At 51.5% G+C, this 70,397-nt stretch overlaps 3 protein-coding genes across 3 annotated transcripts; 2 read left to right on the top strand and 1 right to left on the bottom strand.

The window, feature by feature from the left end:
* Positions 1 to 28,238: 28,238 nt before the first annotated feature.
* On the bottom strand, positions 28,239 to 29,174 carry LOC141936060 (olfactory receptor 14A16-like). The gene has a single exon (XM_074852785.1). The coding sequence runs from the start codon at positions 29,172 to 29,174 to the stop codon at positions 28,239 to 28,241; it is 936 nt and encodes a 311-aa protein (XP_074708886.1).
* Positions 29,175 to 50,558: 21,384 nt separating this feature from the next.
* On the top strand, positions 50,559 to 51,188 carry LOC141936059 (olfactory receptor 14J1-like). The gene has a single exon (XM_074852784.1). The coding sequence runs from the start codon at positions 50,559 to 50,561 to the stop codon at positions 51,186 to 51,188; it is 630 nt and encodes a 209-aa protein (XP_074708885.1).
* Positions 51,189 to 52,810: 1,622 nt separating this feature from the next.
* Positions 52,811 to 66,177, top strand: LOC141936058 (olfactory receptor 14J1-like). The gene is made up of 6 exons (XM_074852783.1): positions 52,811 to 52,820; positions 53,553 to 53,606; positions 62,269 to 62,907; positions 65,286 to 65,339; positions 65,908 to 65,978; positions 66,100 to 66,177. Exons 1-6 carry the CDS (start codon positions 52,811 to 52,813, stop codon positions 66,175 to 66,177), a joined length of 906 nt encoding a protein of 301 aa, XP_074708884.1.
* Positions 66,178 to 70,397: the final 4,220 nt, after the last annotated feature.

The raw sequence follows: 70,397 nt of genomic DNA, 5'->3' as shown, positions 1-70,397 counted from the left end.
GTTCTCTTGTGAGGAAGACTTCAGGATGTTCTATAAAAGCTTAGGTAGCGCAAGCACTTTCTATCTACTAAATTCTGTTAATCTCGCAAAACACCTGTGTTTAGTCAATTAATTTTCCTTTGTTCAGTCTGTGTCTATGTGATTAGCTTGACTGGGTGTTAAACCAGTTTTGGGTTGGGACTATACAAGAAGCAGGCTAAGAACACTTTTCAGGCCTGTGGAGCAGCATTCTGGTTACATTGGTAATATTACAAGATCGCTAAGTCCTGAACACATTTCACTAGGCCTTAAAATCTATTTCAGATATACCAGAGGTTATATTTAAAATTCTTCTACAATGGTGACACTCAAAGGGTTGCAGTCAGTGGCTACATGTCCAAGGATCACCACTTGGACTTAACGTCTTTGTTGGCAACATGGACAGTGAGACCGTGTGCACCCTCAGCAAGTTTGCCGACAACACCAAGCTGTGTGGTGCGGCCGACACACTGGAGGGAAGGGATGTTCCACCCAGAGGGACCTGGACAGGATGGAGAGGTGGGCCTGTGCAAACCTCATGGAGTTCAACAAGGCCAAGTGCAAGGTCCTGCACATGGATTGGGGTAATCTTAAGCACAAATAGAGACTGGGCAAAGAGTGGTTTGAGAGCCCTGTGCAGAAGGACTTGGGGGAGTTGGAGGATAGAAAACTGACTGTGAGCCAGCAACGTGCACTTGCAGCCCAGAAAGCCAACTGTGCCCTGGGCTGCATCAAGAGAAGTGCGGCCAGCAGGTCGAGGGAGGGGATTCTGCCAATCTGCTCCGCTCTGGTGAGACCCCACCTCATGCACTGTGTCCAGCTCTGGGGCCCCCAATGTCAGAAGGACATGGACCTCCTCGAACAGGTCCAGAGGAGGCCACAAGGATAATCAGGGGGCTGGAGCACATCCCTTATGAGGACAGGCTGAGAGATTTGGGGTTGTTCATCCCAGAGAGAGAAGGCTCCAGGGAGACCTTCTAGCGGCCTTCCAGTACTTAAAGGAGGCCTGCAGAAAAGATGTGGAGGGACTCTTTATCAGACGTTGTAGGGATGGGATGAGGGGTAAGGGCTTTAAATGGAAAGCTCGTGGATTTAGATTAAATATAAGGAAGAAATTCTGCGAGTGTGGAGAGACACTGGAACACATTGCCCAGTAAAGTTGTGCATGCCCCCTCCCTGGAAGTTCCAGTGTCTCAACACCCTCATTGTAAAACATTTCTTCCTTATAACAAAACTAAATCTACCCTCTTTCAGTTTAAAACTGTTGCCCCTTGTCCTGTCATTACAGGTGCTGGTAGAAAGTCTCACTCTGCCTTTCCTGGCCTATGACCACTACGTTTTCATCTGCAAACATCTTGGAGAGTGCCCAGACATCTCCCAAGATGGCGTTTGGAGGTCTCAAACACATAAGCAGTTTACAGAGGCTGAACGCCCTGGGCTCACTGGTGTGGAGACTCCGGACAGAATAGGAGTAGCCCGAGAGTGCTTGAAGAGAGGTTTCAGAGATGGTGGAGTTTTTCTCTGTGTGTACAGTCTTCTCTTCCCCAAGTGCACTTTCTGGCATTATTTCCTTCTCACTCTGTTTTCCACTATGAAGAAAAAGTATTCATTCCAAGGCCAGTGTTGCGGTTTAACACATCACCCAGAAGGAGTTTGGATCAGTGCAAGGCTTTTGGAAGATATCAAAAACCAAAACCCAACACTTCAAGAAAGAGCCAGGGAGAACGGTGAGATATCAGTAAAGGAAGGAAGATGCTTAGGTGAGAGCAAGGTGAGAAAACTGGGTGGGTGACTACACCCTCCACGGAAAGAGGTGATGAAACACAGTAGGGCAGCCAGCGGTGGAGATGACAGAGGGTTGTGGAAAAGCTGAAAATCCCAAACAGTCAACCTCTCCCTGACTTTGGCCATGGCTGGAGTTTCTGCCACTGATGCCTATGAGGAGGCACAGTCCCCTGCAACACTGGGGGCTCATTGCCCCCTTGTCCCTACTCAGGAGCCTGGCAGGTGCACATCTCCATCGCCCACTGCCCCAGGAAGAGCTCTGAGCAATGGGTGAGGGACAGGATCTGCCTTCCAAGACGCTGGAGGTCACAGCTTGGCCCTTTGGTTAATGGGCTCAGGGCTTAGCCCTTTGGCTTCATGAAACACATGCAGGTTTCCTCAGCATCAGAGCCACCTTTGCTTTGCTTTCCCCTACCTGCCATCACTACCTCCACATTTCTGCTCTAAGTGGAGCCTGGGGAGGCTTTGTCAACAGTGTCCCTCAGTGGGACCCATTAAAGCCACAAGAAACTTTGGAGTTTGAATCTAAATTGGACTTCCTCAGAGATTTCTTCAGCAGCTTCTCAGTGTCGGGCTCATGGACTCAGCACCAAACCCACCTGAGGGGTCATTAAAATGCCTTGGGCTGGTCCTGTGCTGCGGAGCTGGGCTGGGCTCCTGGGACAGAGGGAGCTGAGGGCAAGTGGTCAGCGCTGCAGAGAGACAGCTCTGCCCAGGAGCAGCTCCTCTGCAAAGCGCAGCAGGGCTGAGGGCACTGCCTGCAGGCACCGAGGGCAGAGGAGCCGGGCACAGAGAGGGGAAAGGCAGATGGCAGTGGCAGGATGCTGAGAGCTCACTGGAGGAGAAATCTTCGCAGCCCTTGACACAGTAAGTCTCTGGGTGCAGGGCAATGCAGCTGCAGGTGGTGGAGGGATCTGGTGAAGCCAGCACAGCCGCCAGGAATGTCCCTGGTGTCTGGAGGAGGAGGCCGTGCTCCAGAGTAGGGCTTCCCTGCTGCACTGTCAGAGGGACATGCCATGGCGCCTGCCTTCTCCCGGGGACGGCTGCAGGGGTGTGCAGGCGCGGGTGCAGCCAGGGGTGCCCAGGGCTGTCCTTGAGAACAGGGTCCCTGCAGTCCAGGGGCTGTGTGCTGGGGCAGGGACTCTGTCGCCTGCCAGGGTCAGCACTCAACCTGCCCGGGGAGCTGCCCACGGCGCTGTGGGGAGAAGCTGTGTGGGGAAGGAGAGACCCCCGGCAGGGCAGGGTCCTTCTGCTGTGGAGAGGGTGCTGCATGGGGCAGAGCTGCTCAGAGCTCCAGATCACTCCTAGGGAATTTCTGGGGGACTTTTCAAGAGGAAGGTCAAGATTGGACTACCTAAAAGGGGAGGAGTGTTTGCTTTGAGTTTTCTTCCCCTGGTTGTCTTGGTGGGCACTGGGAGAAAGGAATTTATTTCTTCTTTCTGGAGAAGGCACTAAGACCCCAGTTCTTGTTAGCACTTACCAGAATTTTTCCTGAACTCCTGCACACACAGAGATATCCCTGGGCAGGACCCTGCTGCCAGGAGGGGTCTGCAGGGCAGAGCTGAGCACACAGCGGGTGTGATGGGGGTGGCGAGCACTGACAGGATGGAGACGTATTGACAGAGGCACAGGTCCTGCCTGTGGCAGCTCTAAGCAGCAGAGACATTTGCAGGGAGGGAGAGGGAGCTTCTCAAACAAATGCCATAGAAAGGGGATTTGGGCACCTCCCTCTCATCCTCTGCAGCACAAAGACCTTCAGGGAGCACTCCCCTGGTCTCCTCTCCCACCCAGACAGCCTTTTCCCCCACTGTTGTGGGATTTCCTGCTGTCTTCTTCTTGGCATCCTGACCTGCACTGAGGAGAAACCCCTGAGTTCCTCTCTGTCTGTCCCTATCCTTACTCCTTACTCCCTTGACAGGAGTTTTGGGGCATTTCTCTGTGTTTCCCCTCCTGATCTGGTTGCCTTTGTCCCCACCTTACCTGGGGGCTCTGGGCACGGCAGTGTGTGGGACTGGCAATGAGCTGACCCTCACTTAAGGACAGCCCATCTTCAGGGCTTTGACTCTTCCCCTGGGGTCCCGCTTCTCCCGTGGTCTCTCTGCGCCCCATGGAGAAGACAACTCGGTGCTAAGGCCATAGCAATGCGGCTCATCGTCTGTGTGTGGGCAGCTGCAATGAGCCCTGTGTGTCCCTGCCTGGGAGGGGGGAGCTGAGATCCTCCTCAGGTACGGTGAGATGTTGGGGAGGGGTTTGGGGATGTGCACTTTGAAACTGGATTCCTCCGCTGTCAGAAGTTTCCAGTTTCATTTCAGGTGAACATCAGGCTTTGATCATCCTCCAGCTCAAAGAGAGGCAAGGAAAGGGCAGCTGAGAGCAGGGCTGATGGACAGAGCAGCTCTCCACACTGCACGAAGGGACAGTCCCTTTGCCTGCCAGCACCAACAAAGTTTCATATGGAGTGGAACAGGAATGCCAAGTGTTTCTGCCTTAGGAAATGCTCCTCAGCTGTGGTGAGACAACTAGAACAAAATAAACAAAATCAATTCCCCACAGCTCTGCTCTAATGTCAGGTGAAATGGGAGAAACAATGCTGAAAAGCTCATTTCTATCAGTAGTGGATTTAATTTGAGATCACCCGTGTTCCTATTTGCCTGCTGTTGTAGGATAGGACTGATTCATCCAGAGCCCACAGCACAGACCCCTGCTCCCTTGGGTACCCTCCGCCAGCACCAACCAGAGCTCATGAGGTGGACATGTGTGGTCGTGCAATTCCCTCGGCACTTGTAGTGACTCCAACTCCCCTCCTTGCTCGGCCACTCAGTGCCCCTTCGCCAAGCCTGGCTCCTGCTCTCCCTATCACTTGGGAACAGTCCATCACCTCCTGACAGCCTGGTACACCTGTACCTGGGACATGGTCCAGGGAAAACAATAACAGAATTGCACATCCATCAAGTTCTTGTGCAAAGTTGTGGAAGATACCAGAATGCGCCATTACTTGAGCTGGGCTGGAGCTAAAAAGTACCTGAGAAAAGTCAGTTACCTTGGACCCTATAAATAGGGACCCCAAGTGAGACCCTCTGAGCTCTCCTGGATCGCAGTGGGCCTGTGACCAGCATCTTCCCTGAGCTGGGATGCCTCTCAGGTACCAGAATCCTTGAGGTATGGTCTGCCGTTAGAACTGACGGGAGACCAGGTCGAAGTTAACCCTCTCGAATCTCAGTTATCGCCCGTTGAGGAATGTCGATGCACTGTGAGTATTTACTCCAAACTCGACAAGAGGGAAATTTTAACTGGAAGCTGGCTTCTCTTTCACCCACTCATTCTCTCTTCCTACCGATGTGTTTAGGTACACACAGTTATTTCCACGAGTGTGGGTACATAGTTATTTCAGTGGATCCAAATATTTTTGTCTGTCTGAGTGTCTGTATGTCTTGTCTTTGTGAATGAGCATGTATATATGTATTGATTTAAGGTACCGTACGGTAAGTTAGTGTGAATCTTGTCATCTTTGAATCTGTAGTTAAGTCGCTATTTTAATTATAACATATTTTACTGAATGACTTTGTAAATCCTTAAATTGGTTAATGATCAAGTGCTGCCAGTCACTAATACAGCTCACTTAGCTGTGAAATCATTACAGTGTTAATACTTTCATCTGCGACAACCTGCCAATGGTCTCCTGAGAGAGGCAAAGGAGTTTAGTGGGGTTCTGTGAGAAGTGGAGCAAGTTTTGTTCAGAGAAGTCTACCCTAACTGCTCACTGCTTTTCCTCCATGTACAGTCCCCCATGTCCAGAGGCAGCAGATGTCCAACAGCAGCTCCATCACTGAGTTCCTCCTCCTGGCATTTGCAGACACACGGGAGCTGCAGCTCTTGCACTTCTGGCTCTTCCTGGGCATCTACCTGGCTGCCCTCCTGGGCAACGGCCTCATCATCACCGCCATCGCCTGTGACCACCACCTGCACACCCCCATGTACTTCTTCCTCCTCAACCTCTCCCTCCTCGACCTGGGCTCCATCTCCACCACTCTCCCCAAAGCCATGGACAATTCCCTCTGGGACAACAGGGACATCTCCTACTTGGGATGTGCTGCCCAGATTTTTTTCTTTCTCTTCTTGATCTCAGCAGAGTTTTCTCTCCTCACCATCATGTCCTACGACCGCTACGTTGCCATCTGCAAACCCCTGCACTACGGGACCCTCCTGGGCAGCAGAGCTTGTGTCCACATGGCAGCAGCTGCCTGGGGCACTGGGTTTCTCTGGGCTGTGCTGCACACGGCCAACACATTTTCAATACCACTCTGCCAAGGCAACACCCTGGACCAGTTCTTCTGTGAAATCCCCCAGATCCTCAAGCTCTCCTGCTCACACTCCTACTTCACTATATTTGGGCTTATCATGGTTAGTGCCTGTTTAGCTTTTGGTTGTTTTGTTTTCATTGTGGTATCCTATGTGCAGATCTTCAGGGCCGTGCTGAGGATCCCCTCTGAGCAGGGACGGCACAAAGCCTTTTCCACGTGCCTCCCTCACCTGGCCGTGGTCTCCCTCTTCCTCAGCACGGCCATGTTTGCCCACCTGAAGCCCCCCTCCATCTCCTCCCCATCCCTGGACCTGGTGGTGTCATTTCTGTACTCGGTGGTTCCTCCAGCAGTGAACCCCCTCATCTACAGCATGAGGAACCAGGAGGTCAAGGATGCCCTCTGGAAACTGATATCTAGATGTTATTTTGAAGCAATAAACTCCTCATCTTCTTCAAAGCAATTATAATATAACTCTGTACAGGCCCAGCCTCTCAGCTTTTTCTGTTGTTGTTGGTGGTATTTTACTTGTAATGATGTTGTCATCCCCTTTCTGTTTCACTGTCTGCTTTTCTTTTCTGACTGAGTGGCTGCATAAATGAGGAGCCATGATCTCTGTGTGTTTTAACAAAAGAAAGGGTCTGCAGTGATGTTTTTTTCTTCTGAAATCTTTCCTCTAAGACATTTTTGGAGCTGCAGGGACAATTCCTGTGTGCAGAGGTGGAGGGGAAGAGAGTCCCAGCATGGCAGTCCTGCCACGGAGCACTTGGTCTTCCAGAGATGTTCTCTCCTCATTTGCACACTCTCTTTCTGGTCCCTTCAGTTTGGTGTAAGGCCTGAGTGCTCTGGCAGCTTGATCACACTCCTGCTGCATGGCAGTTCTGTGACCACAGGCAGGGACAGGCTGAGGTCTTCTTCCAAACCTGATCTCAAGAACATGCCCAAGGAATTAACCTGGAGATGAAAATGCCAGTGAACAGGTGCACAGTGTGATTTGCAGGGTGGGAGGACGCAGCACTGTCCTCGCACAGCCAGGCCTCCTGGGAGAGACTTGAAGGACCAGGGTCTGGACTGTGCCCATGTTCACTGGACACACTGGGGAAGCTGCCTGTGCTGGTTTGACTGGGATAGAGTCAATTTTCTTCCTAGTAGCTGGTATGGGGCTGTGGTTTGGATTTGTGCTGAAAACAGTGTTGATAACGCAGGGCTGTTTTCATTATTGCTGAGCAGGGCTTACACAGAGTCAAGGCCTCTTCTGCTCTTCACGCCACCCCACCAGTGAGCAGGGTGGGGGTGTGCAAGGAGATGGGAAGGAAGACAGCATGGACAGATATCCCCAGCTGACAAAAGTGATATTCTATACCTTATGCCATCATGCTCTGTTATATAAACCTGGGGGAAGAAGGATGAACATGGGGACGTTCAGAGTTACAGCATTTGTCTTCCCAAAGCACCGTTACATGTGATGGAGCCCTGATGTTCTGGAGATGGCTGAAGCCCTGCCTGCAAATGGAAAGAAGTGAATGAATTCCATGTTTTCCTTTGCTTACATGTGTGGCTTTCTGTTTACCTATTAAACTGTCTTTATCTCAACCCATGAGTTTTCTCACTTCTACCCTTTTGTTTCTGTCCCCCATTGCACCCAGGGGAGTGAGTGAGTGGCTGTGTGGTGCTCAGATGCCGGCTGGGGTTAAACCAGGACACTGACCTAGGGAAATCATCACTCTCTAGCCCCTCCCAAACACCATTTGCAGCACTGGCCTCTCACCCCACACTGGGGAGGAACTTTTTCCCTCCACGGAGGTACATCAAATAAGTAGCTCAGAAGTCCATGTTTGCATTGTGAGGAGGAGATGTAAGCATGCACGTCATGTGTGTGATGTGAGAGAGCACAAATGCCATCAGCTATTCCTGGGGGTGCCATGAAGGTGTATGGGACAAACAGTGTCATGAGGTCACTTCACATTGACAGTAACGTCACCTGGGAAACCACCTGAATGCAGCAATGGAAGATGTTCCCTTGAACCGTGGTCCCTGTGTTCATTCCTCATGCTGTGGGGCATCTCACATGAGTGCAGAGCAGGGTGATCACCACAGGGATGAGGGGCCTCCCAGCCTCTGGCAGTGGCAGCAGGACGCCAGAGAGACACTACAACCCCTGCAATGCACTGCCTCTGCGTGTGCAAGGGAAGGACTTATGTTTCTGAACACCCCTGTGTGTAAGATGAGCGCATGAGTCCAGCTGAGATGTGGGCACCTGACAGAGCCCTGACACTTCTCTGTGTGTCTCCAGGAACAACCCCCACTCTCCCAGTGAGACTCATCTGAGCTGCCTTGGACAGGCTCATTGCAAGTGCTCCTGTTCGCTACGTCAGCCTCGCCTGTGATTCTGGACTGAGCCCTCAAAAGTATCAGAGGAATCAGAGAGGTTCTGGGGTCCATGGAAAAGGCAGACGTCAAACCCATCTTCAAGTGCAGGAACGAGAATGGGAGAATTATAGGGGGAGAGTTATAAGCTGATCACCTTCTCTCCATCCCTGGGAAGGTGGTAGGGTACATCCTCCTGCAGCCATCTCCAGGTAGTTGAAGGACAAAAAAGGGATTTCTGAACCAAAACAGGCAGGGGACAGAAGGGCATGTTGTGCACATGGAATTTTGCAAGGCCTTTGACATGGTGTCCCGTGGTGTCCTTATAGCCAGGTTGGTGCTACCTGGGCTGAAGAAGTGGATGTTAGGGTGGGTGGAATGTTGTCTGGGTGATCAAGCCCAGTGTCATCAATGGTACAAAGTCCTGAGTGCAGCCGGTCACTAGTGGCATCCCTCACTGAGCGTCACCTGGGCCAACACATTGAACATCTTTACCATCCCCCTTTATGATGTGACAGAGCGCACTTTCAGCTCCTTTGTGGGTGATGCAAAGGTGGACAGAGGCCTCGAACAACCTCACCTGGTTCACCCTGGCCCCTTGCAATTCAAAGTCAAACGAGAGCTTGTTCAGGGCTCTCTTCACACCTGAGTTACTCTATGATTCAATGAATCTTTCCCGTGACGATGTTTCTGATGACAGAATAGGCTGAGGAAGAAGGAAATAAAAAAAGAGGCAGAAGAGGAGCTATAAAATGTGCAAACATAACTACAGCAGTTCCTGTGAAGAATGTTTCTCCACTCAGACCGTTAGTAAGAAATATACTTGACAGATGTTAATAAACAAACAGATTTTGATCTGGTCAGGTCCTTGGCCATAAGGAGGGTGATGGATGCGTATGGTCTTATGAGGTCATTTGTGTCTCAGAATCTCACAATTCAGTAGGAAGCGTGTGGCTGTGAAGGGGACAGTGAGTTCAGTTCTGTCTCTGGAGGTGACAGCCCAGCAGCAGGTACACGGCTGGGAAAGTGCCTCTGCCAAAGTACCCATAGGCCTTACCCAGGAGAAGGGCTTGGACATGGGCTGTCATGTCCATTCCACCTGAGCACATGTGGGACAGCAGCAGGCACATGGCTTGGTCACGTCCATCCGAGAAGCTGAAAGGCCAGCAGCGGTCATGTGCTTTAGAAGATCCTGGTGCGGTTCCTGCTCTCTGGTCAGCTGAAAGGCCACAGGAAGCCTTTGGGTTGGTTTCCCTTCTGGGCGGGTGGATTCTGAGGTGGTAGAGCTTTCCTTGGTAGTGGGAAACATCAGTGAAGGTCGGGAAATGGTGGGGTGGGAGCAAGGCAGGGAAGGGAGATGGGTGCTCCAGCCTGCAGGGAGAGAGGGGCAGGAGTGGGACAGGGTAGAACAGCCTGCGGTGGGGATGGCAAAGGGCGCTGGCAAGGATGGAAGGTGCCAACAGAACCCAGGTCTTTGTCCTCTCCTGTCATGGATGAGTGTGTTAGATCACTTAAAGTATCATGGGGAAAGGTATTAGCAAAAAGTGATTTTAATGTGAATTTGTAACAGTGTGACTTAATGAAATTTGATGGCAAGTTTCACTCTATTACTTACTACATGGAAGAAACACAGAAAGGAAAATTGAGGTAGAATAGAGTTAGAATGATTTACACAGAGACCGAAGATGCAGGAGTGTAGGGGGACCCTCCCATTGCATCACGAGGTTCAGATGGGGCCCTCTTACTTTCAAAACTCCTTCTCAGAGAGGAGTCTAGGTGCAGCTAGATCCAATCTTAGTCCCAGACCTGGTCAAGAGTTTATGTCTAATGGAATTAATATAAAGATGAAGGAAAATATCTTGTTGAATTTTTACACTAATTTGTTGGGTAATGAGTGATTATATATCCCACAAAATTTTGAGGTAGCAGAAAGTTAAGATGTATTAACACTGAGCAGGTAAACCACAAGATTAGGTTGAATGATTTTTGGCAATACTTAATCACTGGCTGATTATAAGGCTGATTTAATAAAATTCATTATAATCAACATCATAAAGTGTCCTGAAACAAATAGACACACACACAAACATACACGCACAGAGAGGTATAGAGTTTAATGTGTGATAGTAAATTATTGGTACCAAATAATCACTGAAACTTCATTTCATCATTTTTCAGCAGAGAATTTTTGAACCCTTTCTCTTCTATCAGCAGATGATCTTGGAAATCTTAGCGAAATCTCTTCTATGGAATCCTCACAAAATCTGCCCTAAGAGGCATCCCAGCTCAGAGGGTGATACTGGGGCACAGCCTGTTACGATCCCGTGGAACTCAAAGGGTCACACTTAGGGTCGCAATTTATAGGATCACGAGATGATTGACTTTGGTCAGTATTTTTTTCGTATCGGCCACAATTCTTGTCAGATAATTCTGGTACCTCCCCAAGCAGGCTACGATCCAGGCAGCAGGAGTTTCAGGTACAGTTAGGAAGTGCCCAGTCGTCCTACTGCACTGTAGTTATAACCAGGACAAGAAAGTACCAGATTGTCCCAACTGGCTGCACTTGTAGCCAAGATAAAAACGTGCCAGATCGTCCCAGCCCACTGCACGTGGAACCAAGACAAGAACACAATGTTGGCTGGTCCTGACATCCCAAGGTGGCCCTGGGGGTCTGCACCACCACACTTTGGCTATGGCAGTTGCCCATGAGAAGACATCTCCTCATGGCACTGGGGCCTGGTTGATTCCTCACAGCCTCATGGGGAAGCTGGAAGTTGTTGTGCCCTTGTTGTCCTTTACTTGTCATTGAACCTCCCTCATGAAGACAAGAGGAGAGAGTTGGGGGTGTTCAGCTTGGAGAAGAGAAGGCTCCGGGGAGACCTTACAGCAACCTTCTAGTACTTAAAGGGGCTACAGGAATGCTGGGGAGACCTCTTGATCAGGGAGTGTAGGGATAGGAGGAGGGGTCATGACTTTTAACTGAAGAGGGTAGATTTAGATTAGATATAAGTTAGAAATTCTTCCCTGTGAGGGTGGTGAGGTACTGGCACAGGTTGCCCAGAGAAGCTGTGGCTGCCCCCTCCCTGGAAGGGCTCAAGGCCAGGTTGAGGAACCTGATCTAGTGGAAGGTGTCCCTGGCAATGGCAGGGGGGTTGGAACAAGATGGTCTTCAAGGGTCCTTCCAAACCAAACCATTCTACAATTCTATGGACACCCTTGCTCCTCACCTCACCAACCTTGTTATTTCTTTCATTGGCCCCCTGGGACTTGCATCACTTTTCTTTATATAAGACTTCTCCACTGAAGCCCACACCTGATTGTGACAGCTTCTTTGCAGCAATTTCCACCTGCTTTCCTTAGAGCACTGGAGGTAATCAGGCACAGAAGGGTTTTTTTTTAAATTGGGAGAAAGAAAAAACAAAAAGCACATCACACTGGGGTCTTTATTCACTCCCTTAAAGATAGTCAAGGAACAGACCAATCATTTTCACAGTGTGCCTGGATACATCTTGTCTTCAACAATGTCATCCTAGAAGGACAACAATGGTCCATACCAAAACTCAGTTGAAGCTTGAACAGGAATTCAAAAGCACCAAGATGAGCTTTTAGTACTTCAGGAACAGCTGAAGAACAAACAGAGATACTGTGGGACCACTGCTGAGTTTAGAAAGAGCAGGTGTAGGTAGATCTGAGATGGTCTGTGTCCTCTTTGCCTCAGTTGCCACCAGCGAGGTCCCCCAGGCCTTTGTGTTTTCAGTCAAGACTCAGGACAGGAAAAACCAGCGGTGGGTGGGGATCAAGGCAGGGGTGACTGGAGCAAACTACACCCTTACCAGTCCATGGGAGCAGTGGGGCTGCACCCAAGGGTGCTGAGAGAGGTTTTCACCAGGACATGCTGGTCTGTTAGGATCCCAGTAAGAGAGGCACTCAGACTCTGTGAGGCATCATTTAAAATGCTGTTCGTTAGTGCTAACACCATAAGGAGAGAATCGTAGAGCTGATCTTATGTCCCTCGAGATGGAGGGAACCCCAGGGGATGTAGCATTGAATGGGCTTCTGACCTACAAGCAGCATGCCATGCAGACCCTATCTGTCGATGAGAGTCTCCTGGTTTGGACATTCAAGCTACTCTGGGACTTTCTTAGAAGGAAACAACGTAATTTATCATTTCTGCAGTCAAAGAGGAACAACGTTCTCATGAGAACTTCTTGCTGCACTGTTAGGTAGAGGCACAGCCAGGCAGGTGTCATAAGGAGCAGTAGAGAGTGGGAGCTGCCTGCAGGCTCCTCTGTGACAAAGAGCTGCTGAGGTTGTCCTGTGGCCAAGGGACCCGTGCAGCACAGCACAGGCGTGAAGACCGCGCTGTACATGCAGCAGCACAGAGCAGCACAGCACTGACTGCTCAGGTTTCCCTGGGAGAAGGCTGGGCTCCACCCTGGTGCCCCAGCTGAGGTGCTGCGGCCCAAATGTGCACTGCCAGGAAGGGCTGTACGTCCATTGCTCGTCACAGGACTGTGACGTTTTTGAATCAAATGATTAGCATAGTGTAGCATGGCGTAAGAGAGAACAGAACAGAAGAGAATAGTTCATTTGGAAGGGACCGTACAGTGACCACCTAGTCCAACTACCTGACCACTTCAGAGTTGACCAAAAGTTAAAGCATGTTAATAAGGGCATTGTCCAAATGCCTCAAACACTGACAGGGCTGGGACAATGACCAGCTTTAAGAAGCTCTTTCCAGTGTTTGACCATCTATAGGTAAATAAATGTATCCTAATGTCAGTTCTGAACATCCCCTGATGCAGCTCAGAAATATTCCCACGCGTCCTGTCCCTGGATTCCAAGGAGAAGAGATCAGCACGTCCCTCTCCACGCCTCCTCCTCAGGAAGCTGAAGAAAGATCACTCCTCAGTCTTTTTTTCTCCAGACTGAACACACCCAGAGTCCTCAGCGTCTCCTCATGGGACATTCCTTCCAGCCCTGTCACCAGCTTTGTTGCCTTCCTCTAGTCACATTCAAGGGCCTTCACATCTTTCTTACATTTTGGGGCCCAAAACTGCACACAGTATTCAAGGTGAGGCTGCACCAACACTGAATACAGCGGGGTAGTCACCTCTCTTGACTCGCCTTTTGGCATCCAGGGCGCACTTGTGACTCCTCTTAAGCCTACAGGGTGCTCCCCCCACAATTGGACAAGCTGTCCAGAAGGGTACTGTGAAGGGTGGTATCAAAAGCCTTACAAAAATCCAGGAAAACTACATCCACCACCTTCCCTTCATCCTGTCAGTGGGTGACCCTGTACTCAAAGGATATTACAGTAGCTAAACTGGCCTTTCCCTTTGTGAACCTGTGCTGACTGTGCCTGCTGATTGCATTCTCCTTTAAATGTCTTTCAGTGGCACCGAGTATGATCTTCTCCATAATTTTTCCAGCTATTGAGGTCAGACTAACAGGTCTGTAGTTTCCTGGGTCTTCCCTCATGCCCTCCTTGTAAATTGGAACAACACTGGCTGGCTTCCAGTCACTGGGCATCTTCCCAGACTCCCAAGACCTTTGGCAGATGATGGAGAGGACTCCTGCTGTTACACCTGCCAGCTCCTGCAGTACTCTGGGGTGAATCCCATCAGGCCCTGTGGACTCATGAACATTCACCTGATACAACTGATCCCTTACGATTTCAGGATCCACCAATGGAAGGTCACTGTTGTCACAGTCATGGTCCTCCAACTCAGAGGACGAGGCAGCCCAAGGTCTGTCAGTATTATTAAAGCGTGAGGCAAAGAAGGCACTGAAGGCTTGGGAGGTTCTCTCTGCTGTCCTCCAGAAGCCTTATAGATAGCTGGTGTCCTGCTCTGTTTCCCCTCCAGCAGATATCGGGGGCTTCAAGTTGCCCATGAGTTGCTGTCCCAGGAATGTCTGAAGAGGCCTCAACTACTCCTTCCTGAGTTAGCCCGGTTCCTTGTAGCAGACACCTACTACAATGTCACCCATGTTGCTCTGTCCACTAATCCACTGGTTCTCAGCTGACCCATCACCTCTCCCCAGGCACAGCACCATGCATTCTCACTGCTTTCTCGCAGGAACAGCAACTCCTCCTCCTCATCTTCTCAGCCTTTCCTTCTAAAGAGCCTGTACCCACCCATCATCACACTCCAGCTGTGAGAGCTGTGAACCACAGCTCCTTTAATGTAAATGTCCTTGGGGCTCTGGAAATTCCATGACTTCTAATTCCTCTCATTTGTTCTCCACACTGCATGAATTCCTGTGAAAGCTCTTAAAAGATGTGTCCAGCCCTGCTGATTTCCCAGAAAGGGCAAGAGATCATTTCCATGGTGCTGTCCTGTAGCATCCCCTTCTTTATGTGCATATGCCTGAGGTGTTTCCTTCTCAGCTCTGTTTTGCTAATTACCATGTCCCTTCTGATCTCATCATGTAAGACCCTTTCCTTGTCAGTACCATCCAACACTTCCTCACTTGGTCACTGTCTTCCTTCGTCAGTCATTACAAGTTTAATGTTCTTACCAGTTTGGCCAGCCTGTTGTCACAGACACTTTTGCCCCACATAATCAGATTGTTCCCTTCTCTTCCTAGCAGCGTTTGATCCTTATTGACAGACTCGTATTCATAAAAACCCTGTTGCTGACACCAGCTGCACAACCAATTTTCTACCTACACTTCTCCTCCAAACTTTCCCTCACCAGAAGGATTGAGGAGGACACTGCCTGCACCTCCATGCCTTTAACTGTCACATGCAGAGCCATGTCATCATGCGTGATATTTGCCAGGTCTCCTGGGGCAGTATCAGTGGTGCTCATGTGGAAGAGCAGCTGGGGGAATATTACAAGGTTTGGTCAAGTTTCAGCAGCCTCTCGGCAATGCACCCTTGGATGAAGGAGAGCTGACAGGGCTCCTCCAAACCTGCTAGAGGATTCTGGCAGTTTGCCAGAAGTCCAGGTCTCCTCTGACTATCCTTACGTGGTAGCAACAGACACTTTCTTAGATGGTTCTCAGGATCTCCAAGATTCAGGCTGACCCAGGATCTCAGACAAAGTCCCCAGAAGACATTGCCAGGACTGTTGAACAAAACTTATGCTGAATGCAGTGTTGATCCTGATGTGAGCAGGAGGCTGGTCTAGAGCCTTCCCAAGGTCCCTTCCAACATGAATGGTTCAGGGATTTGGTCATCTCCGATGACAGCTCCTGCAATTCTTGCAGCCATGAATTCCTCCTCTGCCTGTGGGTGAGCACCAGCACAGTAACCCTAGAGCCAGACTTTCTCACTAATGTCATGTGGCTGGTTCAGCCTGAAACATTTTCAGTCCAAAGTGTCATCGTGACTGACTGCTGCTTCAGACAGAACAGGCCCTGCGTACAGCCTGCAACACCTCGGCACTGCAGAAGGATGAAGAAAGGGAGTGACGCCTGCAGAAAGTCACAGCATGAGGGTAAAGATATTCCAACATCCCTGAGGTCCCTTGAAAACTTAATAAAATAGAATAGGATTGAAGAGCCCGAGATATCTTAGGCATGCATTTACACGCTTGGATTTTTCACTATGGGAGGGGGCAGGAGCTGGGTTTGTTATGTGAGGAAAAGGGGTGGCTTTGGTGAGACCTAGTAACAGCCCTTTCACCCTTCCCAGGGGATCATCAACAAGATGAGGCCAGGTTCTTCCCTGATGTGCGTGATGAGAGGATGATGGCCACTGGACATCCATAGAAACAAATGAAAACTGTGTACCCGTGAAGACAGTCAAGCCCTGGAACAAGTTTCCCAGAGAGGTTGTGTCATGTCATTCCCTGGAAGTTTTCAAACCCAGAAGGAATAAATCCCTGAGGTACCTGGTGTGACCTGGCAGCTGCCCTTGCTGTGAGCAGCAGATCAGCCTAGAAACCTCTTGAGGTCCCTTCCAGCATGAGTGACTGTGCATTTCCTTCTACCACATTTTTAGTGATGGTAGGGAAAGCACTCGGGTTCCCTGTGAATAAGTCAAACATAATTATGTTCCCATCGTCTGTGTCTTTCTTATCCTTCACCAGTCACTGCTGCTTAGATGCAGAGCTGCTTGACAGGTACCCCAAAATCACCTTGATCGTGTCCTTTGCTTCACCTTCTGTTTTATTTTTTTCCCCCATCAGAGACATTCATCCTGTGATCATCCTTGTACCCTGTCACCCAAACAGCCCACCTCTGTTTTCTCTTTTCCTACTGCCCCTTGCTTTGCTTGCTCTGTAACTCTTTCTGAGATGGTCAGAGTGGTTAATACTAGGTTGGGCAGCAATTCCATTAAAGTAGTACATCCTTTAGTGTTTGAGGTGCTCTGTAACTCCTCATGCTGCCATCTTGTAAGAGACAACACCATCAGGATGAGACATCTGCACAGAAACTTTAACACCTGACCAAACAAAGAGCCCTTGAGTCACTTTGCAATTTGGCCAACAGGAACCTCTTGAAGTTTAGAAGGAGAAGTGGCTAGTGCTGCTTCAGGGGGGAAGAATAACCCCATGCATCAGGGCCGGCTGGGACCTGAGAGGCTGAGCAAAGGCCTTGAGGAAGAGGGCCTGGGCACTACGAGGGACACCATACAAGCCAGTGGTGCATGCTCACCATGAACAAGGCCAGCTGCATATGGGACTTGATGAGGAAGAAGGTGTCCAACTAGACATGTGGTGGGCTAGTGTGTCTGTCTGTGGGGCTTCCTGCTCTGGACGAGTGAGGAGGAACTGGAGATGGTCCAGAGGAGGTTTGCCAAAATGATGTTTGGGGCCTCAAGCACATGGCGTGTGAGGAAGGCTGAGGGACCGGATCTTTTTCAGCCTGGTGAAATGGAGGCTCAGAGCAGCACAGTGAGAATCTGCAACAGCTTGAAGGGTCATTTCAGAGATGGTGGCATGCAGAAGATTGGTGCGGGAGTTAAACGCATGCAAACCATCACACAGTGATTAAGCAATGCCTCTTTAATATGGTGGACAAGCCTTTTATCCTGAAGGTGAGAATCACAAGATACAATCACATGGTACAATTCTTTCTGATTTGACAGGTAGCTTTGCACATGCTCCTTAGGCTCTCTTCTGGTTGGATGAAAACTGCCACATTGTACAAACTTCTTCTCGTCCCAGGCCATCACCCTGAAGCTGTTTACCTTCCTGGGTTCTTCCTCATTCTTCCAGGGTCAGTCCCTCGTCACATCCTTGCTCATACACAGGATTGCTCACACGTCCATTTTCTTGCAGGGACTCCTTCTGAGTCCCCACAGTGGCACTTGTCTTTGTAGTGGAAAAAATCAGGAGAAAAGAAGAGTGACAGAAAGTGTGCTATGCCAGTGTACTGGGTCTGGCTGAGCCGGAATTGGTTTTCCCCTGTAGCAGCCCTCACGGTGCTGTGTTTTATGTCGGGAGCTGGCAGGGTGTTGATAGCACACTGGTGTTGTGGCTACTGCTGAGTGGTGCTTACACAACACCAAGGCTCTTTCCGACATTTCCCCCCCAGTGGGATGGGGTGGGCAAGATCTTGGGAGGGGACACAACCAGGACAGCTGACCCCAACTGACCAAAGGGATATTCCAGATCGTATGACGTCTGCTCAGTATAAAGCTGGGAAAAAGGAGGAAGGGGGTGGGGTTACCCTTGGTCATCCAAGGCAACCACTATGCATATTGGAGCCCTGCTTCTTGAGAAGGCCCGACATCACCTGTTAATGAGAAGTAGAGAATAAATCTGGGGTTTTCTTCCTTTTGTTTCCGCATGCGGACCTTTGCTTTGCTTTGCTTATATTAAAACTGCTTTTGTTTTACCCCCAAGGGTTGGGGGTTTTTTAACTATGTTATTTTCTTTCCCCTCTTTGCCCTCTTGAGAAAAAAAGGGGGAAGGGGGGGAGGGTGATAGAGCGACTTCGTGGGTACCTGGCATTTAGCCAAGGTCAAACCATAACAGCGAGGTTGAGACTAGAAATGAGGAGAAAGAAATGTCACACCAAAGGCAGTGCTGTGGTGCAATAGGCCATCCAGAGGGAGTCTGGATCAGCCCATGGCCTTGTGTTTCAAGGAAGAGCCCGGGAGGACAGAGAGCTATCAGTGAGGGTAGTGAGATGTCAGAGTGAGAAGAGGTTTGGGTGTCCACAGTCTTCAATGAAACAGGTGCAGGCATGGGACACCGTAGGACAGACTGTGCTGGAGACAGCTGGGAGCTGTGGCAAGGCTGAAAGCCCACAACAGAACTGACCTATTCATCACCTCGTCTATGGCTGTTGTCTCTGCAAACGAGGCCTGCCAGTAGGTACCTTCACCTTATTCACCAAGACCTCATTCTGTCCTTGCCCCACCCAGGAGAGACGCAGAAGTACTACTCGTACTGTAGTCCTGCCCTTGGCATTGCCCATCCCCACATCACACTGCCCCAGGTAAAGCCCTGAGGAATGTGTGAGGGACAGGATCTCCCTTCCCAGGGGCTGGAGGCCAGGGCTTGGCCTTTTGACTTAAAGTACCACTTCCAGGTTTACTCAGCATCAGACCCACCTTGACATGGTCTTTGCCTACCTGTCATCACTGCCTGCAGTTTTGTGCTCTAACCAGCCCCTGGGGAGGCTTAGTCAGTAATGGTCCTCACTGGGACCCTTTAACACTCCAAGGAACTTTGGAGTTTACATGTGACTTGGACTTCTTTGAGAGGTTTCTTCAGTTTCCTCTCTCGTAATCCTACGGGATTACCCTAACAGATCAGTAGGTCTTTGAGGAACTTCATAAAGTTCCTTCAACTGCTCATTCAGATACAGAAATCTCAAGCTGCTCTTGGCCTGCCTCTCCCCTTCCTCTCTGTCCCTGTCTTGCCTCTGCTGGGATGAGCAGTTTTGCAATGAACGTTTTGTCCCCAGATTGCTGGGGCCAGCTGCTGGCCATTCAGAATCCTGTAACAGGAGTGGCCTCACAATCATCACAATTTCTGGTGCCTTTCCCTGTCTCTCCCCATCCACTCCCTTGACTCCTCATTGCTGCTGGATCCCACGTTCAACAGCCAAACCCAGCCCTGTGGGAGACATCGGCCTGTCAGCCCTGCACAGCCTCTGAATCAAAGCCAGGCTTTGGTGAGAAACAGGCCTTGGGAGAAAGATCAGAAACTGCTGAGCTGTGCCAAGGTGGCAGGGAAAAACAACGGCCAGCTGCAACACTGAGCTGTGGGAAAGTGCTGAGCTGTGAGAAGTTACCGCCGCGTGAACAGCGCGTGAACGAGAGGTGATTGGTCTGCACAGCATGTCTTAGAGTGATCTCATGCTGATAGGAGAAAAGGTTGCCCACATATCACAGTGGGCAGCAGGACAGTGGTGGCCATGACACTGTGGGGCCATGTCACAGTTGGCAGGATGTCAGTGGTGGCCATGTCACAGTGGGGGCCATGTCACAGTGGGCAGCAGGTCAGTGGTGGCCATGTCACTGTGGGGCCGTGTCACAGTGGGCAGTGGGTCAGTGGTGGACTTGTCACTGTGTGGCCATTTCACAGTGGGCAACAGGTCAGTGGTGACCATGTCACTGTGGGGACCATGTCAGAGTAGGCAGCAGGTGAGTGGTGCCCATGTCACTGTGGGTGCCATGTCACAGTGGGCAGCAGGTGAGTGGGGGCCATGTCACTGTGGGTGCCATGTCACAGTGGGTAGTGGGTCAGTGGTGGCCATATCACTGCGGCCATGTCACAGTGGGCAGCAGGTCAGTGGTGGCCATGTCACTGTGGGTGCCATGTCACAGTGGGCAGTGGTCAGTGGTGGCCATGTCACTGTGGGTGCCATGTCACAGTGGACAGTGATTCAGTGGGGGCCATGTCATTGTGGGGGCCATGTCACAGTGGGCAGCAGGTCAGTGGTGGCCATGTCACTGTGGTGGCCATGTCACAGTGGGCAGCAGGTCAGTGGCCGCCATGTCACTGTGGGTCCGTGTCACAGTGGGCAGGAGGTGAGTGGTAGCCATGTCACAGTGGGGTCCATGTCACAGTGGGCAGCGTGTCAGTGGTGGCCGTGACACTGTGGGGGCCACGTCACAGTGGGCAGCAGGTCAGTGGTGGCCATGTCACTGTGGGTGCCATGTCACGGTGGGCAGGAGGTCAGTGGTGGCCATGTCACAGTGGGGCTATGTGACAGTGGGCAGCAGGTGAGTGGTGGCCATGTCAGTGTGGGGGCCATGTCACAGTGATTAGCATGTCAGTGGTGGTCATATCACTGTGGGGGCCATGTCACATGGCCACCACTGACCTGCTGCCAACCGTGGCACGGCCCCCACAGTGACATGGCCACCACTGACCCGCTTCCCACTGTGACATGGCCCCCACAGTGACATGGCCACCTCTGACCTGATGCCCACTGTAACTGTCTAATTGCTGATTTGTTAATTATGAAGTTAGAGGTTTGGTGAGAGCATAAGTATGTACTATTGGAAAAATAAACGGCTTTTCTTGATATAACTCTCATAGAGTTGTGCAGGTCCGATATCCTCCCACAACACTGCCCAACCCACCCAGACCTTTCCCACGGGGCTTCTCCCAGCCAGGCAGCCCCCAGCCGGTGCCATTGCCAGGGGGATGTCCTGCAGGGTCACACACTGGCACTTGTCCTTGCTGCATTTCCTGAGCTTCCTGCCAGTATGTGCTCTCCTGCTCCTTTAGCCCTTTCCCTGAGCACTGAGGCCTGGAGACCTTTTCAATGAAGACTCAGGCAAGGATGGCATTAAGTCCCCCAGCCCCACCTGTGTCTGTTGCTGTTCAATCACCCTCCCCATTCAGCACCAGCCCTGCATTTCCCCTGATCATTCTTGCTCTCTAATGAGCCACTGAAACTCATCTTTTTATTCTTGACATTCCTTACCACCACCGGCTCCAGGCAAGCTTTGCCTTCCTAAAACAATGAAGTCAATCTCTATAAATTTCTCCTTTGTAAACTGTCCTTGCTGTCACCTCCTGGCAGCTGCTTCCTGGCCCCTGTCAGAGCCAGCCCTGTCCCTGCACTGACCCAGCCTCCCTGCCCCACACAGGTTTATCGTCAAGGGAAGACCCGTGGTGCAGGGAAAAGTTTCTAGGTCAATCAAAACCACAGTCAGTGGAGAAAGGGAAACATGGGTGGGCTGTTGGTATGTTGTAATCTGTAAGATATGTACCTATAGAGACACACAGACTGTCGGGTACGACTTGAAGGACTCAGACAGAACAGCCTGTACTGCTCCGTTGTTCGAGGGGGACGTACTGGAACTTGTAGGCTACAAACCTTGGGAGGCCTGATAAAGGGAAGAGAAAAGCGCTGAGAAAAGTGCTGATATGGTGAAGAATTGCTAACCTGGGAGTCATGCTTGATAAAGGGCCGAAGACGGTGCAGACAGCAAGGAATTTAGAGTTTTTTACAGGAGTGGCTTAGTTGCTATTAGTCCAATTGTTGAAGGTTAAGTAGCTACCAATTAGCGCGTGCTGATAAGAATTCTGAAGCATAGCAACCAATCAATTTAACACACACATCTTCTGATTTTCTATAAAAATGAGTGTTACATGTAATAAAGTGGAGAACTTTGCTTGCATCAAGCCTGTCTCCCGTCTCTCAAACGCAGCAACGTCCCGCTCCATTTCCCCTCCTCAGGAAGCTGTGGGACCAGATGGGTTACACCCAAGGGTGCTGAAAGAGTTCGCAGACGTGCTCACCAAGCCGCTTTCCATCATTTACCTGAAGTCATGAGTAACTGAGGAGTTCCCGTTGGACTGGAGGGTGGCAAATGTGACATCCATCTACAGGAGAGGCAGAAAGGAGGATTCTGGAAACTATAGACCTGTCAGTCTGACCTCGGTGCCAGGGAAGGTCATGGAGCAGGTCATCTCGAGTGCCATTAAAAGTCATATAATGGACAACCAGGGGATCAGGCCTAGTCAGCATGGGTTTATGAAAGGCAGGTCCTGCCTGACAAATCTGATCACCTTCTATGACAAAATGACCCAGCTATTGGATGAGGGAAAGGCTGTGGATATTGTCTACCTGGATTTTCGAAAAGCATTCGCCACAGTTCCCCATAGAATTCTCATAGAAAAACTGGGAGCCGACAGCCTGGATGAGCGAACGGTCTGCTGGGTCAAGCACTGGCTGGATGGACGGTCCCAGAGAGTGGTGGTCAGTGGAGCTCAATCCAGCTGGCAGCCGGTCACAAGTGGTGTTCCTCAGGGCTCGGTGTTGGGACCATTTCTGTTCAACATCTTTATTGATGATCTCGATAAGGACATAGAGTGTGTCATCAGTAAGTTCGCAGATGACACCAACTTAAGCGGAAGTGTCGATCTGCATGAGGACAGGGAGGCTCTACAGAGAGACTTGGATAGATTGGATCGGTGGCCAACGTCAAGAAGATGAGCTTCAAAAGGCCAAGTGCCAGGTCCTGCACTTGGGCCACAACAACCCCCGGCATGGCTACAGGCTTGGGGAGGTGTGGCTGGAGCTGTCTGGAAGAGAAGGATCTGGGGGTTCTAATTGACAAGCAGCTGAACATGAGCCAGCAGTGTGCCCAGGTGGCCAAGAAAGCCAACGGCATCCTGGCTTGTATTAGAAATAGTGTGACCAGCAGAAGCAGGGAGGTGATAGTCCCCCTGTGCTCTGCACTGGTGAGGCCACACCTGGAGTGTTGTGTCCAGTTTTGGGCACCTCAATCCGAGAGAGATCTCGAGGTGCTGGAGTGAGTGCAGAGGAGGGCAACGAAGCTGGGGAAGGGCCTGGAGAATAAATCCTGTGAGGAGAGATTGAAGGAGCTGGGACTGTTTAGTGTGAGGAGGAGAAGGCTGAGGGGAGACCTCATCACTCTCTACAGCTCCCTGAAAGGACGTTGTAGAGAGGTTGGTGCTGGTCTCTTCTCACAGGTAATTAGCGATAGAACAAGAGGGAACGTCTTTAAACTGCAACAGGGGAGGTTCAGACTGGACATGAGGAAAAATTTTTTCACAGAAAGAGTGGTCAGAGAGTGGAATAGGCTGCCCAGGGAGGTGGTGGAGTCACCATCCCTGGGTGTGTTTTAAGGGTCATTTAGATGAGATGTTGGCGGATGTGGTGTACGGGAGAACTTTGTAGAGTAGGGCTGATGGTTGGACTCGATGATCCCAAGGGTCTTTTCCAATCTGAATGATTCTATGATTCTATGATTCTAAGTGCTCCCCAGACACACTTCCCTCTGCCCTGCCTACACAGATGGTGGTAAGAGACTTGAGGACCAGGGAGATCTGAGGGCAGATCAGGAGAAGAGGATTGGAAAACCTAGTGTTCCTCAGCCTTTTCAAAGTCTTTGTCATGACATGAGCCATGAGACTCTATTTTTGTCACCTGACTCCTTGTTCTGTAGCGAACTTACAGAAGCCCTTCTGGTTACGCTCCCCATTCCTTGCTATTTCCACCCCCAGCTGAACTTTGGCTTTCCTGCCTCCACCCCTGTACCCCAAGGCCATGTCTGTATCCGCCTCCTGGACAACCTGTTCCTTCTTCCACCCCTGTGCAATGCCTTCTGGTGTGTGAATGCTTCATCCACAAGATCCCTGTCCATCCCCACCAGCATCCAGCTAGGCCCTGCTCAACTCCTAGAACTTCAGACTCAGGTGTTTCTGGGCTTTGATGTTGTTGTCCTCAAAGATCCAAGAGGGCTCCATGGATCTTGGCTCTCCAGGATCCTGCCAAGCAGATGCTGAACCATGTGAAATGTGCTGTGCTGCAGGCCAAGGCTGTCATTCTGCTCTTTGTCTTTTTCCTCTGCCATGGTCACTGCAGCCATGGCTGCCCTCAGCATTCACATCCTCATCCACTTCTGCCTTGTTCATGAGTATCAGAGTGCAGCCCCAGTCAGGTATCACCTGCCTGTGTCCAAAAAGGAAGGGGTGAGGCAGGGGAAAGGTCCCTGTCTGGGTGCTGGCTCTGAGGACACCTCTGTTCCAGCCCCCCAACCAGCTGCAGCAGGCAGGAGGGCAGGCCCCGCTCATGGACACCCTGCTCAGCCCTGTCTGCTCTGGAGCAGACCTGACACCAAGCAGCATCTCCCCTCAGAACCACCCCTGGGACTGCAACTTGGAGGGGGCTCACCTGGAAAGAAGTGCCCAGGAGTGAGCCAATACCCAGACTGTGTGAGGGCTGAGCAGGTGCCTGGACGCCAAGACAATGAAGGAACCAAGGAACTTAAATTTCTATGAGGATGACTTACAGTGGAAGAGGTTGAAGACCCACTGTCAAATGCAAGAGGAGCCTGTACGAGCAAGAGTGGACAGACAACCAAACAATAGTTGTCTAAAACAAGTGGAGAGAAATCCCAGGTGGAGTCCACGTGGCATGGGAATGCACCAGAAGGAGAAACTCCTTGCTGTCCATAAATGCCAGGAGCGTATTTCTGTCACATGTGGCATTCAGCTTCCCTGATTCCCAAAACCTACGAGTAGGAGCTTTAGGGTGCAGACCATGGCCTCTGGGGGTGTTAAAGCTGGATGCAGTGAGGTGCAGGGGTAATGTAGAGCTGTCTGAGGCAGTGCCTCCCAGGCTTCTCCTTGCAGTCAGTGGAGTGGAGGATATGATCACCTGACTTGTCTTAGCTAGTCACATAAAACAAAAGAGGATCTGTGCAGCATAAACATCTGCACTTACTGGACAAGAGATCATAGGATAATAACATCACTGAGTAGACCCTTGGGAGGTCTGTGGGAAAACCTTCTGCTCAAAGCAGGGTCAGGTATATGGTGAGACTTGGCTTCTCAGGGCTTGGTCCATCTGGGTCTTGAAAACCTGCAAGGATGGAGGACTTCACAATCTCTCAGGGGGACCAACGCTTGTTCCAATGCTTGGCTAGCCTCATGGTGAAAAATGGGAGGCCCCCCCTGGCTGTGTGGTGCCCCTCAGGCATCCCTTCTCCAGGCTGAAGAAGCCTGTCAGTAGGAGCCCTTTCCCTGAGCAGAGGCCTGCGAGACCTTTTCAGGAAAGACTAAAGCAAAGGCACCGTTGAGTCCCTCATCCCCATCTGTCTTTGCTGCTGTGAAACCCCCTCCCCATTCAGCAGCAACTCGCATGGGCCTTGTTCAGCCTTTTACTGCAAACGCAGTGACTGAAGCTCTTCATTTTGCTCTGGATGTTGCCTGCAGCCCCCCTCAGTTCCAGGGGAACTTTGGCTTTCCTAAACACACGCCCTCAGCTCAGGTCATATTTCTAAATTCCTCCTTCATAGCCTGTCCTTGCTTCCACCTCCTGATTGCTGTGTCATGGCCCCCACGTGTGACCCATCCCTGCACCAGCCGCACTGCCCAACACATGCCCCCACGGCCCCTTCATCAAACACTGCCCAGGACAGGGTGTGTTTGGGGTGGGGAAATGTCCCCCACCAGAGCCCCCATGTCAGACCTCAGCATCCATCCCCACCAACTGTCCTGCTTTCACAGCTCACCAGAGTCTGGCCCCAGCCAGGCTGCAGCCTTTTCACATACAAGGGTTCCCAGACAGCCCTGCTCTGGGTTCTGCCAATTTCTGGGCAAGAAGAGAGGCTGGGGCAGGGCTGGCTCTTCCCCCAACACAGGCACTAAGACCAGCAGGAGGAAGGAAATGGGTACAGAAGAAAAACACTCATAAACTGGAGTGAGTGGGCAGTGCTGGAAATAGCTATTGAGAGAGGCTGGGGGGGATGATAAATGCTCTGGAACACCTTTTTGATCTGTCCTTGTCACCAAAGGCACAGACCAGCCTTTGCTGTCCTGCACCTGTATGTCTCGGCTTCCTTCCATGATATCTGGTTCTGCACCACACACCCACTGCAGCGTGTCCTCTCCCTGCGTGGTCATACAGCTCAGCTAACATTGGTGCTCTCCTCTGCCAGACACTTTCCAGCCCAGTCCAGCCTATCCCCAGCTCTTCTCATCTCCCCTGTCCCCTTCCCATCTCAGCCCCACGGAGAGGCCCAGTCTGGGCTGCAGGGTGCTGCAGAGCTCTGGGCACTCACCCCACAGCCCCAGGCCCTCTGAAGGGCACAGCAGCTGCTGGGGGACAATGGCATGAGGAAATGGAGGTCAGTGAAACTGCGGGACTCCCTGTCTCATGTCCAGATGGTCCTGGACCAAGTCACCAGAGACTGATTGTGCCCCCTCACTGTCGGCCCCTGTCCCCAGGCCAGCAAAAAATTCCAGGTCCAAAGACAGAGCATCCTGTCCCGAGGGGGTGCATGCAGAAAGAGTTTTCTTTTTCATGGATTCTTCCCTGCAGGCACAGAAATGCTCCCTTGCTCTTCTCCAGTGACATCTCTGCTCCCCAGACACCCTTTCCTCACATAAGTGTGTCCATGATGGCCTGACCAGCTGTTCCTGGCTCTGTCCCCGTGCTCCCTGCAGGGCCCCAAGCTGGCAGTGCTGCTCTGCAGAGCAAAGGGACTATGGTGCCCTGGGATCATGGGGTAATCCTCCACTGGCCGTGGTGGTGGGGGTGAGGAGCAGACCCAGGCAGATGGGGTTCACTGCTTCTGAGGCCCTTTCCATCTTCCTGGATGGCTCAAGGACAAAGGACGGGATTGGGCAGGACCATGGGGTGTCTCCAATGGCACAAAAGGCAACGGAGGGCTGCAGTAGATCCAGCCCATGGGCTTTCCCAAAGGTTGTCCTGAACCACTCTCCAGTCTTGTGTGCCTTTGCCTCCTGGCTCCTCACAGCCTCTCCAGAAATTTCAGGGCTGTCATTACAGCATGGTGTCAGCAGGTTCACCTTTGCCTCCAGGGGACTCTAATTGGGTAATCACCCACTTTATGAGGTTCCACTCACTGCCCCCCCAGACTCACACACTGTCCCTGGAGATCCCCTGAGCTCTCCTAGCAGCTCCTGATTCCTCTCCAGAATGGCATCTGCCATCAGCCCCACTGCAGGTGGGACAGTGCCAGGCAGGTACATCAAAGACCAGCTGCTATCTGCATGGACATGTGCAACCAAGAAGGGAGGTCTTGGTCCAGCCCTTGGCCCCTAAATAGATCCCACTAGGTCTCTGCGCTTGTCCCTGTGAAACCATTAAGAACCACAAAGCAGCAAATGTCTTTTTGAGGGAGCAGATTCTTGAGTATATTCCCGACACCAGCTTTAGAAGAGGTGTCCAGCCTCCTGGTACTGCCCTGAGGAGCCCCTTTGGTGATGGTGGTGCTGACATGGAGGCCAGCTCTGACACTGTGGTTCACATGGCCTGCTCCTGCCTGCAGCAACTGAGGACACAACAGCAACTATGGACACAATGGGACAGTCAAAAACTACATAAGAGCTTGGAAGTGAAACAAATGCAAGGGCACAGCAGGACAGTGTGGAAATGAGGTGACCCCAGCACTGAAAAGGCCACGTCCTGCTGCTGTCCTTGGCCATGGCTCCAGGGAAACAGCAGCCCCAGCTCACAGGCAGCAGAGAGGCAGTGCCTGCCGAGGCAGCGAGGGGCAGCCCCGAGGGGCACTGAGGCTGCTCCTCCATGGGGCAGCTGGGCCCTTGGCTCCTGAATCCCTTTTGCCTGCTGGGGCTGGGCCCCCAGATCCAGAGGAGGTCTAAGCGAATGGAGGAGAGGCAAATGATTATGGTCTGGCTTTTCCAGCTATGCAAAGAGCCTGGTTGCTTCTGTACATTAGGATTTGAAGACAGAAAAAAAATGGTTCTAAGATTAAGAAGAAGTTGTATGAATAATACATGATTACAATAATTATTATGTTTAACAAACACGATCTAAAGAAAAAGAATAACAGAAGATAGGCTGGGACTTTACTGTATTCCCAGGAGTTATATGAGGATGGTTGGCATCTTATTCATGGTGGAGTAATGTGCATTCATATAATTTCCTCAGGGCATCCTTGATATCCTGGTTCCTCATGCTGTAGATGAGGGTGTTCACTGCTGGAGGCACCACTGAGTACAAAAATGACACCACCAGGTCGAGGGATGGGGAGGAGATAGAGGGGGGTTTCAGGTAGGCAACCATGCCAGTGCTGATAAAGAGGGAGACCACAGCCAGGTGAGGGAGGGAGGTGGAAAAGGCTTTGTGTCGGCCCTGCTCAGAGGGGATCCTCAGCACAGCCCTGAAGATCTGCACATAGGATACCACAATGAAAACAAAACAACCAAAACCTAAACAGGCACTAACCATGACAAGCCCAAGCTCCCTGAGGTAGGAGTGTGAGCAGGAGAGCTTGAGGATCTGGGGGATTTCACAGAAGAAATGGTCCAGGACATTGCCTTGGCAGAGTGGTATTGAAAATGTGTTGGCCGTGTGCAGCACAGCATAGAGAAACCCAGTGCCCCAAGCAGCTGCTGCCATGTGGACACAAGCTCTGCTGCCCAGGAGGGTCTCGTAGTGCAGGGGTTTGCAGATGGCAACGTAGCGGTCGTAGGACATGATGGTGAGGAGAGAAAACTCTGCTGAGATAAAAAAGAGAAAGAAAAGGACTTGGCCAGCACATCCTGCATAGGAGATGTGCCTGTTGTCCCAGAGGGAATTGTCCATGGCTTTGGGGAGAGTGGTGGAGATGGAGCCCAGGTCGAGGAGGGAGAGGTTGAGGAGGAAGAAGTACATGGGGGTGTGCAGGTAGTGGTCACAGGCGATGGTGGTGATGATGAGGCCGTTGCCCAGGAGGGCAGCCAGGTAGATGCCCAGGAAGAGCCAGAAGTGCAAGAGCTGCAGCTCCCGTGTGTCTGTGAATGCCAGGAGGAGAAACTCAGTTACAAAACTTCTGTTGGACATTTGCTTCCTCTGGGTATGGAGGCCTGTCGAAAAAGAAAAAAGCAGTTCAGGGTACAACTGATTTTTTGTGCAAAACTTCCTTCCAGAAAGACCTTCCTGCAGCTCCCAGGCTGGAGCTCTGGTGTTTGCTGGCTGAGGGGGCAGTGGGGAGCAAGGGATTCTGCTGTGGGCTCTGCAGGAGTCAGTCCTGCTGTGCCCCAACAGGCAGAGAGGAACCCGCAGTCATCGCTGGTTAACTCCACTCTGGAAATCCAAGAGATTTCAGCCTTGTCCCTCCCAGGGCCCCCGGCTGCAGAGCAGAGCTGTGGGGCTTTGCTCTTCTGCCTTTGGCTCCTGTTGCCCTGTCCTACCTGAGGAGTGCGTTCTGAAGGCAGACAGCCTGGACATTGCTGCTGCGCTACAAGTGCTCCATGGAGAGTGCGGGGGTGCAAACGGGCAGAGCCTTAGTGCAGAGTGAGGAGAGCCAGGCTGTCCATCAGACTTGCTCTCAGCTGCCCTGGGCTTGCACCTCTGGAATCTGCAGGAGGCTCACACCCAGCTGTTCCCTTGACAGGAAATTGGATGCTGCTGTTGAGAGCAGAGGAATCCAGGGATAGGCTGTCTGGTAAAAAGAGCCGGGTTTATCCCCATCCCATGGTCAGCATTGCCCAGAGACCCAGAGGCTCGAAGGGGGCTTGGGCACCTTGCTGCCACGGACATATCTGCATGGCAGGACCTGCAGGGCCAGTTGCTGAGCTGCAGCTGAAAGCCCCATCCCCAGAGAGCCTGAAAACAAGAGCAGCAGCAGCAGGGGCAGGTGGAGAACCAAGGAGCAATGCCCCAATGCTTCTGCCAAGGGAGGCAAGGCCAGGGAGGGACAGATGGGCACTGGGGAGAGTCTCCTCTGCTGCAGCTCTGGCTGCACAGGAGGCAGCTCCTGCCCTGGAGCCTGTGGCCTGGAAGGCAGAGGGTCTGCTGGGTGGGGGAGAAGACCAGGGGGGCTTGTTAGGTAAAAAGCACTTTCACTGAAGGGTAGTAGGGAGGTCCCCAAATACCACCCCCGCCCAGATAGTGCTGTCAGCCTGTTTCATTCCCTGTGAATGACTCTGGTGCCTGGAGCTGTCCCAGCCTGGAGCTGTTTCTCTTTTCCCTTATCTCCTCCCTGTCAGTGCTCACAGCCCCCATCCCACCCGCTGTGTGCTCAGCTCTGCCCTGCAGACCCCTCCTGGCAGCAGGACCATGCCCAGAGGCATTTCTGTGTGTGCAGGGACTCAGGAGAGGCTCAGACATCTGCAAACAAGAAATGGAGTCTTAGAGCCTGCTCCAGAAAGGAGAAATAGATTGCCATCTCCCACTGCCCACCCAGTAAAAAAGAGGACACTTACTGTGTTGTGAAGATTTCTCCTCCAGTGAGCTCTCAGCATCCTGCCACTGCCGTCTGCCTTTCCCCTCTCTGTGCCCGGCTCCTCTGCCCTCGGTGCCTGCAGGCGGTGCCCTCAGCCCTGCTGCGCTTTGCAGAGGAGCTGCTCCTGGGCAGAGCTGTCTCTCTGCAGCGCTGACCACTTGCCCTGAGCTCCCTCTGTCCCAGGAGCCCGGCCCAGCACCTCAGCAGAGGACCAGCCCAATGCATTTTAATGACCCCTCAGGTGGGTTTGGTGCTGAGTCCATGAAACCCAGACACTCAGAAGCTCCTGAAGAAACCTCTGAAGAAGTCAAAGTTAGATTCAAACTCCAAAGTTTCTTGTGGCTTTAATGGGTCCCACTGAGGGACTCTGTTGACAAAGCCTCCCCAGGCACCACTTAAAGCACAAATGTGCAGGCAGTGATGGCAGGTAGGGAAAAGCAAAGCAAAGGTGGCTCTGATGCTGAGGAAACCTGCATGTGTTTCATGAAGCCAAAGGGCCGAGCCCTGACCCCATTAACCAAAGGGCCAAGCCGTGACCCCCAGCCCCTGGGAAGGGAGATCCTGTCCCTCACCCATTGCTCAGGGCTCTTCCTGGGGCAGTGGGTGATGGAGATGTGCACCTGCCAGGCTCCTGAGTAGGGACAAGGGGGCAATGAGGCCCCAGTGCTGCAGGGGACTGTGCCTCCTCATAGGCATCAGTGGCAGAAACACCAGCTATGGCCAAAGTCAGGAGGAGGTTGACTCAGTTGGGGATTTTCAGCTTTTCTACAACCCTCTGTCACCTCCACCACAGGTGACAGTGCTATGGTGTTGCAGGCAAGGGTACAAACTCTTTCCCTGCAGGCTCTAGTCACCCACCCAGCTGTCCCACCTTGCTCTCACCTGAGCATCTTCCTTCCTTTACTGATATCTCACCATCTTCCCTGGGTCTTTCTTGAAATGTTGGGTCTTGGTTTTTGAAATCTTCCAAAAGCCTTGCACTGATCCAGACTCCTTCTGGGTGATCTGTTACACTGCAGCCCTGGCCTTGGAGCGAATACTTTTTCTCCCTGTGTACAGCCTGGACTTCCCCACCTGCCCTTTCTGGTGTTATTTCATTCTCACACTGGTTTCCAATATGAAGAAAAGCTCCACCATCTCTGAAACCTCTCTTCAAGCACTCTCACGTTACTCCTATTCTGTCCAGAGTCTCCACACCAGTGAGCCCGGAGTGTTCAGCCTCTCTATACTGGTCATGTGCTTGAGGCCTCCAAATGCCATCTTGGGAGATGTCTGGGCACTCTCCGAGGTGTTTGCAGATAAAAATGTAGTGGTCATAGTCCAGGAAAGACAGTGAGGCTTTGTACCATGGACTTTTTACCAAGGAGCTGGGACTGTTTAGTTTGAGGAGGAGAAGGCTGAGGGGAGACCTCATCACTCTCTACAGCTCCCTGAAAGGACGTTGTGGAGAGGTTGGTGCTGGTCTCTTCTCACAGGTAATTAGTGACAGAACAAGAGGAAATGGATTTAAACTCCAACCAGGGAGGTTCACACTGACATTAGGAAAAATTTTTCACAGAAAGAGTGGTCAGACAGTGGAACAGGCTTCCCAGGGAGGGGGTGGAGTCCCCATCCCTGGATGTGTTTAAGGGTCGTTTAGATGAGATGTTGGGGGATGTGGTGTACGGGAGAACTTTGTAGAGTAGGGCTGATGATTGGACTCGATGATCCCAAGGGTCTTTTCCAACCTGAATGATTCTGTGATTGTGTGACTTAGTGACATAACAAGGGGCAAAGGCCTTAAACTGAAAGAGAAAAAATTTATATTTGATATAAAGAAGAAATATTTTATGATGAGTGTGTTGAGATACTGAAACAGGCTGCCTAGGGAAGTTTCAGGGAGGGCGTATCCACAACTTCTCTGGGCAACCTGTGCCCGTGTCTCACCATCCTCACAGTAAAAAATTGATTCCTTATATCTCTTTTAAATCTACCCTATTTCCATTTAAATCTGTTAACCCTCATCCCATCCCTACAATCCCTGATAGAGTCCCTCCCCAGCTTTCCTGTAGCCCCCTTGAAGTACTGGGAGGCCACTATAAGTCCTACCTGGAGACTTCTCTTCTAGAGGATGAACACCCCCAGTTCTCTCAGCCTGTCCTCACAGGGGAGGTGCTCCAGCCCTCTGATTATCTTTGTGGCCTCTTCTGGACCCGCTTGGGCAGGTCTGTGTCCTTCTTACGCTGGGAGCCCCAGAGCTGGACACAGCACTGCAGGTGGGGTCTCACAAGAGAGGAGTAGATGGACAGAATCCTGTCCCTTGACCTGCTGGCCACACTTCTCTTGATGCAGCCCAGGGCTCAGTTGGCTTTCTGGGCTGCAAGCACACATTGCTGGCTCACAGTCATTTTTCCATCTGCCAAACCCCCCAAGTCCTTCTGCACAGGGCTCTCAATCCACTCTTTGCCCAGTCTCTATTTGTGCTTAAGATTACCCCAATCCATGTGCAGGACCTTGTACTTGCCCTTGTTGAACTCCGTGAGGTTTGCACAGGCCCACCTCTCCAGCCTGTCCAGGTCCCTCTGGATGGCACATCCCTTCCCTCCAGCGTGTTGACCATACCACACAGCTTGATGTCATTGTCAGACTTGCTGAGGGTGCACTCGATCCCGCTGTCCATGTTGCCAACAAAGATGTAAAACAGTGCCAGTCCCAAGCCCAACCCCTGAGGACACAACTCATCACTGATCACGACTTGGACATTGAGCCACTGACCGCAACCCTTTGAGTGTCACCATTGTAGAAGAATTTTAAATATAACCTCTGGTATATCTGAAATAGATTTTAAGGCCTAGTGAAATGTGTTCAGGACTTAGCGATCTTGTAATATTACCAATGTAACCAGAATGCTGCTCCACAGGCCTGAAAAGTGTTCTTAGCCTGCTTCTTGTATAGTCCCAACCCAAAACTGGTTTAAAACCCAGTCAAGCTAATCACATAGACACAGACTGAACAAAGGATGATTAATTGACTAAACACAGGTGTTTTGCGAGATTAACAGAATTTAGTATATAGAAAGTGCTTGCGCTACCTAAGCTTTTAATAGAACATCCTGAAGTCTTTCTCACAAGAGAACAGCATAAGGCATTGCAGAGTGCTAAATCCCCTCTGCTGGAGAAACTGTGGGGTTCTGGGGGTCTGGTACTGATAAGGCCATGGGGATGGACCCAGAGTGGAAGTTGCGCTTTTTGGAGGAGAGCAGCAGGAACGTGTGGAGCTCTGCCTGGGGATGGAGGATGAGTCAGCTGAGAGCTGAAAGGTCATGGGCAAGACTGATATAAAAAGCACTAGATTTAAAAGTAGTAGAGATAGAGTGTTAGAAGGTTGTGTGATGTGAAACTCAATCGTAGAAACTAGATGAGCTTTAGGAACCATATGTGTTGGTTATAATATTTATTTAGGTCTTAGGTAACTAAGGAAACTTGTTATGCACCAACAGTGCTGCTTGAAATCCCCTTACCTTCACTATCCTGATTTAGGGATCAAGAAATCAAATGAATAAATGTGATTAATGACAGTAATGAAGATAGATATTCATAAATATATATATATAAAATCAAATCAGTAATCAATACAGTAAAATAAAAGGTCTTTATAAAAAAAATTTTAAAGTAAAAATTGTAATTTAAACATCTTCTATATGTAGTAGTTAGTGGAAAATTTAAATTATGAAATACTTGTAACAGATTAACTTGGAGGTTTAGAAGAGAAGAAAAAAATGAATCTTAGTGGCAGGTCCTGGCTCAGGTGACCTGCGAGAAGAAAGAATTGTTCTGGACAGAACTGGTACGAGTTAAGCAAGAAGATGGGAATTAGCCAAGTAGAAATCGAGCATGTGCAAGGAAAAGGGTCAGCCAGCGAGCACCGTGATGACTATCGGAGACCACCAGAGGGCCCCTGAAGACCACCTAAGATCTTAAGTGCGCATGCGAGAAGGACATTTACATATATTAATGAGTTCCAGGAAAAGTGTTGAATATGTTAACAATTTCTCAGAATCATGTTGAATACGGATGATTGGTTACTATATATGTTTTTGCTTTGGAGACAATTGTCGCCCACACTTCAGGAGGAGCTCTCCCCTGTGCACTCTGTGCTGAAATAAAGAGTGCTGCTTTCTAAAACTCACATTGAGTCTTAGAGGGTTTTCTCATACCAGCTTTATGGCAACAACACTGTGGTGGGTGGATGTCTGCTGTAGACCCCCTGATGAGGAAGAGGAAGTAGATGAAGAAGCTTCATTCAACGGGAATGAGCCCTGGTCCTCATGGCAGACCAAAACTATCCCGATATTTGCTGAAGGGGCAACATAACAAAGTGAAAGTCATCCAGGAGGTTCTGGAGTTGGCAACATCGTCCTGACAAGTGTGAGAGAGGAGCCAGTGAGGGGAGGTGTCCTGCAGGAAATCATACTTAGGAACAAGGAGGAGCTGGTCAGGGATGTAACAGTCAGGAGTGAGAAAGTAGAGCTGAGGCTCCTGAGAGAAGGGAAGAAGACCAAGAGCAGGACTTCAGTAGAGCAGGCTCTGGCCTGCTGAGGAAGCCGCTTGGAAGAATCCCAGGGGATACGACACTGAAGAGAAGAGGGGAGAGCTGTTTGAGCGTCAAGGGTCTCCTCTTCAAGCTCTGGAACAGCACACCCAGACATGCAGGAAGTCAAGCAACATAGAAGGAGGCTGGTATGTATGAGGAAGAAGTTCCTGATAAAAATGAAGCTTGAAGAGGCAGCACAGAGAAGGTGGAAGCTGGCTGCCTTCCAGCCTCAGTGGTTCTGTGACTGTGCTGGAGAGAGATATTTGTGTCTTTGTGTGTTTGTGTGGGGGGGTACTGGAGGGATGAGGAGAACCCAGGGCCAGCTCCTGGAAAGTTGGAGAGTCTAAGATTGGCTCCTGGAGAGATCACTACTGGACATGTGTCTATAGAGACACTATAGACTTTTTTTCCACTCCCACAGCCCAGCATACAAACAGTCCAAACCTCGTTTCTCCTTTCTCCACTCACAGTGGTTGTGCTTGGCCTACAGACCTCCCGAGGTCCCTTCCAGGATGGGTGATGGTGCATTTCCTTCCACCACAGCTCTTTCCTTGATGATGATTGGGAGAGCGCTCACGTTCCCCCTGACCATGGAAGGGAGCAGACATAAGTTTGGAGTGATCAGATGTGGCTTTTTGTCCCATTGAAGTCACTGGCACAGGGCTGCTTGGCAGGGAACCTCTGATGCAGGCATCATCATGTCTGAGCTTAACCTTTGCTTTTCTTTTTCCTTCTTTTCCCTCCCATGTTCTTCTCATTGATCACCCTCATACATTCCTCTACAAACAGCCCAACTCTGCTTTTTCCCCACTGACTCTGGCTTTGCTGGTTTTCTGCCGTCCTGGAGTGTTTCTAAGAGGCCTGTCGTGTTGATTCCTCCCTTGGTCAGTACAAAAGCAGCAACTCCTTCTATTAGCTGTGGTGTCCCGCAGTTTCTTATCCTGTGATCTTGTGTTGATGCCTCACCGCAATCGGGGTGAGCCACCTGCACACAAACATGAACAGCTCGCAAGATGGAGCTTCAGTCCAGGATCCTTTGAGAAACTCTGGGACTCAGCAAACTGAAGCTTCTGAAGTTTTTCAAGAAGTGACCAGTCCTGCATCAGGGGGAAGAATAACCTCTATTGATCCCCAGGTGTAAGAAATCAGACAAGGAAGGCAAGAGACCGGTATGGTTGAGTGGAGACCTGCTGGTTAAAGTAAAGGGCAAGAAGGAAACGCACAGGCAGTGGCAGCAGGGAGAGGTACCTGGGACGAGTAAAGAGACACTGCTGGGTTGTGTAGGGATGGGGTCAGGAAGGCCAAGGTGCAGCTGGAGCTGAACTTGGCAAAGGATGCAAAGAATAATAAGAAGGGCTTCTACAGGTACATCAGCCTGAAAAGGAAGATCAAAAAAACTGTATCCTCCTGATTAGCAAAACTGGCAAACTAGTAACAGTGGAGAAGGAGAAGTCTGAGGTACTCAACAATATTACTTTCTAAGTCTTCTCTGGCAGCGTCTCTTCCCACACCTCTCGAGTGGATGGACCACAAGACAGGGACTGGGGGGGTAAAGTCCCTCCCACTGTAAGAGAAGATCAGGTTCAGGACCACCTGGGGAACTGAACATACATAAGTTTGTGGGACATGACGAGCTCCATCCCAGAGTCCTGAGGGAATTGGCTGATGTAGTTGCCAAGCCACTCTCCATGATATTTGAAAAGTTTTGGCAGTCAGGGGAAATCTCTGGTGCCTGGAAAAAGTGAACCATTGCACCCATTTTTTAGAAAGGTAGAAAGGAGGACCCTGGGAACTAGCAGCCTGTCAGCCTCCCCTCTATTGCTGGAAACATCACAGAAGAGAGTCAGCAGCAGCAAAGGAGGTGCTTTGCCCAATCCTATTTCTATTTTGCCCTGGGCTGTACAGAGTCGGTTCTCCTTGCTGTCATGTCCTTTGACCGCTACGTTGCTCTCTGCCAGCCTTTGTGTTACGCCGCCATCATGAAGCCTCAGCTCTGCATCCACCTGGCTGCTGCTGCTGAGTCATGGGCATCACACTCTCGAGTTACCGTCTGCTCCTCCTCTACCAGCTGACTTGCTGTGGCTCCAACAAGATCCACCATTTCCTTTGTGACAACTGACCCTTATTCAAGTTGTCCTGCTCTGACAGCAGCCTGCTGTGGAAAACAGACTCTGGTTTAATATCAGTTGGCCGACTGGCTCCCTTATGTTTAACTCTGGCATTTTACATGCGCATCCTTTTCTGTATTCTACACCTTCCAGCAGCCTCTGCGAGGAAAAAAGCTTTTCCTACGTGTTCTTCCCATCTCACCACCTTGGCCATTGCATATGGGAGCTGCATTGCTCTCTATGTGCGTCCTTCACAAGATGTTTCCTTGGAGACAAACAGATCTGTAGCTTTGCTGAACACTGTCCTGTACCCATTCTTAAATCCGCTCATCTACAGACTTAGAAACAAGACGGTGATCCTGGCCCTGAACGAAGCCATTGCCCGTGCGACACTACAGCTTTTCCCCTAATCATGGTGCATTTCTGGACAGCAATTCCAGTGATCTGCTCTCATCTGTTAAATAACACCAGTGCACAGGTGTGTCACCTCCAAATACAGATGCCTCAGGAGATTTCTGTTCTTGTTGGACTGTGTCAGGTGAAGTGAGAAGAAGCTCATCTGCACACACAGAGGTGGCACCAACAATGGCAGAAGGAGTAACTCAGTTAACACCCTGCCCCAGCTGCTCCCAGGCCCATCACAGCAGAGCCACCAGCTCATCAGAAGCCCATCTCCACAAACCGAGAAGAGCCCCGAGGCACAGGGGCAGGTGGGATCCCAATTTACAGGCTCCTGAGGAATGAACGTCTTGTCCCAGCTCCTTCCAGGGCTGCCCTGGGAGAGCCACCAGCCCCCTTGTCCAGGGGTGAAACCCGTCAGGATGAGCCACTGAGAGCAGCTCTGGGTCAGCATTTGGACTGAGGGGATTGTTGCCTAGGGGTGTGGGACACATGATGGGATGCAGGGCAAGAGCATTTTTGGATTGCACAGGACTTATTATGGGATGTTTAGGGGAGAACCCCAACAAGGGCAGCCTGTCCTGTCTTCTCATTACACTTAATTTCTAACAGTTTCTTGTGTGAGGGAATCTCTCTTCTGCGTGAACATGTGAGCATGGTGGTGTGAGTGCAGCAACTGGAGCAGGAGCAGGGGGTCAGACAGCCAATATGTCATTAGTGCCAGCAACTGAGAGACTGGAGTGAGTGAACTTAAGCGTCTGTGTGTGACTGGGGTGGTCTGTGCCAGCATCTGGAACGGGGCTCTGGCCTCGAGGGCTTGTATGTCCAGGTGCCTGCAACAGGGGAGGCTGGTATCCAGGGGCAGCTGCTGAGGAGAGTGAGTGTCCGAGCCCAGCTGCTGGAGGGATCCACCCTGTACAGGAATATAGGATAGGATAGGATAGGATAGGATAGGATAGGATAGGATAGGATAGGATAGGATAGGATAGGATAGGATAGGATAGGATAGGATAGTTCCGTTGGAACGACCTGCAATGACCATCTACTCCAAATACGGGACCACTTCAGGGTGGACCAAAAGCTAAATCATGTCATTAAGGGCATTGTCCAAATGCCTCTTAGACACTGACAGGCTTGGGGTATCAACCACCTCTCTAGGAAGCCTGTTCCAGTGTTCCACTGCCCTCTTGGTAAAGAAATGTTTCCTGATGCCAAGTTTGTACCTCCCCTGATGCAGCTTTGAACCATTCCCACACGTGCTGTCACTGGATACCATGACAAGAGCTCAGCACCTCCATCTCCACATCCCCTCCTCAGGAAGCTGCAGAGAGCCATGAGGTCACCCCTAAACATCCTTTTCTCCAAACTAGACAAACACCAAGTCCTCAGCTGTTCCTCACAGGACATTCCTCCCAGAACTTTCAGAGGTTTTGTTGCCCCCCTCTGGATTCATTCAAGGACTTTAACACCCTTCTTAAATTGTGGGGCCCAGAACTGCAGTTTTCTCCTTCCATTACTCTTTGTTCATTCAGACACCTCTCACCTGTGCTGCTGCTTTGAGCTTCAGGGACTCAAACCTTGCCTGTCTCTCAATAGTCTAATTGTCTCTTTAACCAAATCTTTCATTATGTTTATATCTACCTTTTTGTACCTATGTAGCTAAAATACTATCCCCCAAGATTATCCATTGTTGAAAGACGACCTCATTAGAGATATCGTGTACTTAGGATATGGTTGAGGAGTGTGATTTATTGTTTATAAAACTTGATCGTGCTTCACTGTTTTTTGCTTGCAAATAGGAAAAATTCTTCTGTGCCTGTGTGCAACCAGTTCTCTAAGGAGAGCAGGTGGGAGATGGTGCAATGGAGCTGTAACCTCCCGCTGCAGACTGCAGTGGAGAAGTCGGATGTAAGGAAAAGGGATGTAAATCCCAGCTGGCCAATGACAGAAATGGTGAGGCTGGGGAGGTGAGGAGCAAGGTTGTCCAGACAGTGCCAGACCTCAAGGGGCTGCTTCTGCTACCTGTGCAGAGCTCCTGAGGAGACCCTCTGCATCAATATCAATTGCAGAAGGCTTCTATCACCTCTTCTCTAATCTGAAAAGTAAATAAAAATAACCGTTATAATAAAAAATAATTTTTATTAGATCCTCTTTGAAATCTTCCTGCTTAACTACACTGTGAAATGACTCCAATGAGCTGTACAAGTCCTGAAGACTTGAAGAAAACTAAAGGAAGAGAAATAGCTCGTTAGGGTTTCCTTTATTTTAATGAACCCCATGGTGTATTTGGCCCTGAGTCCATGAACCTCAGATACTGAGAGGAGACTGAGCAAAGTACTCAAGAAGTCAAAGTCAGCAGCAAAGCTCAAGTACCTTGAAGCACTGATTGGCCCCACTGAGGGCCACTACTGACAAAGCCTCTCCAGGGACTCGTTAGAGCAGATAATTGGAGGCTGTGATTGCAGGTAGGCAAAGGCACCCTGCAGGTGGCTGTAATGCTGAGAAACCCCTTGGTTTGTTTTATGAAGCAGAAAGGCCAAGCCCTGACCCTCAGGCCCTGGGAAGGAGATGCTGCCCCTCATGTGTGGCTCAGGGTTCTTCCTGGGGGCAGTGGGGTGTGAGGGTGAGCAATGCCAAGTGTAGGAAAACTGCACAACACCTCCCGGCTTCCCCAAGCAATGGTGAAGAGTAAATGAAGTCCAGAGCCTCAAAATAATTTTTTTCCTGTTAGGCCTCAGTGACAGAGTCAACTGCCATAGCCATGGGGAGAAAGACCTTGGTCCTGTTGGGCCTTTTAGCCTTGCCAGAGCCCTTGGCCATCTCAACTGCAGGCTGTCCTACACTGTCCCATGCCTGCACCTCTTTCCCTCCAGGCTGCAGACACCCATCTTGCTTTCCCACCTAGCTCCTACCTCAGCATTTCCACACCTTCACTGATTTCTCTCCACCCTCACCGCCTGTTCCTTGAAAGACAAAGCCATGGGCTGATCCTGACTCCCTCGGGGTGATCTCTTGCACCAAAATGCTACCATTTGAGTGAGATAGCTTCTTCTTCAAATGCAGTCTGAACCTTCCAAGATACATTTTGTTGAGATTTCCTTCTCTTCCGACTACCAAGAAATGCTCCATCATCTCAGAAACCCCCCTTCAAGCAGTTGCAGGTTATTTGTACAGTGCCCTGAGGCTCCACCTCACCAGGCTAAAGAAGCCCAGGTTTCTCAGCCTCTCCACAAAGTCCCCAAACCCCGTCCTGGCAGATCTGCTCTGGAGCCTCTCCAGTTCCTCCTCATTCCTTCAGAACAGGGAGCCCCACACCCAGACACACTAGTCATGATGTGGCCACCACAGTGCTGATGATCACTCCCTTGTCTGAGTTGGCCACATGCCCCCTAACGCAGCCCCACAGGCAGCTGGCCTTACTCACGGTGACATGCACCTCTGCCTTGCATGGCATCCCTAGTGATGCCCAGGCCCTTCTCCTCAGGGTCACTCCTCTGCCAGTCAGGTCCCCGCATGCCCCATTCTATGAGGTTATTCTGTCCCCAAATGCAGGACTGGCCACTTGGCCTTGTAAAGCTTCATGAGGTTTCTACTGACTGAACCCCAGAGATTTTCAGGCTTCCCCAGGAATGAAGCTCCATTGGGCCAGCTGGTGATGTGTGCCTGCAGATGGCTCACCCTGACATGGGGTGACTGACACAATAGGAGCATAAGGAATTGCAGGACATAACAGATAATAACAGGAGGCACCTATTTAATGATGCTGTTCACCAAGGTACACATTCCCATGGTGACAAGTTCAGAAACACCAAATGAAATTACAAAGGAAGCCAAACCAGGACCAAAGAGGAAAAGGTAAATAGAGATGGGCTATTTGCACTGGAGGGTGCAAGGATGGTCAAGGGGAAGAAATTTTGAGTAGGAAAAGACAAGAAAAGGTGAAGCAATGGAAAAGATCAGGACTGTTTGGAGGTACCTGCCAAGCATGCCTGCATCAAAAAATTCACAGATCATCTGAGCAAACTTTCTCATTGACTTCTGTGGCCACCAGGAACCTGAGTGATTTCCCTCCCATCATGAAGGAAAGATCCATGGTGGATCAAAATGCAGAATCATTCATGCTGGAAGGGATCTGAGGAGATCTCTAGTCCAACTTCCTGCTCAAGGTAGTGTCACCTCTGGGTCATGGCAGGTTGCTCAGGGCTCCATTCATTTTCAGCTTGAAAAGCTCCAAGGATGGAGATGACACAAGCTCTCTGGGAAATCTGCTCCAGTGCTTGACCGTCTTGATGAGCAGAAAGTTTTTCCTCCCTTGTTTCAGCTGATGCCCATTGGCCCCCATCCTCTCACCATGCACAATAGTGAAGAGCCTGGCTGCATTTCCATGAGGACACCCAAGAAGATATGGGAAGGCTGTTATTAGGTCTCCCCAAAGCCGTCTCTTCTCCAGGCTTTGCAACTTTGCAGCACAGGTGGCCAGTGGCTTTCTGGGCTGCATTAGGAAGAGCACTGCCAGCAGGTTGGTGGAGGTGATCCTTCCTCTCAGCACTGTTACAATTTCTCTTGTTGACTCCCCTCAGGGTTTTCAACCCTGCCACCTTCACTTGCACTGTAGCCACAGCTGCCCTCCACATCTTCCACCAGTCCTGCCCTGTCTTCTTGTGAAAAACAAGTCCAGGAGGGCATTCCCCCATGTTGAGTCGGGGATTATTTTCCACCTTCCCTTCAACCAAGGCCACCTAGCAGAGGTCCATGGTCTTCACAGTCCCCACTGGTTACCAGGGCCTAAATTGGTGTCCGTTCTCCAGCTGTCTAAAGGACACTTCATCCTCCTGCTGTCCTTCATCAGGAGGTTCATTGATCCTGACCAGAAGATCACCGTGCATTGAGGAGTCAGTGATCCTCATAACAGTAAACCTGAGTAGACCCAGGCCTGGGCTGTGCTCCATGTTGGGCTGAGTGTATCCCTTGGTCGTAAGTTAAATTTGATTGTAAAAGACAATCAAACCCTCACCCTTCCAATGGTGATCGGGCCATCTGCATGTCCTGACCTTCATACAAAACTGCAGCAACAAGTGCCCGTGTGGACATCCTCTTTTCGGGGCAGTAGAAGTGATGACTACAATTGTTTTCCTTGTAAGAAAACACTGAAAGAGCTCACAGGAGCAAAATGAAATAACACTTCAACAGGTGGGATCTGCACAGCTTGCTGCTCCAGGATCAAAAGCACGGGTGACGGAATCAGAGTATGGGAACGAGGGCTTTGGAGGGTTAGGTGGTAAAGCCCAGGGTTTTACTGGGGCACACTGGATGCCCTGGAGTGTCCTGGCCATGGGAGGGGAGGGTCTGAGGCCAGCAGATATCATGGTACCTACCTTCTTAAATACACCCTGTTAGAAAGACCATGAGACCTCACTGGTCTCTGGCATGTCCCCAGTACCAGCAAGGGATGGGAGGACCAAAGTGCCCTCCAGTTCCCCAGACTGGATGCCCTCCAAGTCCACCCCACTACTTACCACCACGTCATAACCTGCACTTACTTCGAAGAATGCCTAGGGAAGAAGAGCAAAGGGGTGGTCTGGAGTGGATCGTGGTGGGGCTGGGGTGAGACACAGGTGTCCCCAGTCCCCACAGGCCTATGGCTTCCCCCTGGTCTGAGCAGGAAAATCCCTTCTGCTCTGCCTGGCCCCATTCCTCCAAGTGTCACCTACAATACCTGACCATGCAAGGACCAGGGGTGGGGATGGAGACAAGGAGAGAGTGAGGAATTCATGTCCTTCAGAGAGGATGGGGTTGAGGTGGGGGGAGACCCAAAGACAGGGCACTGGGGTGAATTAGTGGACACCAGGGTACTGGGCTGGGGGTATTGCAGGGACAGGACTGTGTCGAATGCAAGTGAGGATTAAAGGAATTCAAGTGGAGGAGACACAGAGACTTCAAGCACAGTGGTTGGTGGGGTCAGAAGGAAGAGGACTGCAGAGGACAAAAACGACAGGATTGGAAGAGTGTTTGGGAGTGGGGGTTCAAGGAAGGGGATCTGGGGACACTACTGCAGTGCAAAAGACTGAGGGGGAAGATGGAAAGAAAGGCATTGGGAGGGATCAAAGGGAGGGGATTTGGGCACCCTAGATAGGAAATGAAAGAGATCCCAGGGATGAGATGTCTGAAGGGACCAAAACAAAGAGATAAGGAGACATAAAAGTGGTGCAGATGGGGGCATCAGGACAAGAAATCTGTGGGGATCCTCTCAGGGAAGAGACGGGTCCAACAATTCCAACAAGAACTTGGGCTGTGGGGACAAGAACATTAATTGTGGAGGAAGGGGGGGAAGAGATGGAATTGTGGAGGGGAGAAAGCTGCATTGCTGGGGGCTGGAGGTGCAGGGGAGCCTGCAGGAGCCCCTGGCTTGGGAAAGGGAGAGGCCAAGGCAACGGATTTCGTGTTCATCACTACAACTTCGTTCTGCAGGAGAGCTGATGTCCTGCAGCCAAGACCCATCCCCAGCCTTAAGCCCCTTCCCATGGCATTGGGGACTCCCCTGAGCATCTTCTGGGGTACACAGCAGGATGGGGAAGAGCAGGGCCATGGTGAGCACTGCGACCTTCATCTTCTGTGGTGAGTGCTGGGTGAAGCTGGAGAAGTTGAAGGCAAGATTTATCCCTCCCAGGACTCCTCCTTGCATAGGCCCAGCACCCACCTCAAGAGCACCCAGGGCAAAGCCAGGCTTAGCAGAAACACCATCCCTGGCCACAAGCCCAGCCCCGGCACAGAGTCACCCCCACATCCAGCATGGATTCAGCCACTTTCCCTGGCATCAGTCCAGCTTCCTGCATGGGGCAGCTGTACATGGAAGGGCCGAGGCACCTCGGGGTGGTGATGAGGGGTGGACAGAGCACCCCTGACAGCTGGACATGTTGTGGGGAACTGTGTCACAGGTTTACAGAAGCCCAGCTAGACGACATCCATAGCTCTTCCCTTGCCCACTGATGTTGTCACTCCATCTTAGAAGGACACAAGGTAGGTCAGCCAAGGTGAAACCATGCTGTCTCAAATCACTTCCCTGTCCTCCAAGTGCCTCAGCACAGCTTCTAGGAGGATCTGTTCCATGATCTTCCCAGGCACAGAGGTGAGGCTGACAGGTCGGTAGTTCCCAGGGTCCTCCTTTCTACCCTTTTCAAAAATGGGTGAAAAAGTTCCCTTTTTTCAGGCACCGGGGATTTTCCCTGACTGCCAGGACTTCAAATATCCTGGAGAGTGGCTTGGTAACAGTATCAGCCAATTCCCTCAGGACTCTGGGATGCATCTTGTCAGGTCCTACAGACTTATGTATGTTCAGTTCCCTGGGTGGTCACAAACCTGATCTTCTCTTACAGTGGGAGGGACTTTGCTCCCCCAGTCCCTGCCTTGTGGTCCATCCACTTGAGAGGTGTGGGAAGAGAGGTTGCCAGAGAAGACTGAGGCAAAAATCTTGCTGAGTACCTCAGCCTTCTCCCTGTCCGTTATTCCTAGTGTTCCACTCTTATTAACTGAGTTGATACACGTTTTTTACTTTCCTTTTCAGGCTGATGTACCTGTAGAAGCCCTTCTTCTTATCCCTTGCCAAGTTCAGCTCCAGCTGCACCTTGGCCTTCCTGACACCATCCCTACACAACCGGGCAGCGTTCCTCTACTGGTCCCAGGGTGCCTGTCCCTGCTGCCTCTGCCTGTGCATTTCCTTCTTCCCTTTACTTTGACCAGCAGGTCTCCACTCAGCCATTCCGGTCTCTTGCCTTCCTTTCTTGATTTCTTACACCTGGGAATCGATAGAGGTTATTCTTCCCTCCAATGCAGGAATGGCCACTTCTCCTTCTAAAACTTAAACATTCTGTTGGCAAAATCCCAGAGTTTCTCAAAGGCTCCTGGATTGAAGCTCCATTTTGTGAGGTGTTCATGTTTGTGTGCAGGTGGCTCACCCTGATTGTGGTGAGCCATCAACACAAGATCACAGGATAAGAAACTGCAGGACACCACAGCTAATAAAAGGAGTTGCTGGTTTTGTACTGACCAAGGCAGGAATCAACACAACAAGCCTCTTAGAAACACTCTAGGAGGGCACAAATCAAGCAAAGTCAGGGGCAGTGGGGAAAGAGCAGAGTTGGGCTGTTTGTAGAGGAATGTGTGAGGATGATGAAAGAGAAGAATTTGGGAAGGAAAAGGAAGAAAAAGAAAAGCAAAGGTTAAGCTCAGACATGATGAAGAGGTTCCCTGCCGAGCAGTCAATGACTTCAGTGGGACAAAATTTAAGAGTTGATTGCTACAAACTTATGTCTGCTCCCTTCCATGGTCATGGGGAATGTGAGCGCTCTCCCCATTACCATCAAGGGAAGAGCTGTGGTGGAAGGAAATGCACCGTCACCCAATCCTGGAAGGAACCCCGGGGGATCTGTTGGCCAAGCACAAGCACCGTCAGTGGAGAAAGGAGAAACAAGTTTGGGCTGTTTGTATGCTGGGCTGTGGGAGTGGAAAACATCGGCCTCTGTAGACACTTGTCCAGTGGTGATCTCTCCAGGAGCTGATCTTAGACTGTCCACCTGTCCAATAGCTGGCCCTGGGATCCACTCATCCCTCCAGTACGCCCTAACACACACAAACACACACAAACTCACAGACACATGCATGGAAACACAAAAATTTATTTCTCCAGCAGAGAGTAATGGAACATCTGAGGCTGGAAGGCAGCCAGATTTGAAATTCTCTGTGCCGCCTCTTCATGCTTATTTTTGTCAGGAGCTCCTTTCTCATCCATATGCGCCTTCTCCAGTGCTGCCTCAATTCCTGCATGTCTGGTGGTGCTGTTCTGGAGCTTGAAGAGGAGATCCTTGACCATCAAACACCTCTCGCCTCTTCTCTTCAGTGTCATATCCCGTGGGATTCTGCCAAGCAGGTTCCTCAGCAGGCCAAAGCCTGCTCACTGAAGTCCTGCTCTTTGCCTTCTTCTGTTCTCTCAGAGCCTCAACTCTACTTTCTCACCCCTGAATGTTACATCCCTGACCAGCTCTTCTTCGTTTCTAAGTATGATTTCCTCCAGGACACCTCCCCTCACTGGCTCCTCAGTCACCCTTGTCAGGATGATGTTGTCAATTAACTCCCAAACCCTCCTGGATGACTTTCACTGTGCTGTGTTGCCCCTTCAGCAAATATTGGGATAGTTTAGGAGTGCCATGAGGTGCAGGGCTTCTTCCAGTTGATTGCAGAAGGCTTCATCTACTTCCTCTTCCTCATCTGGAGGTCCATAGCAGATATCCACCCACCACAGTGTTGTCCATGACCCTTCAGCTCACAGCTGACTCATCCTCCATCCCCAGGCAGAGCTCCACACATGCCTGCTGCTCTCTCCCATAAAGGGAATCTTCCCCTCAGGGTCCAGCCCCATGGCCTTATCAGTACCAGACCCCCAGGACCCCACAGTTTCTCCAGCAGAGGGGATTTGTAGCGCCCTGCAACTCCTCATGCTGTTCTCTTGTGAGAGACACCCCAGTCAAGATAAGCCAGCTGCACACAAATATTAAAAGCTGAACAAACTTTTCTACAGTCCATCGGAACCTTGACAAAACCTGGGATTTCTCAAACTTGACGTTTTACAAGGAAAAGCGGCTAATCCTACATCATTGGGAGCAGGGGGCGAACAGCCTCGTACATCAGGACAGACTGGGATGTGACCAACTGAGCAGCAACTCTGAGGAGAAGGGCCTGGGCACTGCCAGGGATGCCCTACGAGCCAGGAGAGGATGGACACGATGAACAAGGGCAGCTGCCTACGGGGCTGCATTCGGAGGAGCGTGGGCCACCCTGAAACCCTGAGTTACCATCCCCCTCCACTCAGCACTGGTGTGGCCCCACACACATGGGTGACTCCCAGGTTGTGGCTCCCCATTTTGGAGAAGTAGGGAGGACCTGGAGAGCGTTGAGTGAAGGTCTGACAAGGTGGGGTTTGGGACCTGGTGCCCATGAGCTGTGTGGTGTGGCTGAGGGACCTGGAGTTCTTTGGCCCAGTGGTGTGGAGGCTCCAGGCACTATAGGAGTAGCCTGAGAGTGACTGAGGGGGGATTTCAGGGAGGATGGAGCTTTTCTTTGTAGTAAGATAGAGCGTGAGAAAAAATAATTACACAAAGTGCATCTGGGGAGGCCCAGACTGGACACAGAGAAATGTCACTCGAAGGGCAGTGCTGTGGTGTAACAAGTCACCCAGAGGGAGACTGGAGCAGCCCCAGGCTTTGTGTTTCAAGGAGCAGCCAGGGAGGATGGAGAGATCTCAGTAAAGGAAGGGAGATGCTGAGGTGAGAGCAAGGTGTGGTAGTCGGGTGGACATCTCCAGCCTGCAGAGAAAGAGGTGCAGGTGTGGGACACGGTGGGACAGCCTGTGGTGGAGACGATAGAGGGATGAGGAAAGTCTGAAAATCCCCCAGCAGAGATGAGCTCTTTCTGCCCTTGGCTCTGGCTGTTGTCTCTGCCACTGATGCTGATGAGGAAGCACCTTCCCCTTCCAGCACTGGGTCTCAGGGCCTCCCCTGCCCCACCCGAGAGCCTGGGAGGTGTTGGACCATAGTCCTGCCCTTGGCATTGCCCATCCCCACATCACACTGCCCCAGGAAGAGCCCTGAGCTCTGTGTGAGGGACATGTTGCCCTGTGAAGGGAGATCCAAGGGCTGGGTATCAGACCTCGGCATTAGGCTTAATGTAACACATCCAGGTTTACTCAGAATTTGTTCCCCCTTGACATGGCCTTTGTTTACCTGTCATCTCTGCCTTCAGTTTTCTGCTTTAACAAGCCCCTGGGGAGGCTTTGTAAGTAATGGTCCTCAGTGGTACCCATTAACACTCTACGATCTTTTGTTTTGCATCTGACATGGATGTCTTCAGAGGGATCTTCAAATTCCTATCACTGCCTGAGTTTCATGGACTCAACACCAAACCCACCTGCGTGTCATTAAAATGCCTTGGGCTGGTCCTCTGCTGCAGAGCTGGGCCGGGCTCCTGGGACAGAGGGAGCTCAGGGCAAGTGGTCAGCGCTGCAGAGAGACAGCTCTGCCCAGGAGCAGCTCCTCTGCAAAGCGCAGCAGGGCTGAGGGCACTGCCTGCAGGCACCGAGGGCAGAGGAGCCGGGCACAGAGAAGGGAAAGGCAGACGGCAGTGGCAGGATGCTGAGAGCTCACTGGAGGAGAAATCTTCGCAGCCCTTGACACAGTAAGTCTGTGGGTGCAGGGCAATGCAGCTGCAGGTGGTGGAGGGATGTGGTGAAGCCGGCACAGCCACCAGGAATGTCCCTGGTGTCTGCAGGAGGAGGAGGCCGTGCTCCAGAGCAGGGCTTCCCTGCTGCACTGTCAGAGGGACAGGCCATGGCGGCTGCCTTCTCCCGGGGACGGCTGCAGGGGTGTGCAGGCGCGGGTGCAGCCAGGGGTGCCCAGGGCTGTCCTTGAGAGCAGGGTCCCTGCAGCCCAGGGGCTGTGTGCTGGGGCAGGGACTCTGCCGCCTGCCAGGGTCAGCACTCAGCCTGCCCGGGGAGCTGCCCACGGCGCTGTGGGGAGAAGCTGTGTGGGGAAGGAGAGACCCCTGGCAGAACAGGGTCCTTCTGCTGTGGAGGGGTCTTGTGAAGCTGTTGCCAGGACACTGGCACAGGCAGCTTTTCAAGAGGAATCAAAGGCAGGGGATTTCTGGAAGATTAAGACCTTTCTAGGGTCTGTGATTTCAGCTTTCTTTTCAGTGAAATGGAAAGATGCTGCCAAAAGTGAATAAATCAGTGACTCCTGATCTGTTACACGGGGGGATCAGCGGATCTGCTAGAAGCCACATAAAGTGCCTTCACCCACCCCTCTACCTACAGACAGCACCAGCACCACCTTTGCTTGCAGTATCAGTGCTTATCTGACCTAGTCCTTAGGACCTGCTGACAGGGAGATGCCCCTGGGCAGGGCCCTGCTGCCAGGAGGGGTCTCCAGGGCAGAGCTGAGCACACAGCGGGTGGGATGGGGGTTGTGAGCACTGGCAGGGAGGAGACTTAGAAACAAATAGCTCCTGCAGGGGTATCTCCAGGCAGCAAAGAGCCAGGCCACCCCTCCTCATCATTCTCTTCTCACTGCATGAGAAAGGAGAGAAGAGTTTGGAGAAATGGACTTTGAAACTGGAGACTTCTAAGCTCACAAAAGCCCAGTTTCTTCTTCAGATGCGGTGCTAGTGAGATTATCCTCCAGCAGAGATAAGTGTAATAAGCACAGGGCTCCTGTGTGATGACCAGCAGGTCACTTGTGGACAGAGCAGCTCTCCTGACTCTGCACGAGGGTACAGGGAGCGCTTTTGTTGATCAGGGCTCCCCCGGGTTCCATCTCAAAGCAATGCGAGAGATGTTGTCTTCTGCTTCTTCAAAGAAAGTGCCCTCACTCAGCAGCACGAACCTGAGCTCATAAAAAGGAGTTAAATGAAGCTCCCCCAAAGAAAAAGAAGTCATTTTCAGGGGATGTTTAGGATTGACTCAAAGAAATCTGCCCTAACTTGTCAATGTTTTCTCTTTTTTCAACACTCCCCCATGCCCAGGGAGAACAAATGTCCAACAGCAGCTCCATCAATGAGTTCCTCCTCCTGGCATTCGCAGACACACGGGAGCTGCAGCTCTTGCACTTTGGGCTCTTCCTGGGCATCTACCTGGCTGCCCTCCTGGGCAACGGCTTCATCATCACCGCCATCGCCTGTGACCACCACCTGCACACCCCCATGTACTTCTTCCTCCTCAACCTCTCCCTCCTCGACCTGGGCTCCATCTCCACCACTCTCCCCAAAGCCATGGACAATTCCCTCTGGGACAACAGGGCCATCTCCTACTTGGGATGTGCCACAGAGCTCTTTTTTTTCTTTTTCTGTGCTACAGCAGAGTATTCTCTCCTCACCATCATGTCCTACGACCGCTACGTTGCCATCTGCAAACCCCTGCACTACGGGACCCTCCTGGGCAGCAGAGCTTGTGTGCACATGGCAGCACCTGCCTGGGGCACTGGATTCCTCAATTCTCTCCTGCACACGGCCAACACATTTTCACTACCACTCTGCCAAGGCAATGCCCTGGACCAGTTCTTCTGTGAAATCCCCCAGATCCTCAAGCTCTCCTGCTCAGACTCCTATCTCAGGGAAGTTGGGCTGCTTCTTTTTAGTGCCTGTTTAACATTTGGATGTTTTGTTTTCTTTGTGGTGTCCTATGTGCAGATCTTGAGGGCCGTGCTGAGGATCCCCTCTGAGCAGGGACGGCACAAAGCCTTTTCCACGTGCCTCCCTCACCTGGCCGTGGTCTCCCTCTTTATCAGCACTGGCATGGTTGCTTACCTGAAGCCCCCCTCCGTCTCATCCCCATCCCTGGACCTGGTGGTTGCAGTTCTGTACTCAGTGGTACCTCCAACACTGAACCCCCTCATCTACAGCATGAGGAACCAGGAGATCAAGGATGCCCTGAGGAAACTGATTGGACGTTTTATGGCAGCCATAGACTCTCATTTCTCTACAAATTACTCCCACTGTATGACAACCTAAGCATGTCTTTCCTTCTTGATATAGTTATTTTTTTATTTTTTTCCTTTTGTGATTATGTGTTCTACAAAGAAATTCCATTAGTCTTTCCCTCCCACATCAGTATTCTCCTGTCTTGTCAGACCCATGGTCATTGTGTAAAGGAGGAGCCAGGCACTCTGTGTCCTTAAGCAAAATAAATGCACCCACAAACTGTTCTTCTGGCATCCATCCTTACTAGGGCAGGAATAAACGGGAATGAAAACACTTTCTGCCTTTACTGCCTCAGGCATCTAGTACTATTATGAGGGGAGAGGGTGGCACGGAGTGACTGCAGACCCCTCAGGATCTGCTGGAGAGGAGAGCAGGGCATGCAGGGTGCCCCTGACCTCCTTCTCCTTGTGCCATGGATGCTTCCCATCTCTGGGGCTGACCCCTCTGTGCCCCCGAGGAGATGCTGTGCCCTTCAGAGGCGCTGAGGCTGTGGGGTGAGTGCCCAGAGCACCCTGCAGTGGGCACTGCCTTGGGACCAGCCCAGACTGGACTTTGCTGGGGAGAGAGGTGGAGAGAGGGCAGGGGAGGTAGGAGAGCTTGGAGGGAGCTGGGCTGGGATGGAAATTACTGGGGATAGAACACCATCAGCATATAACTCACACTGAGTGACCACACAGGTTGAGGACTCACACCGGGGCATTTGTGGTGCAGAGCCAGGGCTTGTGGAAGGGATCAAAGACATGCAGGTGCAGGAGAGAAGAGGCTGGTCTGTGCCCTTGGTGGCATGGACAGACGAGGAGGGTGGCCCAGGGCCTTCATCAACCCCCAGCCTCTCTCATCGGCCATTTCCAGCACTGGCTACTCACCCCAGGGCTATGGACGAGTCTTTCTGCAAGACCATCTCCATCCTCCTGCTGGGCTCAGTGCGTGGGTGGGGGCAATGGCCAGCCCTGCCCGGCCTCTCTCCTGGCCCAGACCCCGGCAGACCCTGGAGCAAGGCTGTCTGCAAAGATCAGCATGGGACACGGCTGGGTCTGGGCAGGGGTCAGATGATGGGGGAGCTTCCAAAGTGGCATGGCCATGGGGAGAAGAGGCAATGAGGACTGTTTTAGGGATTTTGTTGGGGAATGTTTCAAATATCAGATATCAAATGGAGGAGGTGATTGGAAGAATCCAGCATGGGTTTACCAAGGTTGTGCATTCTATGTCAGACCTGAAGGAGTTGATTTTCCACCTGTCCAGACGTCCTTAGGAGAGACCCTGCAGCAGTATCTATTGGAGAATGCTGACATCACCTCTTCTCTACACTCAAAAGTAACAAAATACACCCTTGAAAATAAAACCTCATTTTATTTGAAGCTCTTTGAAATACTCATCCATAACTACATGAGGAAACTGCTCCAATTACTTGTACAAGTCTTGAAGACTTAAAGAAAAGTACAGGAAGAGACATGGCTCCTTAGGGCTTGTTTTATTTTAATGAGCCCCTGGTGTATTTGACCCTCAGGTACTGAGAGGAGATTACTCGAACCTCTCAAAGACTTGATATAAAAAGCAAAACCTGAAGTACCTTGAAGCATCATGGAGTCCCACTGAGGACCATGACCAGCAAAGCCTCCCCAAAGACTCATTAGGACAGATAATTGGAGGCCATGATTGCAGGTAGGCAAAGGGAAGTGCAGGCAGCTCAGGTGCTGAGAAAAGCCGGGGTTTGTTTGATGAAGCAGAAAGGTGAAGCCCTGACCCCCAGCCCCTGGGAAGGCAGATCGTGTCCTTCACACATTGCTCAGGGCTCTTCTGGGACCAGTGGGATGTGGGGTGGGTGATGCTGAGTGAAGGACAATGGGTTTACAGTTCCCAGCCCTATGGGGGTTGTGCAAGGGGGCAATGAGGCCCCCCAAGTGCCTGAGGACAACATGTCCCCTCATAGGCCTTGGTGGCAGAGACGATGGCTGTACCCAAGGGGGCAAAGACTTCGGTTCTCTTGCTGATGCCCAGCCTTGCCAGCGCCCTTTGCCATCTCCACCACAGCTTGTCCTATGCTGTCCCACAGCTGCTCCTGTTTCCCTGCAGGCCGTAGACACCCACCTCGCTTCCTCACCTTGCTCTGCCCCTGGCATTTCCACACCTTCACTGACGTCTGGCCACACTCACACTCTGTTCCCTGAATCACAGAGACATGGACTGATCTCATCTGTCTTCTGGATGACTTCTTGTGCCACAGCACAACCCTTGGGGTGACATTTCTTCCTCCTCATGCCCAGTCTCCACCTTCCAAACTGCACTGTGTGACAATGTTTTTGTCTCCTGCTGTTTCCTACAACCCTCTGGGAAACAACCCTTCAAGCAGGGAACACAACCCCTCCGCCTTCTTGTGGCCTTTCACCCAACCAGACAGAAGCCGCCTCACCAAGATCTCCCAGGGCTGCTGGCTGTACAGCTTCTCGGGTAGACACAGCCAAGCCCTGTGCCTACTGCTCTCCTGTCATGTTCACAGGCAGAAGAGACACAACAACCCAAATCTCAGCCCCCTTCCTGGAGTGAGCCTGGGCCCTTGGGCAGAGGGGATCTCACAGTCCATGTGCCAGCTGGGTGCCTTCTGCTGGCCTGGCAGAGGTGCTGGCAGACGGGACCTTAAAAGGTCCTCTCCCAGCCCTGAGTCAAGAGCTGACCTACCAGCTGTGACCTCACAGACCCTTTCTCAGCCGTGGTCCTGCTGTGGCCTATCACCTGCATAGGCACAAGTGACCTCACAGCCCCCTTCACAGCCATTGGCTTCCTGCTGGATTAGGAGTTCTGAGACACAATGACCACATGATGCTGTACCCAAACATCACCCAGTCCCTGAGCAGATAGAAGTCAGCTTGTTTCATCAGATTTATCTGATGGATTTCCTGCCAAGGTTTGGAGTAGAGAAACATTCCTCTGAGGAACTGCTGTATTTACACTGGTGTATTTCATATCTCTATTTCTGCTTCTCTCTTTTTTCTTCTTCCTCTGTCTATCCTGGCTTCAGAGAGCTCTCCAAGGGAAAGATTCATTGAATCAAAGATTAACACAGGTCAGAAGAGACCCCTCAACCCCACGGTACTGGCTCTGGCTGGGATGGGGTGAACTTCCCCCATAGCAGCCCCTATCCTGCTCTGCTTCGTACTCATGGCTCCAACGGTGTTGATCACACACCAATGATTTGGCTGTTACTCAGCAGTGTTCCTACTGCAGGAAGGCTGTCTCTCCAACCCCCCCTCCAGAAGCTGGTACCCTCCGGGTGGGCAAGTGGCTGTGAGGGGACATAAATGGGACAGCTGACCTGAATTGACCAAAGGCATATTCCACAGCATATGGCATCATGCTCAGCAATAACAGCTGAGAGAAAGGAGTGCCGAGAGGAGGGCGTGACCTTCATTATTAAGGTATTATTCTTCCAAAGCATGTACCGAATTCTTACCTCCCAGGAGGTGGCTGGACATTGTCTGCTGATGGGAAGTCGAGAATAATCATAAAATCTTTCACTCATGGAATGTCTTGGGTTAGAAAGCACCTTAAAGATTATTGGTCAGGGACACCTTCCCCTAGACCAGGTTGCTAAAGGCCCCATCCAACCTGGCCTTGAACCGTTCCAGCGAGAAGGCAACCTGTTCCAGTTTCTGACCACACACAAATTAAAAGGTTTCTTCCTAATATCTAATCTTAATCTCCCCTCTTTCAGTTGAAAACCTTTACCCCTTGTCCTATCCCTCCACTCTCTGATAAAGAGTCCCTCCCCAGCTTTCCTGTAGGCCCCCTTGAAGTACTGGAAGGCTGTTATAAGGCCTCCCCAGAGCCTTCTCTTCTCCAGGCTGAACACCCCCAACTCTCTCAGCCTGTCGTCACAGGGGATGTGTTCCAGCACCCTGATCATCTTCATGGCCTCCTCTGGACCTGCTTGAGCAGGTCTGTGTTCTTCTGATGTTGGGGGCCCCCAGAACTGGACACAGTACTATGGATGGGGTCACACAAGAACATAGTAGAGGGGAAGAATCCCCTCCCTTGACCTGTTGGCCACCCTTCTCTTCATGCAGCCCAGGATACAGTTGGCTTTCTGAGCTGTGAGTGCACATGGCTGACTCACAGCCAGTTTTCCCTCAAAGTCCTTCTCCGCAGGGCTGCTCTCAATCCACTCATCATCCAGCCTGTATTTGTGCTTGGGATTGGCCTGAACTATAAGCAGGACCTTGCACTTGGACATGTTGAACTTCATGAGGTTTGCGCAGGCCCAGCTCTCCAGCCTGTCCAGGTCCCTCTAGATGGCACATCTCTTCCCTCCAGCATGGAGACCGCACCACACAGCTCGGTGTTGCTGGAGAGTTTGCTGAAGCTGCAGCCAGTCCCACTGCCCATGTCACCAACAAAGATCATAAACAGCGCCGATACCAATACTGACCCCTGACGAACGCCACTCATCACCACTTTCCTTTCGAAAATCGAGCCACTGATCTCAATCTTTGAGTCAGACTGTCCAGCCAATTCCTTATCCACCGAGTGGTTGATCTGTCAGATCCATTTCTCTCTAATTTATAGACAAGGATCTCATGTGGGAGAGTGTCAAATCCTTTTCACAAGTCCAGGTAGATGACATCAGTTGCTCTTCCAACTGTTCTGTGGGGGGCAGCAACTGGCAAGACCGTTGTGTGTGTGCATGTCACATTGGTGTGTATGTTGGTGGGTGTAACCAGTAGTGAACATCAAACGAGAGTAACCAGTGAGTACAAGAGGCCAGGAAGCCTGGTATTTTTGATAGCCTAAGTCTAGACTGGACACTAGAGAGCCCAGAGGGTTTGCAAGTAGCTACTGTAACAGTAAGGTGACCAAAACCACCTCCTGGAGAAACTGTGAGGTCTTGAGAGTCAGCGGAGAGCTGAGGAGTTAACATGAGAGGAAAGAAAATCATGGGCAAAATTGTGGTGGGCAGATGTCTAGTCCAGACCTCCTGACCATGAAGAGTAAGTACATGAGGCCTTAAGACAACCTCACCCTGTCAATGGCACAGGCTGGGGGCTGCCTGGCTGGAAGAATCCCCGCGGGAAAGGTCTTGGTGGGTTGGGCAGGAGGCAGCCGTGTGCCCTGGCAGTAAGGGAGGCCAGCTGCCCCCGGGGCTTGATGGCCAGGAGTGCGGCCAGGAGATCAAGAGAGGGCATTGTCCAGGTTACTGTGTCGAGATTTCAGACCCCCAGGACAAGAATGATGTTGGCAAGCTGGAGGGGGTTTGGTGAATGGCCCCCAAGAGAGGCCATGCCTGGAATGCTTTGCCTGTGAGGAGAGGCTGAGGGAGCTGGGCTTGTTCAGCCTGGAGAAGGGAGGGCTGAGGGGGACCTCAGTGCAGCCTGGCAGCACCTACGAGGAGGCCATAAAGAATAGAGAACTAGGCTCTGCACCATGGTGCATGTTCAGAGGATGGAAGGTGAGTGTTGGGTGAAAGAGGGGATGTTCAACCTGGAGATAAGGAAAAGATTTTTCACCCATCTCAGGGCTAGACCTTTAGCATGGTGGCCATGAACCCTGCTGGCCCTTGTGTCTCTCGTGGTTTTTCAGGTCAGAATAACAGAGGTATCCCCAGAATCAGACCCCAGGTGGGCCTCTTCCACCTGCCTCACCCCCTCCCATCCCCAAGCATGTTGAAGTGACCTCAAAATCATCCCCATTCCAGCCAGATCCCCTTGACTTGCCTCTCCCATTCCTCTCTGTCCCTCTCCTGTCTCAGCTGGGATGAGTCATTTTATGATGAACATCTTGTCCCCAAATTACTGGGGACATCTGCTGGCCAATCAGGATCCTGTAACAGGAGTGGCCTCACAATCAACATCACAATTTGTGGTCCCTTTCCCTGTCTCTCCCCATCCACTCCCTTGACTCCTCATCGCTGCTGCACCCCACGGTCAAGAGCCAAACCCACCCCCTTCACTGCCCTTTCCCTCTCCCCCGCCGCACGGGTTGGCAGAGCCAGGGGGGACATGTCATGTCCAGGCTTTGCAGTGCTCATGCAGAATTATTGCCACAAAGTCGGTGCTGAGATCAGACTCAGTGCTGTGGAGCAGACCCCAGCAAGAAATAACAGCGTTCAACAGGAGATCTGCAGTGGTGGCAACCATGTTGGTTTTGCAAGGGGGTTTCTGTCCATTCACTAAAAGGATCTGCTACTACCAAGATGCACTTGGTGTTTCAAGCTGTCACTGGCAGAGCTCCCACCAAATCAGTCTTCCAGTGTGGCCGTGGGCCTCCACTCTGTTGGTGCTGGGCTGGGGCTTTTACTCCAGTGTAATCTGCACTGGTCACAGCACAAGACAGACAGCTCCTACCCCAGAGATCTACATCCTTCTTCGTGTTAGGCCAGCACTCACTGTCCTTCACTCTGCTCAGAGTGTTTGCCTCAGCTCATGGAGGAGCTTGATGAGATTCTCCTTGAATATTCTGAGGCACAATCCAATGCTTATTGCCTTCTGCATCTACAGCATAATAAATATTCCTTTCCCTTACTGTGTGCATTGACCTGATGGGTCTGTTCACATGACTCCCTTGAATTATTCCCTGGTTGGAAGGTGACCTTTTCCCAAATTGGGTCAAGATGACGGGCTCTGTCACAGCCACTTGACTTTAATTTTTCTGCAGTTATTCAGCCTGAGGTTACCCCAGATGAGACAAGAGTGTTCATGGATGCTCCTGTGCCTGCTAATAACAAGGCCAAGTTTCTCGTGTTCCCAATGGCTTCTTCATCTGTGGGTCATCCCCAAGAATCTGCTGGCAAGGGTACCAGGATCCATGGTGCCAGCCCACAGGAACCTGGGCCTTCCCAGTAGAACCTATGGATCTTGACCAAGACTTACTCTTGAGTTCCCAGACTGCAGGGAATGCATTGCATTTATTGTCACTTGTACTAGAAACTGAGCTGCTCTTCCTGCTTTCTCGAGGTAATTTTCTAAAACCTTTAGTTCCGTTTCTAAATCTTTTACTTGTTTGGCCTCTAACTCCAGCTTTCTATTTTGTATGCAGAACATATGTCTGTGGACCCTACCATCTTCCTCTTTTTTGATTACATCGGGTGTCTTAATTTGGGAAATTCTTCAGCATCCTGTCCCATGGTCTTCTTCCCAGGAGGTTCCTCATCAGGCCAGAGCCTGCTCTACTGAAGTCCTGCTCTTTGCCTTCTTCCCTTCTCTCAGGAGCCTCAACTCAACTTTCCCACCCTTGACTGTTACATCCCTGACCAGCTCATCCTTGTTTCTAAGTATGATTGCCTGCAGGACAGCTCCCCAAACTGGCTCCTCAGTCACCCTTGTCTGGAGGATGTTGTCGAGGAAATCCAAACACCTCCTGAATGGCATTCACTTTGCTATGTTGCCCCTTCAGGAAATACTGGGATAGTTTAGTTCTTCCATAAGATCCAGAGCTAATTCCATTTAAATGCAGAAGGCTTCATCTACTTCCTCTTCCTCATCACGGGGGTCCATAGCAGACATCTACCCACCACAGTGTTGCCCATGACCTTTCAGCTCTCAACTGACTCATCATCCATCCCCAGGCAGAGCTCCACACATTCCTGCTGCTGTCTTCCACAAAGGGCAACTTCCCCTCTGGGTCCAGCCCCATGGCCTTATCAGTACCAGACCACCAGAACCCCACAGTTTCTCCAGGAGAGGGGATTTGTAGTGCCCTGCAACTTCTTATGCTGTTCTCTTGTTAGAGACACCCCAGTCAAGATAAGCCAACTGCACACAAACAGGAAAAAATGATGAAATGGAGTTTTACTCAAGGGACACACTGAGAATATCTGGGATTAAGCAAATGGAAGCCACATGAAGTTTTACAGAGAGACGTGGCCGGGCCTGCATGGGTGGGGGTGAATAGCCTCATACATCAGGACAGGTGAGACCTGCCTGGCTGAGCAGCGACTCTGACGAGAAGGGCCTGGGCACTACGAGGGATGCCCTACGAGCCAGTGGAGGATGGACACGATGAACAAGGGCAGCTGCCTACGGGGCTGCATTTGGAGGAGCATGGCCCACCCTGACAACCTGAGTTACCATCCCCCTCCATGCAGCATTGGTGTGGCCACACGCACATGGGTGTGTCCCAGGATGTGGCTCCCCATTCTGGAGAAGTAGGGAGGACCTGGAGAGTGTTGAGTGAAGCTCTGCCAAGGTGGGGTTCAGGACCTAATGCCCATGAGCTGTGTGAGGTGGCTGAGGGACCTGGAGTTCTTTGGCCCAGTGGTGTGGAGGCTCCAGGCACTATAGGAGTAGCCTGAGAGTGACTGAGGGGTGATTTCAGGGAGGATGGAGCTTTTCTTTGTAGCGAGATACATCATGAGAAAGAACTAATGCCACCAAGTGCAGCTGGGGAGGCCCAGACTGGACACAGAGAAATGTCACTCGAAGGGCAGTGCTGTGGTGTAACAAGTCACCCAGAGGGAGACTGGAGCAGCCCCAGGCTTTGTGTTTCAAGAGCAGCCAGGGAGGATGGAGAGATCTCAGTAAAGGAAGGGAGATGCTGAGGTGAGAGCAAGGTGTGGTAGTCGGGTGGACATCTCCAGCCTGCAGAGAAAGAGGTGCAGGTGTGGGACACGGTGGGACAGCCTGTGGTGGAGACGATAGAGGGATGAGGAAAGTCTGAAAATCCCCCAGCAGAGATGAGCTCTTTCTGCCCTTGGCTCTGGCTGTTGTCTCTGCCACTGATGCTGATGAGGAAGCACCTTCCCCTTCCAGCACTGGGTCTCAGGGCCTCCCCTGCCCCACCCGAGAGCCTGGGAGGTGTTGGACCATAGTCCTGCCCTTGGCATTGCCCATCCCCACATCACACTGCCCCAGGAAGAGCCCTGAGCTCTGTGTGAGGGACATGTTGCCCTGTGAAGGGAGATCCAAGGGCTGGGTATCAGACCTCGGCATTAGGCTTAATGTAACACATCCAGGTTTACTCAGAATTTGTTCCCCCTTGACATGGCCTTTGTTTACCTGTCATCTCTGCCTTCAGTTTTCTGCTTTAACAAGCCCCTGGGGAGGCTTTGTAAGTAATGGTCCTCAGTGGTACCCATTAACACTCTACGATCTTTTGTTTTGCATCTGACATGGATGTCTTCAGAGGGATCTTCAAATTCCTATCACTGCCTGAGTTTCATGGACTCAACACCAAACCCACCTGCGTGTCATTAAAATGCCTTGGGCTGGTCCTCTGCTGCAGAGCTGGGCCGGGCTCCTGGGACAGAGGGAGCTCAGGGCAAGTGGTCAGCGCTGCAGAGAGACAGCTCTGCCCAGGAGCAGCTCCTCTGCAAAGCGCAGCAGGGCTGAGGGCACTGCCTGCAGGCACCGAGGGCAGAGGAGCCGGGCACAGAGAAGGGAAAGGCAGACGGCAGTGGCAGGATGCTGAGAGCTCACTGGAGGAGAAATCTTCGCAGCCCTTGACACAGTAAGTCTGTGGGTGCAGGGCAATGCAGCTGCAGGTGGTGGAGGGATGTGGTGAAGCCGGCACAGCCACCAGGAATGTCCCTGGTGTCTGCAGGAGGAGGAGGCCGTGCTCCAGAGCAGGGCTTCCCTGCTGCACTGTCAGAGGGACAGGCCATGGCGGCTGCCTTCTCCCGGGGACGGCTGCAGGGGTGTGCAGGCGCGGGTGCAGCCAGGGGTGCCCAGGGCTGTCCTTGAGAGCAGGGTCCCTGCAGCCCAGGGGCTGTGTGCTGGGGCAGGGACTCTGCCGCCTGCCAGGGTCAGCACTCAGCCTGCCCGGGGAGCTGCCCACGGCGCTGTGGGGAGAAGCTGTGTGGGGAAGGAGAGACCCCTGGCAGAACAGGGTCCTTCTGCTGTGGAGGGGTCTTGTGAAGCTGTTGCCAGGACACTGGCACAGGCAGCTTTTCAAGAGGAATCAAAGGCAGGGGATTTCTGGAAGATTAAGACCTTTCTAGGGTCTGTGATTTCAGCTTTCTTTTCAGTGAAATGGAAAGATGCTGCCAAAAGTGAATAAATCAGTGACTCCTGATCTGTTACACGGGGGGATCAGCGGATCTGCTAGAAGCCACATAAAGTGCCTTCACCCACCCCTCTACCTACAGACAGCACCAGCACCACCTTTGCTTGCAGTATCAGTGCTTATCTGACCTAGTCCTTAGGACCTGCTGACAGGGAGATGCCCCTGGGCAGGGCCCTGCTGCCAGGAGGGGTCTCCAGGGCAGAGCTGAGCACACAGCGGGTGGGATGGGGGTTGTGAGCACTGGCAGGGAGGAGACTTAGAAACAAATAGCTCCTGCAGGGGTATCTCCAGGCAGCAAAGAGCCAGGCCACCCCTCCTCATCATTCTCTTCTCACTGCATGAGAAAGGAGAGAAGAGTTTGGAGAAATGGACTTTGAAACTGGAGACTTCTAAGCTCACAAAAGCCCAGTTTCTTCTTCAGATGCGGTGCTAGTGAGATTATCCTCCAGCAGAGATAAGTGTAATAAGCACAGGGCTCCTGTGTGATGACCAGCAGGTCACTTGTGGACAGAGCAGCTCTCCTGACTCTGCACGAGGGTACAGGGAGCGCTTTTGTTGATCAGGGCTCCCCCGGGTTCCATCTCAAAGCAATGCGAGAGATGTTGTCTTCTGCTTCTTCAAAGAAAGTGCCCTCACTCAGCAGCACGAACCTGAGCTCATAAAAAGGAGTTAAATGAAGCTCCCCCAAAGAAAAAGAAGTCATTTTCAGGGGATGTTTAGGATTGACTCAAAGAAATCTGCCCTAACTTGTCAATGTTTTCTCTTTTTTCAACACTCCCCCATGCCCAGGGAGAACAAATGTCCAACAGCAGCTCCATCAATGAGTTCCTCCTCCTGGCATTCGCAGACACACGGGAGCTGCAGCTCTTGCACTTTGGGCTCTTCCTGGGCATCTACCTGGCTGCCCTCCTGGGCAACGGCTTCATCATCACCGCCATCGCCTGTGACCACCACCTGCACACCCCCATGTACTTCTTCCTCCTCAACCTCTCCCTCCTCGACCTGGGCTCCATCTCCACCACTCTCCCCAAAGCCATGGACAATTCCCTCTGGGACAACAGGGCCATCTCCTACTTGGGATGTGCCACAGAGCTCTTTTTTTTCTTTTTCTGTGCTACAGCAGAGTATTCTCTCCTCACCATCATGTCCTACGACCGCTACGTTGCCATCTGCAAACCCCTGCACTACGGGACCCTCCTGGGCAGCAGAGCTTGTGTGCACATGGCAGCACCTGCCTGGGGCACTGGATTCCTCAATTCTCTCCTGCACACGGCCAACACATTTTCACTACCACTCTGCCAAGGCAATGCCCTGGACCAGTTCTTCTGTGAAATCCCCCAGATCCTCAAGCTCTCCTGCTCAGACTCCTATCTCAGGGAAGTTGGGCTGCTTCTTTTTAGTGCCTGTTTAACATTTGGATGTTTTGTTTTCTTTGTGGTGTCCTATGTGCAGATCTTGAGGGCCGTGCTGAGGATCCCCTCTGAGCAGGGACGGCACAAAGCCTTTTCCACGTGCCTCCCTCACCTGGCCGTGGTCTCCCTCTTTATCAGCACTGGCATGGTTGCTTACCTGAAGCCCCCCTCCGTCTCATCCCCATCCCTGGACCTGGTGGTTGCAGTTCTGTACTCAGTGGTACCTCCAACACTGAACCCCCTCATCTACAGCATGAGGAACCAGGAGATCAAGGATGCCCTGAGGAAACTGATTGGACGTTTTATGGCAGCCATAGACTCTCATTTCTCTACAAATTACTCCCACTGTATGACAACCTAAGCATGTCTTTCCTTCTTGATATAGTTATTTTTTTATTTTTTTCCTTTTGTGATTATGTGTTCTACAAAGAAATTCCATTAGTCTTTCCCTCCCACATCAGTATTCTCCTGTCTTGTCAGACCCATGGTCATTGTGTAAAGGAGGAGCCAGGCACTCTGTGTCCTTAAGCAAAATAAATGCACCCACAAACTGTTCTTCTGGCATCCATCCTTACTAGGGCAGGAATAAACGGGAATGAAAACACTTTCTGCCTTTACTGCCTCAGGCATCTAGTACTATTATGAGGGGAGAGGGTGGCACGGAGTGACTGCAGACCCCTCAGGATCTGCTGGAGAGGAGAGCAGGGCATGCAGGGTGCCCCTGACCTCCTTCTCCTTGTGCCATGGATGCTTCCCATCTCTGGGGCTGACCCCTCTGTGCCCCCGAGGAGATGCTGTGCCCTTCAGAGGCGCTGAGGCTGTGGGGTGAGTGCCCAGAGCACCCTGCAGTGGGCACTGCCTTGGGACCAGCCCAGACTGGACTTTGCTGGGGAGAGAGGTGGAGAGAGGGCAGGGGAGGTAGGAGAGCTTGGAGGGAGCTGGGCTGGGATGGAAATTACTGGGGATAGAACACCATCAGCATATAACTCACACTGAGTGACCACACAGGTTGAGGACTCACACCGGGGCATTTGTGGTGCAGAGCCAGGGCTTGTGGAAGGGATCAAAGACATGCAGGTGCAGGAGAGAAGAGGCTGGTCTGTGCCCTTGGTGGCATGGACAGACGAGGAGGGTGGCCCAGGGCCTTCATCAACCCCCAGCCTCTCTCATCGGCCATTTCCAGCACTGGCTACTCACCCCAGGGCTATGGACGAGTCTTTCTGCAAGACCATCTCCATCCTCCTGCTGGGCTCAGTGCGTGGGTGGGGGCAATGGCCAGCCCTGCCCGGCCTCTCTCCTGGCCCAGACCCCGGCAGACCCTGGAGCAAGGCTGTCTGCAAAGATCAGCATGGGACACGGCTGGGTCTGGGCAGGGGTCAGATGATGGGGGAGCTTCCAAAGTGGCATGGCCATGGGGAGAAGAGGCAATGAGGACTGTTTTAGGGATTTTGTTGGGGAATGTTTCAAATATCAGATATCAAATGGAGGAGGTGATTGGAAGAATCCAGCATGGGTTTACCAAGGTTGTGCATTCTATGTCAGACCTGAAGGAGTTGATTTTCCACCTGTCCAGACGTCCTTAGGAGAGACCCTGCAGCAGTATCTGTTGGAGAATGCTGACATCACCTCTTCTCTACACTCAAAAGTAACAAAATACACCCTTGAAAATAAAACCTCATTTTATTTGAAGCTCTTTGAAATACTCATCCATAACTACATGAGGAAACTGCTCCAATTACTTGTACAAGTCTTGAAGACTTAAAGAAAAGTACAGGAAGAGACATGGCTCCTTAGGGCTTGTTTTATTTTAATGAGCCCCTGGTGTATTTGACCCTCAGGTACTGAGAGGAGATTACTCGAACCTCTCAAAGACTTGATATAAAAAGCAAAACCTGAAGTACCTTGAAGCATCATGGAGTCCCACTGAGGACCATGACCAGCAAAGCCTCCCCAAAGACTCATTAGGACAGATAATTGGAGGCCATGATTGCAGGTAGGCAAAGGGAAGTGCAGGCAGCTCAGGTGCTGAGAAAAGCCGGGGTTTGTTTGATGAAGCAGAAAGGTGAAGCCCTGACCCCCAGCCCCTGGGAAGGCAGATCGTGTCCTTCACACATTGCTCAGGGCTCTTCTGGGACCAGTGGGATGTGGGGTGGGTGATGCTGAGTGAAGGACAATGGGTTTACAGTTCCCAGCCCTATGGGGGTTGTGCAAGGGGGCAATGAGGCCCCCCAAGTGCCTGAGGACAACATGTCCCCTCATAGGCCTTGGTGGCAGAGACGATGGCTGTACCCAAGGGGGCAAAGACTTCGGTTCTCTTGCTGATGCCCAGCCTTGCCAGCACCCTTTGCCATCTCCACCACAGCTTGTCCTATGCTGTCCCACAGCTGCTCCTGTTTCCCTGCAGGCCGTAGACACCCACCTCGCTTCCTCACCTTGCTCTGCCCCTGGCATTTCCACACCTTCACTGACGTCTGGCCACACTCACACTCTGTTCCCTGAATCACAGAGACATGGACTGATCTCATCTGTCTTCTGGATGACTTCTTGTGCCACAGCACAACCCTTGGGGTGACATTTCTTCCTCCTCATGCCCAGTCTCCACCTTCCAAACTGCACTGTGTGACAATGTTTTTGTCTCCTGCTGTTTCCTACAACCCTCTGGGAAACAACCCTTCAAGCAGGGAACACAACCCCTCCGCCTTCTTGTGGCCTTTCACCCAACCAGACAGAAGCCGCCTCACCAAGATCTCCCAGGGCTGCTGGCTGTACAGCTTCTCGGGTAGACACAGCCAAGCCCTGTGCCTACTGCTCTCCTGTCATGTTCACAGGCAGAAGAGACACAACAACCCAAATCTCAGCCCCCTTCCTGGAGTGAGCCTGGGCCCTTGGGCAGAGGGGATCTCACAGTCCATGTGCCAGCTGGGTGCCTTCTGCTGGCCTGGCAGAGGTGCTGGCAGACGGGACCTTAAAAGGTCCTCTCCCAGCCCTGAGTCAAGAGCTGACCTACCAGCTGTGACCTCACAGACCCTTTCTCAGCCGTGGTCCTGCTGTGGCCTATCACCTGCATAGGCACAAGTGACCTCACAGCCCCCTTCACAGCCATTGGCTTCCTGCTGGATTAGGAGTTCTGAGACACAATGACCACATGATGCTGTACCCAAACATCACCCAGTCCCTGAGCAGATAGAAGTCAGCTTGTTTCATCAGATTTATCTGATGGATTTCCTGCCAAGGTTTGGAGTAGAGAAACATTCCTCTGAGGAACTGCTGTATTTACACTGGTGTATTTCATATCTCTATTTCTGCTTCTCTCTTTTTTCTTCTTCCTCTGTCTATCCTGGCTTCAGAGAGCTCTCCAAGGGAAAGATTCATTGAATCAAAGATTAACACAGGTCAGAAGAGACCCCTCAACCCCACGGTACTGGCTCTGGCTGGGATGGGGTGAACTTCCCCCATAGCAGCCCCTATCCTGCTCTGCTTCGTACTCATGGCTCCAACGGTGTTGATCACACACCAATGATTTGGCTGTTACTCAGCAGTGTTCCTACTGCAGGAAGGCTGTCTCTCCAACCCCCCCTCCAGAAGCTGGTACCCTCCGGGTGGGCAAGTGGCTGTGAGGGGACATAAATGGGACAGCTGACCTGAATTGACCAAAGGCATATTCCACAGCATATGGCATCATGCTCAGCAATAACAGCTGAGAGAAAGGAGTGCCGAGAGGAGGGCGTGACCTTCATTATTAAGGTATTATTCTTCCAAAGCATGTACCGAATTCTTACCTCCCAGGAGGTGGCTGGACATTGTCTGCTGATGGGAAGTCGAGAATAATCATAAAATCTTTCACTCATGGAATGTCTTGGGTTAGAAAGCACCTTAAAGATTATTGGTCAGGGACACCTTCCCCTAGACCAGGTTGCTAAAGGCCCCATCCAACCTGGCCTTGAACCGTTCCAGCGAGAAGGCAACCTGTTCCAGTTTCTGACCACACACAAATTAAAAGGTTTCTTCCTAATATCTAATCTTAATCTCCCCTCTTTCAGTTGAAAACCTTTACCCCTTGTCCTATCCCTCCACTCTCTGATAAAGAGTCCCTCCCCAGCTTTCCTGTAGGCCCCCTTGAAGTACTGGAAGGCTGTTATAAGGCCTCCCCAGAGCCTTCTCTTCTCCAGGCTGAACACCCCCAACTCTCTCAGCCTGTCGTCACAGGGGATGTGTTCCAGCACCCTGATCATCTTCATGGCCTCCTCTGGACCTGCTTGAGCAGGTCTGTGTTCTTCTGATGTTGGGGGCCCCCAGAACTGGACACAGTACTATGGATGGGGTCACACAAGAACATAGTAGAGGGGAAGAATCCCCTCCCTTGACCTGTTGGCCACCCTTCTCTTCATGCAGCCCAGGATACAGTTGGCTTTCTGAGCTGTGAGTGCACATGGCTGACTCACAGCCAGTTTTCCCTCAAAGTCCTTCTCCGCAGGGCTGCTCTCAATCCACTCATCATCCAGCCTGTATTTGTGCTTGGGATTGGCCTGAACTATAAGCAGGACCTTGCACTTGGACATGTTGAACTTCATGAGGTTTGCGCAGGCCCAGCTCTCCAGCCTGTCCAGGTCCCTCTAGATGGCACATCTCTTCCCTCCAGCATGGAGACCGCACCACACAGCTCGGTGTTGCTGGAGAGTTTGCTGAAGCTGCAGCCAGTCCCACTGCCCATGTCACCAACAAAGATCATAAACAGCGCCGATACCAATACTGACCCCTGACGAACGCCACTCATCACCACTTTCCTTTCGAAAATCGAGCCACTGATCTCAATCTTTGAGTCAGACTGTCCAGCCAATTCCTTATCCACCGAGTGGTTGATCTGTCAGATCCATTTCTCTCTAATTTATAGACAAGGATCTCATGTGGGAGAGTGTCAAATCCTTTTCACAAGTCCAGGTAGATGACATCAGTTGCTCTTCCAACTGTTCTGTGGGGGGCAGCAACTGGCAAGACCGTTGTGTGTGTGCATGTCACATTGGTGTGTATGTTGGTGGGTGTAACCAGTAGTGAACATCAAACGAGAGTAACCAGTGAGTACAAGAGGCCAGGAAGCCTGGTATTTTTGATAGCCTAAGTCTAGACTGGACACTAGAGAGCCCAGAGGGTTTGCAAGTAGCTACTGTAACAGTAAGGTGACCAAAACCACCTCCTGGAGAAACTGTGAGGTCTTGAGAGTCAGCGGAGAGCTGAGGAGTTAACATGAGAGGAAAGAAAATCATGGGCAAAATTGTGGTGGGCAGATGTCTAGTCCAGACCTCCTGACCATGAAGAGTAAGTACATGAGGCCTTAAGACAACCTCACCCTGTCAATGGCACAGGCTGGGGGCTGCCTGGCTGGAAGAATCCCCGCGGGAAAGGTCTTGGTGGGTTGGGCAGGAGGCAGCCGTGTGCCCTGGCAGTAAGGGAGGCCAGCTGCCCCCGGGGCTTGATGGCCAGGAGTGCGGCCAGGAGATCAAGAGAGGGCATTGTCCAGGTTACTGTGTCGAGATTTCAGACCCCCAGGACAAGAATGATGTTGGCAAGCTGGAGGGGGTTTGGTGAATGGCCCCCAAGAGAGGCCATGCCTGGAATGCTTTGCCTGTGAGGAGAGGCTGAGGGAGCTGGGCTTGTTCAGCCTGGAGAAGGGAGGGCTGAGGGGCACCTCAGTGCAGCCTGGCAGCACCTACGAGGAGGCCATAAAGAATAGAGAACTAGGCTCTGCACCATGGTGCATGTTCAGAGGATGGAAGGTGAGTGTTGGGTGAAAGAGGGGATGTTCAACCTGGAGATAAGGAAAAGATTTTTCACCCATCTCAGGGCTAGACCTTTAGCATGGTGGCCATGAACCCTGCTGGCCCTTGTGTCTCTCGTGGTTTTTCAGGTCAGAATAACAGAGGTATCCCCAGAATCAGACCCCAGGTGGGCCTCTTCCACCTGCCTCACCCCCTCCCATCCCCAAGCATGTTGAAGTGACCTCAAAATCATCCCCATTCCAGCCAGATCCCCTTGACTTGCCTCTCCCATTCCTCTCTGTCCCTCTCCTGTCTCAGCTGGGATGAGTCATTTTATGATGAACATCTTGTCCCCAAATTACTGGGGACATCTGCTGGCCAATCAGGATCCTGTAACAGGAGTGGCCTCACAATCAACATCACAATTTGTGGTCCCTTTCCCTGTCTCTCCCCATCCACTCCCTTGACTCCTCATCGCTGCTGCACCCCACGGTCAAGAGCCAAACCCACCCCCTTCACTGCCCTTTCCCTCTCCCCCGCCGCACGGGTTGGCAGAGCCAGGGGGGACATGTCATGTCCAGGCTTTGCAGTGCTCATGCAGAATTATTGCCACAAAGTCGGTGCTGAGATCAGACTCAGTGCTGTGGAGCAGACCCCAGCAAGAAATAACAGCGTTCAACAGGAGATCTGCAGTGGTGGCAACCATGTTGGTTTTGCAAGGGGGTTTCTGTCCATTCACTAAAAGGATCTGCTACTACCAAGATGCACTTGGTGTTTCAAGCTGTCACTGGCAGAGCTCCCACCAAATCAGTCTTCCAGTGTGGCCGTGGGCCTCCACTCTGTTGGTGCTGGGCTGGGGCTTTTACTCCAGTGTAATCTGCACTGGTCACAGCACAAGACAGACAGCTCCTACCCCAGAGATCTACATCCTTCTTCGTGTTAGGCCAGCACTCACTGTCCTTCACTCTGCTCAGAGTGTTTGCCTCAGCTCATGGAGGAGCTTGATGACATTCTTCTTGAATATTCTGAGGCACAATCCAATGCTTATTGCCTTCTGCATCCACAGCATAATAAATATTCCTTTCCCTTAATATGTGGATTGACCTGATGGGTCTGTTCACATGACTCCCTTGAATTATTCCCTGGTTGGAAGGTGACATTTTCAGAAATTGGGTCAAGATGATGGGCTCTGTCACAGGCATTTGACGTTGCTTTTTCTGCAGTTATTCAGCCTGAGGTTACCCCAGATGAGACAAGAGTGTTCATGGATGCTCCTGTGCCTGCTAATAACAGGGCCAAGATTCTCAGGTTCCCAATGGCCTCTTCAGCTGTGGGTCATCCCCAAGAATCTGCTGGCAAGGGTACCAGGATCCATGGTGCCAGCCCACAGGAACCTGGGCCTTCCCAGTAGAACCTATGGATCTTGACCAAGACTTACTCTTGAGTTCCCAGACTGCAGGGAATGCATTGCATTTATTGTCACTGGTGTTAGTGACTATATGCTGCTCTGCTAGAAACTGAGCTGCCTTCCTGATTTCTCAAGCCCATTTTTAAAATCTGTAATTCCATTTCTAAATCCTGTACTTGTCTGACATCTAACTCCAGCTTTTTATTTTGTAAGTAGAGCCTATATCTGTGGGCCCTGCTATCTTCCTCTCTTTTGATTAAGTTGGTGTCTTAATTTAGGAAATTCTTCAGCATCATGTGACATGGAATTCTTCCAGGCAGGTTCCTCATCAGGCCAGAGCCTACCCTCCTGAAGTCCTGCTCTTGGCCTTGTTCCCTTCTCTCAGGAGCCTCAACTCTACTTTCCTACCCCTGATTGTTACATCCCCGACCAGCTCTTCCTTGTTTCTAAGTCTCATTTCCTGCAGGACACCTCCCCTCACTGCCTCTTCAGTCACCCTTGTTGGTATGATGATAGTAATTAAATCCAAATATCTTCTGGATGGCTTTCACTTGGGTATGTTGCCCCTTCACCAAATTTTGGGATAGTTTAGGTCTGCTATGAGGACCAGGGCTTCTTCCAGGTGAATCAAGAATGTCCATCTGTTTCCTCTTCCTCATCAGGGGGTCCATAGCAG

The sequence above is a fragment of the Strix uralensis genome, chromosome 31, assembly GCF_047716275.1.
Source record: "Strix uralensis isolate ZFMK-TIS-50842 chromosome 31, bStrUra1, whole genome shotgun sequence".
NCBI classification, from domain to species: Eukaryota; Metazoa; Chordata; class Aves; order Strigiformes; family Strigidae; genus Strix; species Strix uralensis.
The sequence above is the reverse complement of the archived record's forward strand: the minus strand, read 5'-3'. Positions and strand labels throughout refer to the sequence as shown.

What these genes read in the sequence shown, in the direction of transcription:
- LOC141936060 (XM_074852785.1), bottom strand. Translation starts at nt 29,174, where the DNA reads ATGTCCAACAGAAGTTTTGTAACTGAGTTTCTCCTCCTGGCATTCACA.
- LOC141936059 (XM_074852784.1), top strand. Translation starts at nt 50,559, where the DNA reads ATGTCCTACGACCGCTACGTTGCCATCTGCAAACCCCTGCACTACGGG.
- LOC141936058 (XM_074852783.1), top strand. An exon ending in CTGGCTGTACAGCTTCTCGG is followed by an intron (nt 53,607 to 62,268) that starts GTAGACACAGCC and finishes TCTGTGCTACAG; the next exon opens with CAGAGTATTCTCTCCTCACC. An exon ending in AGAGACCCCTCAACCCCACG is followed by an intron (nt 65,979 to 66,099) that starts GTACTGGCTCTG and finishes GTTACTCAGCAG; the next exon opens with TGTTCCTACTGCAGGAAGGC.